This window comes from Amphibalanus amphitrite, unplaced genomic scaffold (assembly GCF_019059575.1).
Source record: "Amphibalanus amphitrite isolate SeventyFive unplaced genomic scaffold, NRLGWU_Aamphi_draft 000948F_arrow, whole genome shotgun sequence".
Taxonomy (NCBI): Eukaryota; Metazoa; Arthropoda; class Thecostraca; order Balanomorpha; family Balanidae; genus Amphibalanus; species Amphibalanus amphitrite.
In genome coordinates, this window is record NW_024882442.1 from 216,630 (window position 1) to 277,121 (window position 60,492).

At 52.5% G+C, this 60,492-nt stretch overlaps 1 protein-coding gene across 1 annotated transcript; it reads right to left on the bottom strand.

The window, feature by feature from the left end:
• Positions 1–202: 202 nt before the first annotated feature.
• Positions 203–38,366, bottom strand: LOC122368452 (arginine-glutamic acid dipeptide repeats protein-like). Its single transcript, XM_043342386.1, has 17 exons — positions 38,289–38,366; positions 10,159–10,355; positions 9,228–9,381; positions 8,673–8,906; positions 8,270–8,368; positions 7,861–7,941; positions 7,563–7,713; positions 7,157–7,270; positions 6,623–6,801; positions 5,853–6,065; positions 3,418–5,640; positions 3,058–3,179; positions 2,640–2,783; positions 2,221–2,343; positions 1,501–1,939; positions 1,104–1,246; positions 203–861 (listed from the first exon to the last, which is right to left on the bottom strand). Exons 2-17 carry the CDS (start codon positions 10,335–10,337, stop codon positions 834–836), a joined length of 4,626 nt encoding a protein of 1,541 aa, XP_043198321.1. The 5' UTR covers positions 10,338–10,355; positions 38,289–38,366; the 3' UTR covers positions 203–833.
• Positions 38,367–60,492: the final 22,126 nt, after the last annotated feature.

Consider the following 60,492-nt stretch of genomic DNA (forward strand, 5'->3'; position numbering starts at 1 on the left):
GTATCTATGTATGTACTCTCCGTGGTATATATTTTGTGTGGTGGCATAGCATAGTTGCTAATGTTCTCAAAGCCGTTTTTAGCATGGAACAGCATAAGCTATACAAGTAGGTACGTATAAACTGTATGAATGGTGTCTGACCGCTTCGAGCCCTAAGCCGGACTTCCCATTCATCAACTTCTCAACTCAACCGTAAAACAACTGATATTTCACAATGATATTAGCGAAAGTTCCAATATCATGGTACAAAATAGATAAATTACGCACTCTCACCACTTGCGTCGTTACGTACAATCGATTATCATTACGACCTTCAACTGGCGGTGCCGGGACACAGACAACATTCACACACACACACTACATCTTTGGGCGCCACATCGCCCCATCAGTAATCTGAATCACAGACTACAACGCCAAAAATGGAGCCGTGTACTGTCTCGTTGATAAATATGTTATGAAGCCAAACAAAATGGCTTTCGGATGACCCCTAAACGAGCATCTAAAACAAAGGAGATCTAACCGAACAAAATGACTCTGTCACTAGCTATTCCACCGATGGTGGTCAGCCGGGTCAGTCACAGGTCTTCCGGTGCCGGCGGGTCGGGCGAGCCGCCACGCCGGCATCCTTTGTACCTGCGCCGGCCAATGACACGGAGCCTGCCCACCAGCCGAGAGCCGGCACAAAATACACTCCGGGTGCACCAGCAGCCGACACGATGTCAGCCGTGCCAACAGTCCCGGAGAACGCTGTACCATTTTGATGTATTCTTCCCGGCGAAACTGTAAATAGCGCTAGTAAAGAAAACTACGAATCTGGTGTTCTTCCCACGGTATTACCGCTTTTCGCGCTCGCGCTGCATTCTGAAACAGAAAAAGAATGAGAAGGTCAATAACGAAGAGTCATCAGGAACAAACACATCACAATCACGAGAATTAGGGCATAAGAAGCAACGTGATCTTATTCACAATGCGAAGGGAATTAGCATTTAAGGCACCTTCAGTCTGGGAGAATTGTACGATTATATGTATATGCATTTAACTGCGTAACATGAATCACTAATCACTAAGGGCACTTGCGCTACGATTAAGTGTTGGATGCCCACCTGAGGTACTCCTGCTGGTGCTGTGCCAGCAGCGAGGGGTGCAGGGAGGTGGGCACAGAGTGACCCAGCGGCGTCAGACCCATCCGCTCCCGCTCCAGCAGCTGACGCTGCATGTGCTCCTGAGCGGCCGCGTGCGCCGACAGCTGAGAAATGAATAGAGGGGTCAGCAGAGGCAAACAGAGGAATATGACAGCAAAACGGGATTGGCCAGCCAGCGATACATTTATTGACGATGGACAGTTTCTTGCTAATGCTTGCCTTGTATAGTTAACGTCAAATTCAACTCGGTCGCATCATTCACAGCAACTTAATTAAATTTCACATTGTTCACGGTCTCATCACAGCAGCCCGTCTGATTCTCTGAACTGACGGAGCTCCGCCTTCAGTCTGTGCTCACCTGAACCAGCTGTTCCTCGTAGGAGCGCGGCAGGCCGGGCGGCGGGTAGAGGCCGTGGAACAGCGGCGGCTCGCCGGGCCGCGGCGGCAGCAGGCTGGGCCGCGGCGGGCCGCCGGGACCCGACGGTGGCGCCGGCGGCAGACCCGCCTCGTTCGGGTGCACGTGCAGGTGTGTGTGCGCGTGTGTGTGCTGGTGCTGGTGGAAGTCGGGCGGCAGCAGGCCGGCGTTGACCATCTGCATGCCGAGCCGGTCGGCCGGGTCGGAGGGCGGCAGCGGCACACCGCCTCCGCCGCCGCCTCCGCCGCCGCCGCTGGCCGCTGCCAGCCGGGCCTCCCGCTCGCGCGCCTCCAGGGCCGAGAGGACGGCGGGCGAGGGTGGAGGCGGCGGGTACAGCGGGCCAGGGCCCGGCGGGCCGAACAGACCCGGTATCAGCTGACGCCTGTCGGGGGACGGGGAGGTCAGCGGCGCTCTCAGACAGCCGGCCACACCCAGTCGGACCCGACAAACGATCCGAGAAGGCAGACACGTAAACACGGTTAAGCAGCGATAATAACATTGGTGATAGCAGAAATTCGCAGAAAGTTTCAGTAAAAGTTATACTGCATAGTGGCAGAGATACTATTATTGTAACATCCTCATCTCTCAGCATTTTAACTCAACCAGCCACGTGCTCCCTTCCTTCCACAGCGGCGCCACGCAGTCCACTATCCACCCACCCACCTCTGCATCTCGATCCAGTGCGGGTCGAACGGTCGTGCTCTCATCATTTCCTCCTTGATCCGGGCGCTGAAGTCCCGCTCCCGCAGCTCTCGCTCGCGGCGCTCCAGCATCTCTAGCTCCATCCTGTAGGTCAGGTCAGGTCAGGTCAGGTCAGGTCAGGTCAGAGCCGGAGGCAGAGTCCTGGGAGGTGAGTAGTGACCTTTTCAGGTGATACAATGGCATGTAAGCGAAAATATTTGGCAAACATCCAAGCATAAGGAAAAACTCTGCATTTTATCAGCATCCCTAATTGTTAATCGCTAGAGAGCCGCTGAGATGTAAGTAACTAGTTACGTACTTTTTTCACTCATGTCATCTCATTCTTGGAACCACACACAGTTTAATACCTAATGCACTAGGTGTCTCAGCAATTTACTGACCTGTCCCTCGGGTACATGGCCCCTGGGTGAAGCGCTGACGCCATGGCGTACATGGGATCCATGTGGGGCGGCAGTGCCATCCCACTGGAGGAGAGGGGGATGCCCACTGGCGAGCCGACCGGCCGGCCCGACAGACTGTACTCGCTGCAACAGAGCGAGGGGCGTCACGGTTAGACGCTACGGTTAGACTTTGACACTAAACTTAGATGTTACGATTACCGATTAGATGGGCAGTAAAACGGTCCCAGGAAACGTGCGATGAAATATGAATGTCATTGACAAAGTAGTTATTTACGACTATGTTCAAATGTGAGCACAAATGACAGATTGAGCCTCCCTCCTGACTTTCAGCGCCAGGCGTGAATAGTCTTCCATTCCCTAATATATGATGTTATTTGCGTTTCCAGGGGTGACTGACCTGCGTCGGATGAGAGCCGGGTCCTGTGGCCGTCCTCCCAGTCGGTCGTGCTCCCCCGGCTGCGGGGTGCGAGACGGGCCCTTATCTCGGGACGCCGAGTCACGACCAGACGCCTCCTTCCGCTGGAGACACGAGAAAATTGTGTTAAACTTAAAAAGACTACGGTTCAAACTCAAGGTAACTAGTTAGGCGAAACAAAAACGCAGTATGCAACAACACGGTGTGCGACGACTGAATGTATGAGCATTGAGCACACTTACATTTTATGGATGTCCAATCAAATTAACACGCAGCTCTGAGTTACTTTGTTAGTAAATATGAAACGAGTCTCATCACAAGTAGCACCAACCCGTCACTCACTGCCTGTTGTTGTTGTTGCTGCTGCTGCTGCTGCTGTTTCTCCCTCTCCTCCTTCTCCTGTCTCTCCGTCTGCCTCCTCAGCCGCTCCTGCCGGCTGCGCGACAGCTTGCTGTCCGGCACCGGTTTGAAGGTGAGGTCGGTGCGAGCGCAGCTGTTGCCCTCGCCGCGGTTCCAGTGGCGCAGGAAGATGGCGCTCTGGCTGCGGTGGCACTCGGAGTCCTCCAGCACCGGCTCCGGGCTGGCCGGCCGCGGAGTCGGCGGCCTCTCCTCCTCCTCGGCCGGTCCGGGCTCGCCGTGGGCCGGGGCGGCGGCGGCGGCGGCCAGTGTGGGCGGCAGCGGCTGACTGGACGGCGGACCGTCGGCCGGCCGCGAGGGCTGCACGGACAGTGCCAGCGGCTGCTGCTGCTGCGGCGGCGGCGAGGCCGGCCGAGCGGCGGCGTGAGCGATCACAGAGGTGGCGGCGGCCGGCGGCGGCCTGCTGGGAGCTCCGGCCGGGGGGACCACCGCCGGCTCCGGGGCCGGGTGGGACACCGGCGCCAGGCCGGGGCGCGTCAGTGCCAGTCCCACGGGCGTCGGCACCCCCGCTGAGACGGCCGATGACACAGCTGACACGGCTGATGTCAGTGCTGACACCGCTGATACGCTCGGAGGCCGTGACGTGGCTGAGGAGCTGGTCAGCGCCTGGGGCTCTTCGGAGGACCTCGGCGGGCCTTCCTTACTCTCAGTCTTCCTCAGATCGAGAGTCTCTCCCGGAGGTCCACCTCCGAGCGCAGGCCGCGGCGCGTACCGCTGGTACGGATACGGGTACGGATATCCGTACATGTGCGGCGGGTACATACCCTGAGAACCGGGCCCGCCGGGTAGTGACATACCGGGCGGCATACCGGGCATACCTGGCATACTCGGCATGGGTGGCATGGGCGGCATAGGCGGCATCGGCGGCATGGGAGGCGCGGAAGGATGTGACTGCAGCGCCGGCAGGGACGGCACAGACACGATGGCGCGCTCAGAGTTCAGTGTAGTGGTGACGGAGAGCACGCCCAGCGCGGCCGCCGGGCCCGACGACACCGGCTCCCGCTTCACGGGCGTGTGGCGGGCCGGCTCGGGCGCCTCTCGCGGCTCCTGCTTCACCTTGGACAGGTTCTGGGGCTCGCAGTCTGCCGGCGGCGGGGACGACCAGCGGTGCGCCGGGTACGCCGCTGACGGCGGCCGCTGCGCCGCCAGTGCCGCCGCCTGCAGCTGCGCCGCCGTGGGTTTGACGTCCACCGGGGGAGCGGCCGCCGCCTGAGGCAGGTGAGGCAACTGAGGTGACGGGATGTGAGAGGGAGCGAGGTGAGGTGGAGGGACGTGAGAGGATGGGGGATGGGACGGCGGGAGATGAGAGGATGGGGGATGGGACGGCGGGAGGTGAGAGGATGGGGGATGGGACGGCGGGAGATGGGACGCTGGGAGTCCCGGCGGCGGCGCCGACGGCTGTGGCCGGGGTGTTGGCTCAACCATCGCGACGTCTCGGTGCTGTGTTTGAATGGGTCGGTCCGGAGTGCGCTGAAGTAACGGAATAGTAGAGTCTGCTGTGGTCACCGCCGCCGCTGTCGCCGCTGTTACTGCTGCCTCCCGACCGGAATCCAGCATTGGCTGAGGTCCCAGTTCCGAGGTACGCTGCTCTGGCTGTACTGGCGGCAGCGGGGAGCGCTGCAGTGAGCGCTGCTGTGGGTGCGGTTGCGCCTGTATTTGCGGCTGAGGTAGTACATGAAGCTGGTGCTGCGGTTGAGTCAGTGGCTGCGGCTGAGTTAGTGGCTGCGGCTGGGCCTGAACCGGTATCGGCGGCTCCACCGGCCGCCGCTCCGGCAGCTCCTCCGGCTCCGGCTCCGGGTCCGGGTCCGGGTCCGGCCCGGGGTCGGTGGCCGGCTCGGGCACCTGTGCCGCCGCCTCCGGGGCCTCTCCTCCCTCGTCGGGCGCCGGGTCGGCGGCGGCAGCCTCCGCCGGCGGTCGGCTCCGGTCGGCGGGAGCCACGGCCGGCTCCGGCTCCTGCGGCTCCGTCTGGGCCGGCGCGGAGGCGGGCCGCGGAGCCGCCGGGGCCGGGACAGGGGCAGGGACAGGGACTGGGGTGACCTCGTCTGTCTCCTCGTGGACGGCTGTGGAGGAGGCGCGGGACGAGCTCCGCTCGGCCTCCGCCGCGTCCTGGTCGCTGGTCGAGTCGCTCAGACTGTCCTCGCACGACGTCTGAAAAAAGAAGCGGTCATCAGTGAGGGGTAAAAACCCAGCTCGAGGGACATGTTGTCCCTTCAAGAACATGCAGAGTCATAGCTAAGACTTAGTTTAAAGCATGGACAGCTGGTGCACATATCTACTCCTCGGATCAGAGCAGAACCCTCCGATAGCCACACATTTCCGAACATCATTGTCATCAGCGGCACCAGTATCATTCGACTCACATCAGTGGTCCTGCGCCGTTTATCGGGCGTGCCGGCCTCGTCTGTGGTCTCGGGTGGCGGGCCGGCCCTCTTGGCGGCTCCCGAGGCGGACGGTGGCGCCGCCGGGGCGGTCGGCCGCACTTTGTCCGAGGAGCCACTGCTGCCCGTACTGGCCGAGTCGGAGGGCGTGGTGCCGCGGCTTCGACTGCCGCGGCGAACACGGCGGCTCCGAGACTGGAGAGAAAAGAAAAACAGGGTTATGACATGGAGACTGGAGAGCATGTCAACTAATGCGCGCAGGACTGAGCAGAGGGCAACCTAATCAAACAACTGATGAAATGAGGAAATCGACACAAAAAATTAACTATCTGACGAAGTCAGTTAAATGTATAAAACGTCTGAAAGTACGGTATCATGAAGATCACTCCGTTCCCTCTTTTCCATCCTCAGAACAGACAAATCATTCTCCTCCACGCCTTTTTCCCCCTGCTCCGGGCTGGACGGGCAGCTTTATCCCATACGGGGGCTCACATTGGGGCGCACCGCAGCTCCTAAGGGAGCACGCCCGTAGTCGGGTGCGTACTTGGGGGCTGGTCGGCCTGTCCTTTTGAACGGACTCCGCCCCGGTGACTCACTAGGGTGCCCGCCCAGACCAATGTCTCCCCTAATTCCTATCATCCTTCCACCCCTGAAATGACCTAGGGCCTAACCCAACAAAACAAAAACAAAAACAAAAAATAGCATAAAGTAAGAGTCCGCATATCCTGACAGGTAAGTAAGAGGATACTGACCAGCTCTTTGGCTCGTGTCCTGGTGCGCATGCGGCCCTCCTCTTTGATGGGAGGCAGCTGAGAGGGCGGCTGTCTGGGCTCCTTCAGCACGGGCAGGTCGCCGTACTTCTTGAAGTGCACCCTGCAGTCGGTGCAGAGAAGGACATGCTCCTTGCCCGCGTGGTGCCAGCCCTTTGAGGCTGAAACAGTGCGAATGATGCTTGATTTTAGGCCTGCTTATGAAACAGTGGTAAAGGCCCAAACAGGAAGTAGTGCCAAAACTAGTTTGTTAGCTCTAGGCTCCCAACAACTTTTACAAAGTCCCAAGGACTTAGTTACGTGATTCGACGGCTTATGCAATATATATGCAACTCGTCAGACTTTTATCAAATGATGCAAGACAAACGTTTACACGGCATTATTGCTAGATAAAACAGATATGTATCAAACAGTACAGTCACTAGCCCAGCCTAGCAAACACCTACGCTTGAACTACATAAGAACGACAGGCCGTAATCAGTGAGAGATGTCTATGGCAACTGGGTATGTACTCACAGACGGTGAAGCAGTGCCGACAGTGGTAGGCCGACATGTCGCGAGTGTGGGCGTCCGAGTCATCAGAGTCATCTTCTGCCTCACTGGTGGAGCTCAGGTCACAGCCGACCGCCGCTGGAGTCACGGGGCGGGCACCGGTCAGAGGGGAAGAGCAGAGCCGAGGACCCACGGAGAACTGCGCTCAACCACACGGCTAGATCATCAGCAATTACGGCATAACACTTAGCTGATTTTTAATAACTTCAGACCACATCATGTAGCAATAAATCATGTAAAATACACGCAACATTGTATCGAAGCAGCATTGAGCATACCATTATGCTTTCAGTAATTGTAATTCGCTAGGTGCTGGAACTTTGAAACGAGAACAGAGTGCCAGTGTTTGGTCTCCCAGGCGGCTCCTTACCGGGGTCCTCCCGCTGGGTCTTGTTGCCCGTCTTCCTGCTGCGTATCCGCCGGATAGTGTTGGTGCGCCGGTGGCGCGCGATGTTCCTCGGCCGGTTCCCCTGTGCGGCCGCCGTCTTCTTCCAGAGGTAATAGAACTCGACCAGCTCACTCTGAGAGACACGAAAAACGTCAACTTAGAGATCGGAGAGATATTTTGTCATACGACTGTACTTCGAAGTCGGGTAGGTAAAAAGAAATAACGTAAGCTGTTTAGCATGTTAAGTCTGCCGCTGAGTTTACTTATAAAGTTAGCTTACCGTTTCTTTATGGGGCACCAGCTCCTTTTTTATTCGGAAGAAGTTCTTGCCGTATTGCCGGAGTCCTTTCACGAACTTTTTCTGTAAATTCAAAGTGATGTTAACTCGACTTCCTGGATCCTCCTCCGCTGGCCATAACAATAAGTAACAACGGTAAGGGTCACAACAAATAACACAGTCTTCTAAGTAGCAGTATAACAGTAACAACGCTTTATATCCGTGTTGCCATCAACGTGTTTCACTGCCAATGACAGGTTTCCCCAAGAAATGACTCAATCTTTGCAGCCATAAATTACCCGTAAACCTCCTCCCCGTTTCCGGTCCCTCTCTCGGTCCCCCATCTCCACTCTCCCTTCCCTGGCCGGATCGCTCTCTCCTCCCTCTCGCTCCTCCGCCGCTCTCTCCTCACCGTCTCGTCCTCTGCCCAGCGCTGGTGGACACCCGCCGGTACCGGACTCTTGACCAGCGCCTGCAGCGCCTGCCCCTGGTCGTAGCCCGCCTGGTGTAGCTGTCGGGTCACACAGTGGGTCACAGAAGGTCACAGACGTGTCACACAGCGGGTCGTAGGTCAGGTCACAGGCGGTGTCACGTAAGGTAGCAAGTTACATGTCATATAGATATAATTAAGCTCACAGACGTTTGCAATTCGTAAATGGAAAGTTATTAAAAACGGTATTCATAATGAGTCAATTTTTCTTCTTTTTTTTGCAGTTACTGTAGAGCTGATCAGTGGATAGCTACTGAGAACACAAACTCTATTCCCGCCCTCCCGTCTCTTTCCCCACTAATCCCTGCCTCTCCCAGTCTCTCACCACATCCAGCGCGTTCTGAGTGGTGGCGTCCCGCTCTGCTGCCGCGCACCCCTCGTCCGTGCTGCCGCCGTCACACATCCCGGCAAAGGCGGCCATGGATCGGGCGGCGCGCAGGAACATCATGAGGTCTGAGTCGGCCGCCCGGCCAGGCATCCAGAGCCGCTGCTCCTCGGCGCCCGTCGGACGACTCGGGATGCCGGCGTGGGGGCCGCCCCGGTACTCGGGCAGCTTGGCCTGTGGAGGGGAACAGAGAGGGTGATGGTAGAAACATCAACGAGGCGGTACTGCTCATAGAATATGATAGCAATGTGGTCATTGTTGGTCAGAAAGTTGGATTATTGACCAAAATACGGTAAATATAAAGGCACTTATTTGGCAAAGGCGAAATCGTTAGCTCCCCCTGAGTTTGATCACATCACAACTTAGCTTCTAGTCTCCACAAAACCAGTCCAACCTGACCTGAGCTTAGCTCCCAACTGACTCGGCCCGAGCTGACCTGACCTGACCTTAGCTCTCCACTGATTTGACATGACCAGTCCTGGGCTCTGTACTGACCTGATGGGACGGCCCCACGCGGATCTCTCCCTGAGTGGACGCCAGTCTGCGAGTCTCCGGGTTGTAGGTGAGCACGTAGAAGAAGGTGTCCTTGGCGGGCGCGTACTCACGCACCTTGTGGATGTCGCTATAGTGGATCACCTTACACGGACCCCTGGCGGCGGACCCGAGAAACTCGTTAGCAAGGGGCGCACGGTGAAACACTGAGCATTGGTGTGGTATGAGCTTCCAGGGACGGACTTTGTAAACGATGTGGAGACATAGGGAACGAATAAGAAATAAAATTGCTTAGGCATCTCCTTGTTTGACGGTTGTAAATGATACATCTTTACGCTTCGATTAGCAGCATTAATAAGACACTAATTCATTCCTGGCATCTGCTATCAAATAAACAGACCCTTCTCTGAATCGATTAGCAGCATTAGCTGCTTCCAAGAGACTGCACAGCAGCGTCACGTAACATTCCATTAGTGAAGTCATACCAACAGAAGCGGTATACCTACCTACCGCTTCAGACCAGTGACGGTCACTACCTCAGGACTCTACAAATAATCAGTGCCACCGCGCAGTGACCACACTGACGACAAACTGGAGCGGCTGGGCGATCATCAGGCGGGACATGACACAACCACACTGCTGCCAAAGTCAGCAGGACGAATCACAACACGCTGTAGGCTGCATCGCTAAACACATCTCAGTCAGGGCAGAACGGTGACGTGGGGATGGAGGTCGACTGATTTTAGCAGCTGGCAACAGATCGATTTCTAGAAGCTGGTGTTCTTCACGGCTATAAAGCGTCATATGAGCCATGAGCATGGATACCGCGTGAAATGGGTATCGGGTAAATCACATGCCTCGCTCCCTTTCTCGCACCCACCTAGACACCACCCCCTCCTTCCCTCCCTCCCTCTCCCCTCTCCCCCTCCCTCACCTCAGCACGGCCACTGGGAACGTGTCGGTGGCGTCCGATATGAAGAGCTCGCGGTGTTTGACGGCCGGCTGGTGGACGGCCAGGCCCGGGTCATGCTCGGTGGTGCGGTCCTGCACCAGCAGCTGGTACACGTTCTCCGGCAGCTCACACACACGGTAGAACCACTTGATGTTCACCATCAGCGTGTCCCGCTTGCTCTGCAATGGAGGGAGGGTATGATAAGAGAGGTCAACAGGGGGTCAAGGGAATGTGGGGGGGGGAGGGGGGACGTCCTGGGTCCAGCGACTTACGGGGCGGGGAGAGGGAGTAGTCAGTGAAAGATAAACAACACAAATATGGAATGACAGGAGGACAGGAACGAAGTGAGACGTGAATGACGAAGCGAGATTTGGCGAACAAAGACATATCAAGGGAACAACCAATGATTGATAACGAAGTCACACGAGTTAAAGCGTAAAACAATGCAATCATAGTGTGCTGTCAGATCAGCACATATCACGTCACAACGAGCGTGGGTACGGTGGGGCGACGGCGGCCGGTCACCGCTCTCTACTTCCCCTCCCCACTCTCTCCTTTGGAGCCGCAGTGCGCGATCTAGCACACAAGGATTCCCCGTCCGACCAAACAAAGCCACCAGCGAATGACGAATCCCACACTCCCACCGTCCCAATCACGTACCCGAGGCCGGGAACACGCCACTGAGTCCCGGCGGCCACATCACGGTGAACTTCACGAATCACGGGCCGCACGGGCACCCACGGCCGAGGTCCCTCCGTGACATCGCCGCCGCCGCCGCCGCCGCCGCCGCCGTTCCGGCCCGCAGTGACGTCACAGCTCAGTCAGCTGGCTCGGCGGCGGAGCCACGCCCCCTCGTTCCAGCAGGAGGGAGGGCCGGAGCGGGCCGGTGACTTTGGGAGGGCGGCTCGAAGGCAGCGGCGCCGGCAGCGATGTTACGTTGTCATTGGGCAAGCTCGGAGGCTGAGCTGTCCAACGATGTCTAGTAGCGCCCCTTACGCGGTTATGTCCTCCAGTAGCACCTCAAGGGGAAAGTCATGATGTCTTTTAACTTATAACCTGCTTGTGTTGTCCATAACTGTCCCATTCTAAAAGTTTTCATAGATTATCACGCACACGCTTAAACATAAATATTAGTTAACAGTTCGTCTTCTTCCCTTCATGATGGTGAAATAGCATGTCTCTAAATTACCCGACCCATTGAGGCGTGCGTTCATTACAATGTATCGACGCAATCATCTCAATTAATTATTACGAAAGGAACCGTCCTAGAGTTACCTCTGATTTACGGTCCTCGCAGTGACGGCCAATGAAAGCAGGTCGTTATCTGTAGATGGCGCTGCGTTCAGTCGCGGCCCGACCCGCGCCGGGGCAGGACGTGCCTGGCCGCCCGCCGACGGAAATAAAACCCGCCGAACGCACCCTCATATCACGCGTAATGGCCGCCGGATCGCTGCCTGTCGCCGTAATCGGGGACCCGCGCCGTAACTGAGCCGTCACGCACCGTGGAACTCTGTGTGTATCGTTAATGACACCTCTATTCGCACCTTTGGACTCTCGAACGCGCCGGGCTGGGAATCGAGAGCAAACTGACCAGGGACTGAACTTTCCGGGGTGGGTCAGTTTGACCGTGAGGGTGAACCGGAAGGTGTAATACGTGACTGACGTGTTCAGCATTGGAAAAATCATGATTAGTCGTATCCGTGTAATGGCCAAATAAATTACGTATTATTATTGTGAATAAAGAGGGATAAGCATGAAATTACCTATAACAGGAAACGTTTCTATAATAACCTCGTAAGCTATTGCGACGGCTGACAGTTATGTGCGTATCCCATCCCATCCCGGTCTCAAAACATCAATGCTTTGGGAATCTTTTCTTGTTTCTCTAGCCGTGCCGTTCCGATTTAAAGGGACCCTCCCACCTTCAAAAAAGTTTATGAATTGGCATGAAAGTGATGTCGCTCGGTTCAGAAAGAGCGAAAACGAATATCTACCAAATTTCACCGAAAAATATTCACCGGTTTTCAAGATATTAGACTTTTACTTTTGTTTACTTTTTTGGGATCTCCGCTGTTTCTAGCGACTTTATTTTAGAAGTGCGGCGTTTGCGGCAGATGTTGCGCGCATAAAATAGCATATACCACCGCGTGCTACAAAACGTTTTAGTCAAACATTTAAAAATCGTTAGATATCTGCGCTGACGTCACACATTCAGAGGGGTATTCCTAAGCATTAGCCCCTCTGAATCAAAATGCTGCAATTTTGAAATTCAATATTTCCGATTTAAGGCATTTCTCGATGTTGTGAGTGCCGAAACCGGTAATTGTGAGCCAGGGACCCCATTTTGGCTATCTCAACTCAAATCTAATGTTAAGGTGGGAGGGTCCCTTTAAGTGCTTTAGCGTCAATCTGTGAGCTGGCAGGGGCGGCACCAGATGCTGGAGCCGAGGGGTAACTCGGCCGGCCCCGGGGCGGCCCCTACCGTTCGCCTGTATTGATCGCAATACTGCAGCCAGCCCTGCGCCGCCCTTGACACGGGCGTGAGGGCTCAGAAAGTAGACAGCGCGGGCGAGTAGGGAGAGCTAATGGCACTGAAACAGATGAGGCGAGTGTGGGCCAAATGAGCTGGAGATCGAGCCGGGATAGAAAGCAGGAGAGTTGGGACAGAATATGAACGATTGTGTGTGTAGACAGGAACAAGTTAGGTAAACATGTGTTCCAGCAGCGAGTGAAAGGAAGGCGACAGTTTAACCACAAATTATTAGTGCCTTATGTTGTCTTGCATTAAAAAAAAAAAAACTTAAAACAGATTACCAGCTTGTCTGAGCTTCTATAACCAATTAATTTATTGTCCTACCGAAGCTTTTGATTATATGTCCCGCCCATCGGTCCTCAGATGGGCTGCATTGGACTTAATTCGAGCGGATCTTACAGCGCTGGTTATCTCCCCAAAGCAGCGCCGCTCTGCTCTGGCTTGTGGTACAATTTAATTAGACCCACCTCGCTGGCACAGCTCGCACTAGTCCATTATCCGCCGGTTATCACTATTATCACCATTATCTCGCTGATGATGCCGCGGATCAGGGACCGGTTTAATCTGCTTCCCGCGCACAAACTGCCAACTGCCTGGTGGCACTTGATTCGACGGCTAAACCCCAACCGGAGAAAAGTTCAGAAGCAACTGAGGCCAACTGGCCACGCCATTCGGTCACTGCGGTATTTGAGATGACAGAACTGCGCTTCCCATCACGGTCTTACGACCTCGATTTGACGACAAGGTCCATCGGGGCCGACCAGTGGCGGCGGAAGGTATTCTAGGATAGGGGTGCAAACGATATTGAAGCGCCCCTTCCCGCTGGGCGCCCCTTACCATATACACGGTTGTAGTAACACAAATAGTGAAGAGACGTTTGACAATGTGTTGTACCTGTTAACACGTTCAGAATTTACAGTTTTTATGTAACGAGAAATAGTTAGGTACAGTAGGTCTATTAAAAAAGTCCCCAGCACCAGTGGGCGCTGCCTCCGCTGAGCCGAACCCCCGTCTGCCTGTCCCATATCGCGCCGGGCTCAGGTCAGGTAGGGTCAGCGGGACCGCTCGGTCCGGCCCGCGGGCGGTGGACGGGCGGCCGGTAACGCTTTCCGCCAGCCCCAGCTGTAGAATCCAACAAACGGGACGGCCACCGCTCAGCGCAGTGAAACCGGTGTTAAAGAATGGCAGTAGTAGTAGTAGTAGATGTTCATGGCCACAATGATTATGAGATAGTCATTGTTAGCCCGTGCCCCACAGGAATGCCTAGACTGTCACACCCTGTTGGAGGGGAAATGGGGATTGAGCATCATTCTTATAACTCAGCTTTGGGCATTTAACCCTCGCCGGCACAGGCCATTTTGCGTCCTTCGACGGCACAAGGGGGGGGGGGGTTGTTACGACCCCCCCTCGCGTTTGGCCCCTGATCGAGCTAGAGCTTCGCGGAAAAAACGAGCGTGTTGCCCGTCACGAGAGGAAGCCGATGATACCCAATTTTAAGGTCCTAGGTCATCAGGTGACCTTCCAGGTCAGGTCAATGACCCGAAAACCGAGAAAATCGGGACCTGTCAGAAAGTCGTAAAGTGTGGCTGCTGTGTGGTTTTCCGGGGTGCTGATCACGAATATCGTGTTAGTTTTGATCAGAGATTATGTCTTTAAGCATTTAGACCAGGTCGGGTCAGGTCAGGTCAGGTCAACCGGTAGGGGTCGTGACGGGTATTCGTAATACATGTCAACCGCCTCTGACAGCTTCGTAACATGTTACGAAGGCACCAAAACTACTTCGTAAATGTTCAAATGGTTGCTAAATTCGAATTCAGCTCCAAAAACTAGCCAAGAAACATGTTAAACTCGAAAGAGTGAACCGAGGTCACCCGAGGTCACCAAAGGTCAATGACCTGACCTGACCTTCAGGTGACCTTAACACCCACCTTAATGTATGGGAGCAACATCAAATCACATGTTTGAACGTTTGAAACCACGAAAAGCTTGCAAACGCGCGGCTAATGCGAGCCGACATACGCCGAATCGCGATTCCGGTCAAACATGGTCTCGGAAAAGAGGTCACAGGTCAAAGGTCATTGGGGTCAGGGTCATGAAATTTTCAGGGTTGGTGTAAAATTGATCAATGCGAGGGTACTAAAAGTTTCGTCGCGATCGGCCGCTTTTTACGCGAGTTATTCGCGAAAAACCTTAGGGGGGTTGCATCACCCCCCCCCCCCCCCTCCTGTGCCGGCGAGGTTTAAGTGGTATTCGAAGTAGCGTCAAAAGTAGCAAAAAGAAAAACAAAATAATTCAGCCAATTTTAGATCGGGTCAGAGCCAGAGGTCATGTCACCAGAGGTCATCGATGGTAAAATTTTGCTTGGACAGGGTGCGTTGCGCGCACCGGTGCATTGGGTTTCTAATTTCCATGGAAACATCAACAGACTCGGAAGCTCGCAACGCTAGCGTGGAGCCGAATTCATATCAACCGCCGCAACAATGCAGCAGTGCAGCGCAGCGTGCTGCAGCGCGGGGCTGTGAAACACCGCCCAGGGCTATCCATGTGTCAGGGCAGTCCAACCCACGTGATGGGCTCGGCCCCAGCGGAGCATGAGGTTCAGGACTCCCGCCCAGGCCCCCTGTCTCCCCCTAATTCCTGTCATCCTTCCCACTCTGAAATCGACCGAAAGAGCCTAACCTAACACAAAAATCAACTCGCTATGTGTGTCGTCTGAATAATATTGTCAGATTTAATTAAGGTCAACGGCTTAGCATGTAAATAACAACAACTGCCACCATCGGTATTATGAGAAAACCAATTGCTTTTCCACAAACACTTAAAAGTTTTTAGCTTAAAACTTGCATGAAATCAATTTTACCAGCCTCGTGTTCCTCTAATCAAAACGCTTCGAATGAATCAAAAGTTTGTCTTTAAAGGTCATTTGAAAAATTTGACCTATGTTCAAGGACATGACCTGACCAGAAATGGCCATGATGCATAGCAGGATATTAGATCCGTATCGTGGAACTTTACAAACACTTCAGATGATTTCATAACTTAAGCATGTCTATCAAAAATAATTATTACATGGCTCATATGTAAGCTGGGTGTATGATCATGCTTACGAGTATGTTGAACGCAACTGATAATGTTCTGTTGGCCACAATTTCTATGTTTAATTTATCCTCATGGATTTCATATTTCTATTAATGACACCTTGACGATGTCGAGAAAAAAGGCTCAGGAGATTTAACAGCCTGAGATACATTCAGTATAAGGAAGGGTCAAGGGTGCTAGATTCCTTCCGTCCTCGCTATCCTCAGGAAAACCAATCCGCATCGCCCCTAGCCCGGCAGTTGCTGGGGTATTTCGCCACCCACCGTTTGCTGGGGGGGGGGGGGGCGTTAAACGCCCCCAGCCGATAACTCGAGAACCAATAGGCGCAGCGAAACGCACGAGGCGGCAAACGAAAGAACGCGACGAGACGCTTCAGATGAGTACTTTAAAGTTGAATTTTGAGGTCACAGGTCGGGTCAAGGTCAGGTCAAATACCTGAAGTCGGGCTTTCAGTAACATGGACTTCAGGACTTCGCAATGGGCGCCTCTCGTCACAAACTCTGTCAAAATGGTGCACAATCCATCATATAAGGCCTACAAGAGTGCCAGCTCCATGTAGGGGTCAGTCAAGCATAGGTCAGGGTCAAGGTCAGGTCAACCGGGTAGGCACATATCCCCGAAAATCAAAACTGATATTCGCAGCCTGTGACACATGTTTTATGGGTAATTTGGGGCGTGGAACACGATGGTGGCATTCATTTTATCATATGTGTACGTGTGTGGCTCAAAAAGTTCAATTTAAGAAATGCATGTATCATGGTCGTAAAGTAGTCACGAGAAATTGCCAAGATTCAGTTCAAGATTTTGGAAAATGCGGAACGATAATCAATAATCGAAGATAGCCATTTGATTGTTCATGGTATTGGCAGTCTAATGGCGTTTACGGCATGTCTGTATGTCTATTCTGTGATTTTATATGAATTTTTGAACATATGCCGTTTTTGGTCGAAAACTCAGAAATCATGACGTCACTAAAACCTCGATATCTCAAAAATTTACCAACCGATTTTTTTGAAACTTTGTCACAATACATTTCAATCGATTCTCTACAGGTACCCAAAATTTGGCGCGCCTGCGGCGCGCCGTTTTTATGCTATGGCCTGGCAAAAAAGTGGGGGCGTTTAACGCCCCCCCCCCCCCAGCAACTCGCGGGCTAGTCTCCATACTTCCCTCTCTGGACTGGAGTTCATCCCACCAGCCAGCCTGTAGTTGATGTCGGATCCATTCCAGGACACATAATCCTCTTCGGGTGACCGTTTGGGAGACGGCTGGACCGTCCCGACAGGGCAATCGTCCCACGGGAACAGTCTCGCTTCCGCAGATTACTGACTGTCGCTGGTTCGCACAACCCAATTACTACACCAGAGCATAATTGTCATAGCTCTGCAAGGGCCTTTTCAGACCGAAAAAGATGGCTCCCAAAGAAAAAAAATTCTCATTCAGTATTGCATCTCATCAAGCACCACATGTTTTCAGAGTGTTTATTATGCGTTCCGTCCAAAAAAAGTGCAGTTCAATTTTCTCCCATTGACTTGAGCTATCTCAAAATTGACCCGGCCTTTCTGTCAACAATGTCAAACTTGCAAAGTAAACGTTTCAAATACATACACTGTTGCCATTAAAATCGCTGGAAGTTATAAAGCGATCGGTTAGTCGGTGTATTTAGATATGATGAGCACAGGAACTTTCCTTGAGGTAAGGTCACTTGACGTGGCCTGGTGTTATGACCTTGAATTGAAAGACTTGGGCGGGAAAAAAATGGGTCATTTCAAGTCTTAAAATGCTAGATTTTAACAATAATTGCAAGCACTATCCCGGCCAGACAGTGAGTGAGAAGGGAGCGATTCCCCAACCCCATGTTTAGCTTCTATAATTGAGCCTAGCTGCTAGAGCCTCGCGGAAAAAAACGACCGCTTACGTCGTTACGTGACGCAGCGACTGGTACCCCATTTTAAAATAGCAGTGACCTCTTAGGGTAGGTCAAGGGCTCCAAGGCATTGGATCGGTTTTTGGTAAATAACTTCGCAAAAATGGTCGCATTATCGTCATTTCGATACAATCGTGTTTTCTGTTCTCAGACGCGCCGATTTATATGCTTTTTGTTTAGGTGAAGCAATGTAGGATGTTAACTCATCACAGGTCAATCATCACAGGATTAACAGGTCAATGTCATGTTAGGGCAACACAGGTCACGAAGCTATTGAAAGGAGGACATGTCACATAACATTTGATTCGGCAAGTCTTGCAAAGTCCATTGATGGCTGTCCCGACTGGCTAGCTCATTTTCATCGGGAGTTATTGACGAAGCACTCCTGTCTCCTATGACCCTAGTGACGTCATAAATGACGTCACGCAAGGTGAACAATGCAAAAGTGAAGCATTAGACCTTGCCAAGAATGTATGAAGTCACGATTTCATGTGCTTGAGGTATAGTTTCAGATCATTTCCGACGCCAAATTAACAGTTTCCATATTTCCCCATTACGCTTATATGACACTAAGTGCATTGCGGATTGCATCAATTTATAACCGATAACCGTGCAGAGGTTTACTTAAGACGTCATAGTGAAGTGACTTGACATGAAAACGTGGTTGATGTCAAATGATCCGCCTTGAATCAAATGTAAGGCATATGAAATGTCAGCCTTCTATCATCAGTGTGCTTTGAGCTACCGCAAAAAAATATGATGTTGGCGGCATCCACCCCTTCTTCTCGGCCGGCGAGGGCTAAACCTCGCTTCGAATTATTGCAGATAATAATGCGACCGAAAACAATGCATTTATCTGTGTCTAGAACGGCCGCTGACTTGTTGGACAAGATCCCCAATCTTAGTTCGCTAGATGGGAATAAAATACTCGGTTTGTGATGCATATATACCCCTCGATTTGCCCTCGCGCTAAGTCTATTCTAATCATCACTGTCGCTTTTTATCCGATATAATATCGCCGCTAAACTGGTTGTTTTGTTTGCTTGCTTGCTTGCGTTGAATGGTCATTACGGATTATTGAAGGGTTATGATAAAATAGGAATGGGGCGGGAGGATATGCACTGCAGGTGTTTAATTTAGATCCAAAGGCATCATTTCCGACATCGTGCAGAGTCGCTATCTTCCCCTCCTCTGCACTGCGGCATCTCTGCGCCCCACACACGGCGTCCTCACTCCACGGCCGGCCGCCGCCAACTGACCCACTCGCCGGGCGCCGCGACCTGACCCGTGTCGCTGCCGCGGCCTGCGCAATAGGGTCGGGGCTGGAATCCGGGGGTTCGGCCGGCCGGCCGCCTCTGGAGCGGGGGACTTTTTTAGTAGACCTACTGTACATTCCATAGCGTAAATGTAACCTTCATACTGTTCGTTTAGAAACAACCTCATCACCATATCATAAGATTCTCCGAATAAGGCATATCGAAAAGAGTTCCACGGTTCCAATACCATCGTGTGGACTAGTGAATAAGGCGCCGAATCCATAACACTAACTCGGTGACAGAGAATTGTTAAAAAAAAACACTCATTTATTTTAAATTGCGTTTAAGTTGCATCCGACCTCCCGGCAAGTTGGTTAGAGCTGCGAAATTTCGAATTTCGATCGTTAGAACCCGGTTTCTAATCGCTCCGACGCGACGCAATGATACCCGAGACTATGCCGAGACTAAGCCTCCCCCTATGGATCCCCCCTAAGAGACTTCTAGTTACTGCTAACGTGAAGTGAATAGGCTGAGGTTTATGGTGGGAGTAGCAGGTTTGTGACGCCCCAGTGAAATAAATGCCGCCTTTCAACACCGATAGGAGCCCGAAATGAATGAATACAGGCAATCAACGCTGGTAGGTGTCCCAGCGAAATGAATGATCTACTACCATCCAGAGGTGCCCCCATTTCAAAGTAATACGACGGCGACGCCTCCACACCGATAGGGGCCCATCCCAGGGGAACGGAATAAATGCCGCCCCCTCATTGCCGGGCGCCCCAGGAGAATGAATGTTACACATCAACACCAATATGCCTCCCAGTGAAATGAATTATGAATGTCGCCTTTCGACGCCGGTAGGCGCCCCAGACACCAGTGGATTTACTGCCGCCTTAAAACACCGATAGGCACCTCAGTGAAGCGAATGCCGGCCTATACCACCGATAAGCGCCCCGGATGAATAAATACCACCCGTCAACGCCGATAGGCGCCTCAGTGAAATTAATGCCGCCCCAATCTCCGATAGGCGCCCCAGGTGATACATGTCGCCCATCAACACCAACGGGCGCCCCATTGAAATGAATCCCGCCCTTCAACACTGGCAGACGCCCCAGTGGAATGAATGCCGCCCCACAATGCCGATGGCCGTCCCTGCACTGGAAAATCAGTTTCGCCCCTATACAGGCGCCCATAGAAGTTTGCAGAGTGCTATTCCTGGTCATAATCATCTCCCCAGTAAAAAAAAAACGCAAAATACGCCCTAGCACTAGGGGTGTAACCGCCCATACGGACAGTGCAATTTTACAGGCCCCAATCTCGGACCTCCCTTAACATTCATATGTTGTAAACGGCAAACCGCCCCCGATAAATGTGCCCCCACAAACTAATTTCCTCTCGCATATCGGCCATCAGGCGCCCCTTTTTGTCGCATGGAGCCTGCAACGCTATAAGCCCTCATATGTTCGTGTTGGCGTTCGGAGGCTATCGCCTTCAAAGACGTCTCCATAAATGTTTCTTTTTCGTCCCACACACAGGCGCCCCTCTTTCGCATGCAGGCGCCCCTCTTCCGCATGGCGCGCTTCTCGAGTGGCTGCGCCCTCCTAGCCTTTATCGCCTGGCAAGATTATATTCGACAGGGTCGGCAGCATCTGCCTTTGTTTCAGATAAGGATGCCCTCCACTCTTCAGCATATCAAAAGATACTTTTCCCACGTCATTGCCACCATCTTCGTGTCACAAGTGCCTTTATCAGTTGCGGTGTCGCACTGCTCAGCTTTATGGCTGCCGCACCTCTTAACCTCCTGCCTCCTCTACAGATTTTCGAGGCGCCCCTTTCCATAGCTTTAGGGTGCAGCTGCCCCCCTTGCCCCCCTGCTTCCGCCGCCACTGGGGCCGACGGGTTCACTGGGGTCGAAACCAACGAGCGTTGCGGCGCTGAGGACCGAATGAACTCCGCCAATATAGACGCCATTGCAGCACAGCCTTCAATAGGGCAAAACAAACCGTTCTAGCCGAGACGTTTGCAGCTAAGTGTATATTGAAGTTTATATCACATCTTGAGAACATTCGCAAAGTTAATTTGTCGAGGAGTTTAACGACATGGAGTGTATTGTATTGTATTATTGTATTGTATTACACATCATGAAGCACTTCCACACAGTTATGTGGCTATTCCGTGCCCCGTTGTCAATATGATTAAACGAATGATCATTGTGGTCATCACAAGCACGCACACGAGCACACACAATCACACACACGCATACATGCACGCTTTGCAGTCATACACAGGTAAGATATGCAAGCTCAAATGACCAGCCAGATTCTCTACATTTCTAGCCTATTCCACTCCGTTGCCTCCCTAGCAGATGTAGCCGCAGCTCCTTTTTAAACTGGGCTCCTGTTCGACATCGTATCGCGGCTGGCAAATCGTTGTATGCGACTACAATATGGTACAGGAAGCGGCGCCTGCCCGACTCGGACCGAATCGCCGGCGTGATAAGGTGGTCGGCGTTACGGGTGATACGCTGGTGGACGTCCCTGCGTGTGACCAGGCCACCAGCAATACATTCGGGTTGCGATGACAGCAGCATCCGTTTCAGCAGGGCGAGGCCGTGATAGAGGTACATGTTCTCGGCAGTAAGCCAGTCCAGTTGATAAAGTACATCGCTAATGTGCGCAGATTTCCTCCGTCCCGATAAAACGCGTGCGGCAAAGTTTAACACTTTTTGAATACGCTTCATCTGACTGCTGCCGCACACACCATAAACCACCAGACAGTATAAAAGGCGTGAGATGACGAGGCCCTGAATGAGTGTCAGCAGGGTGGACTGAGGCAGACTGTGCCTGCTGTGGCTCAGTCCGCACAACATTCCGGTACATCGCTGCACTACATTGTCCACATGAGGGGTAAAAGTCATGTGCTGGTCAAATGTGACACCCAGGTTGAGGACAGTGGCGGAAGCGGCGACATCGGCATCCATGAATTTAATGTTGACTGGTCCGAGACGTTGAATATTTTGACGCGAGCCAAGAATGATAAACTGTGTTTTCTGTGCATTGATTTTGATGCCATTTTTGCTGAACCACCGAGAGAGCAAAGCCAGGTTGTGCACTGAAAAAAATTTTTACTCAGGCCAGGCATTACTCAGTAATAACTCATGAAGAAACTCAGTGAATACGATAGTGGTGCTCACTTATTGGCTGATCCAACTCACATCACCAGGGTGACTTCGTTATGCGTGAGTTCTGAGTGCTTAGTTTCGTGAATTCGAACTGAGTCGGAAATGAGTTTTGCTTGGGCAAATCTAGTTTCCTGCGCAATGCATGAGTTCTCGCGAATTCACGTGCAGTTGTGCGTGAGGTACCCCCGGCTTGAAGATGCGCGCATGCGCGGCAGGGTGAGTTTCCTGCGTGATGCGTGAGTTCGCGTGATGAGTATTATAGCCGTTGCGTTCGAAAACCGCGGCGCGCGCTTCAGTCCGTTGTGGCGCGGTGACTCGCGTAGTTCACGTTGAATTGTTGAGGCTATTGTGAAATTGTGCAGGAGAGTGCAGGAGCGGGGAAGGCGTGCAGCGAAGGATGGGACGGGTAAGTTATCTGTGAAGAGCTCGGTGGTTGTCGATGAAGCTTTTATCAATCGCATGCGCCGCGGAGAACAGGGAGGTGAACTGATGGTCGAGCAGACATTCCCCGCCGGCGTCAGGAGGTCGGTGCCAACCGTGAACGGCGGAGCAGATCGATCGAGAAACTGAGGGATACCTACCCGGCATAGTTCGAAAAAGAAGAGGTGAGTTATGCTATATTTAAATTAAAAAAAACATGTTTGTGGGATAATGTTGTCCTTATCCTAAAAGAACGTTCATTTGACCCTTTTTACTTCTTTAAACAAGAACTCCGTCACGACCCGATGTTTTTTTTTGGGGGGGGGGGGGGCGAAGGTTGTTTGAAGTCGATTCTTTCCATGCAGCATCCATAGGCACAATGTTAAAAATGTAAAATATTGGGGGACACGTCCCCCGTACCCTTCCCTCCCCCCCCCCCCCCCCCCCCCCCGGTGGTGGAGCCCATGATCTTAATTCCGCTCGCTGAACCGTTTAAGATTCTTTTGTCTCGTTTGTGCTTATTATTTTTCCACTGTTATTATTTTTTCCGACTGTTTTTTTTTTAATGCCTACACACATATTTTCGTACACTATTCGATTTCAGCGAGCATTTTCAACCTTCCTTACATATTAGATTATTAGATACCGCGGCGAGACGCGTTTGGACGTGACATAATTATTTCCATTACTGTTAAGTATAACACATTTTATGTGATTGTTTCAAGCTGATTTTAATATTGGACGCCCATGGAAGTGTTTTGCGAGACTAAAACCCGTCTGTTAAGGTGACCATCCCACCTTGACCAATGACCCGCGCTGTGCTGGGTGGCGTTTTACGCCCCCCACCCCGCCCCCTCAGGTTTTTCGCGAATATCTAAGAACGGCGGCGCGAAGCGCCACCATTTTCGGCACACCTGCTCATACATTTTTTTCTGCATATGAAGAAATTTTAGACCCAGGTCGTTCAAGGTCAGGTCACGTCAAATGACTTAACATCAGAAAAATTTCAATGGTCGCTGACGATCGCACCGTTCGCAACGTGCCATGGAAACCGTTCGATATTTTTGTCATTTTCGCTCAGGGAATTCACCGCTCGATTTCACACCAGTTTGAGGTAAAATGTCAAAAAAATATCGAACGGATTTCATTTTATAGCGTTTTTGATACTGTCCCATCACCATGTCTCAAGTATCAACCTTACGGCATGTATAAAATATATTTGCTAGTGCAATAAAACACCTCATATGTGTTCAGCTTGACGGTTTGGATCGACTGATATGCAACATGACCTGGTCAGGTCAACCTGAGGTCAAATTTTAAATATGGCCTTTCAAGGTATAATTATAGTTCATTCGTCCCGACGAGAGGAACACTATGCTAACGGCAAAATAAATGTCGTGACTCTTGAGTGGAAAGTATTACAGAAAACATTTTGGTAAAAACGGCTTTTTTAGAGTTTTTGCTCTCTGGAGGCTTAATTGTTGACCTGAGGTCAAATCTGAGATCAAACGCCAGCAAAAAAAAAAAAAAACGTCGAAAGGGCTTTTGATTGCATTTTTCCGCGGGCAGCTCTTTTGGTTCCGAGTTAAGCACCAGTTTTTCGAAAATATTGAAATAAGCAAAATTTGGCCTTTCCTGACCTCTGGTGACCTGGCACTTGACTTGACCTTAAAATTACCCAAGTATTTCCTTAAATATCTTTAATGCTTTTTCGAAAGCCGCTTACTGCGTGTCGCTACGTGGCCCAACCCCAACAGCCGAGTTAGAAGAGGGGACGTGAAGACGACCCCCTCCCCCCCCCCCAGTACATCACGGTAAACTCAGAGCACCAGCACGGCGCGGTTTAACATTAATTTTGAGCTGAAGTAACTTGATAACTTTTGATATTTCAATCAACTTGCATGCCCTATAACTTCCGTTTCTCTTACTGGCAAAAGAAAATCTGACTTTTTTATTGTGTTTTCAGGGAACGGCCCATTGAGCCTCCTCTGCATCTTGGCGGAGAAGGCGTCAGTGGTGGCGTACACGGGTGACGAAAATTTGGATCACCCCTATCATAACAAGTCCGAAGAAAACGAACGGTGCCGCCTCATCGTGGAGCGAACGGAAGTCTTGTGGGGATCCATGGTTTGGAAGGGAGTCTTTTGCTGTGGGCGACGGCGCACTTTGTGCTCAGTCAACAAACGGCGCACAAAGTGCGAAACACGCTGTGGTTTGTGTGTATCCATGTGCTCCACACACCATTCAATGCTGAGCGCCAGCCACCTGTAGCCGCGAAGACTGAGGTCGAGAAGCTGGCAAAAGAGTGAAGCTGAGCTGACGTGGAGTCGATCCCCCCCCCCCCCCCCGACGCAGTTTGGCGTGTGTCAGAATTGAAATACAGCGCAATGCGACCGTTTCTACAAACATGTATTTCTTGTAAGGGCTGGGGCGAATAGTGCAAGACTAGACGTTGGTCGGGCATGGTATAATACAGATATGTATGCTGGTTTTGGGCAATGATTCGTTATATATTGGCCAATCCCAATATATAGACTAGCTGCCTGGTAGTGGCTGTTGTATCAGCATCATGCATGCATATTGCATAATGCTGATGCGGCAGCTGTTATCATGGGCGGCGAGCCTATACATTGGCTTGAGCCAATATAAAACGAATCAGATCAGCCGTTTCAGGCGGCGCCTGAGTAACACCCGGGTATCGTATGAGTTATCGACGTGAGTACGTCCTGAGTACAGCCCTAGTTTTCACTGAATAACCGATGAGTTCCAACTGAGTTATGGCCGTACTACCACCTGAGTTATACATTAGTACCAGCTGAGTTACATGTGAGTTACTTCCTAGTTTTTCATGAGTAATGACTTACTAATACCTGAGTTTGGCCTGAGTTGTCTGAGTAGGACATGAGTTACGCATGAGTACTTACTGAGTTTTATCTGAGTTTTACCATCGGACAAAATGGCAACTCACTTTGTTACTCACATGATACTCACTTGCAATGAGTTTTGCCCGAGTTTTACCTGCGTTCCGCCCTGAGTTTTACCTGAGTACGCGGATTTAGAGTGAGTTTTACCATTGGACAAAATGGCAACTCAGTCATTACTCAGAAAAGTGAGTAAAAAAATTTTCAGTGTGTTCCATTTGCTGCACCAGGGAGCCGATGTCGCCGATCCCACCAGAGACCGCCACCTGAGTGTCGTCCGCATATTGCACCACGTGCGCGCCGTCCGTGTACAGAGGTAAATCGTTCGCGTAAATCGAGAATAGCAGAGGCCCGAGCGCGGAACCCTGATACGTACCAATGTGGTTCGGAAGCACAGCTGACGTCACGCTTCCACCCAAGTTATCCTGTATTTGAACTTGCTGGTAGTGGCCGTCGAGATAACTAGTGAACCAGCGTGTATCTACCCCATAGAGTTCAAGTTTTCGGAGCAAAGAGTCATGCGGTATTACATCAAAGCACTTCGAACAGTCGAGGAGGCACAAAAGCGTGATTTTGCTGCGGTCCATGGCAGTAAACACATGGTCGGTAACAGATAAAAGTGCTGTGTCAGTCGAATGGTAGGACCTGAAACCATGCTGATTTGACGAGAACAGGTGATGAGCCGTGAAGAAGTAAAACAGTTGCTCGTAGACAACACGTTCGACTATCTTTGCTATTGTGGGTAAGATAGAGATGGGCCGGTAGTTAGTTGTGTCTGTGGACTTGGACGACTTTTGAATCGGATGAACGAGAGCTAGTTTCCATGAGCCTGGAACATGTTGTGACACGAGGCTACTGTTGACTATATGTGTAAGAACATGACAAAGTGATGGCAGACCTATCTTGATAAAACGTATACAAAGTCCGTCGGCGCCACACGCAGCAGAGTTACGCATCCGGGAGATAACACGGCACAGGTCGTCTGGCGAGATGGGCGCCACCTGGAACCGGCCGGTGGCCACCCGAGGTAGGCGGACCGGCAGCTCTGGCCCGGACGTGTCCACCTGACGGGCCGTATCGGGACCAACACTCACAAAGTAGCGGTTGAGCGCGTCTGCGTCCGCGCTGGGGGTGGATCGTGTCGGCCGTTTCGACCCGATGACAGGCCGGACCACGCGCCACATACCGCTCGGTCCCGCCTCACGCAGCCGCCGATCCAGCTCCTCACGGGTGTCCCGCCGAATCGCCGACCGTACCTGTCGGTTTAGGCACTTGTAGCTGTCATCGCGTGCTCTGAGAGCCGCACGTCGTCTCGCCATTAGGTCTCTGGTGTCACTGGTAGTAAAAGGCGCTGTCGGGTTAAACACTTTGCGCCGCTTGATAGGTGCTACAGTGTCAAGTAAGGGTCGTGTCACAGCTAAAAAGTAGTCCCACTGCACCTCTGGGTTATCACTGGTGAACACCGGGCTCCAGTCCACCGCAGCCAACAGCCGGTTCACTTCGTCCCTGTCCAACCGCGACCAGCAGCGCGCCGTCACTGCACTCTCCCGTGGCCTGTAGTTGGGTAGAGGCAGGAGCGCGCGGGTCCAGTTGTGCGGGCTGTAGGTACAGTTCAGTGTGCCGGCCCGGGCCGCGCCGTGGGTGGTGCAGATCAGGTCTATTGTTGAGCCGGACGATGGATAGGTGGGGCCGGTCACGTGCTGCTTGAAGGAGTAGGCGGTCAGCAGCTGACGCAGTCTGGTGCTAGCGGTCGTGTCACCGCTGATGTTAATGTTGAGGTCCCCGGCTATCACGATCGGCCCACTGTGACGGGTCAGCACGTGCTGGATCTGCTCCTCCAGCTCGTCCAGGTCAGCCGACACCTGGGCCTGGGTCTGTACCGGCGGCCGGTACGCCGCGCAGACCATCACTCGGTGGGAGCCGGCTCGGAGCTGCACCCAGAGCGACTCCAGCTTAGAGCCGGCCACAGGTGGGCCGGGCCGCTCCATGGTAGTCAGCTCGAGCGACTCCCTGGCTGCTATGGCTACGCCGCCGTATCCTCTGTTGTCGGGTCGGTCTCGCCGGACAAGCTGGTAGCCAGGGATGGGCACAAGTCGGTTGGGTGAAGTGGCTACCAGATGATAACTGCGCTCGCCGCTCGATAAGGCGCACGGCTGGACCGAGTTCTGCATCATTCATCTTCATTATTGCTCAGTTTGTATATGCGATAGCGCCAATTAGGAAAGCCAGCAAAACATCCAGCCGACAAGTATCTTATGTAGACATTTCAGCCTTTTAATTCCAAGAAGGTAGCACGTGATATGAAACTATGCAGTAGGCTTTCAAATTATATTGTTATACATTCGCTCCATTGAATGTATGATCGATGATCGGCCACCAGTCCCGGCGGCGGCGCCTGGGCGGTAAGATAAGGCGGTCGTGCAGTTGCGGCAGCCGTGTCGAAGTTCCGCCTCCTCCGCAGTACTCGTGACAGCCGCGGGCAGCTGCAGCGACTCCACCTCCGGGAGATGTGAGCACCGCCCTCTGGAGAGAGAGAGAGAGAGTGGGGGAGGAGAGGGAGAGGGGCGGGGAGAGGGAAGAGAGGGAGGGAGAAAAGGATAGTCGGGCAAGTTCTCTTCTGGAAGAGATGTGAAGAAGCCGAAAGTGAATGAGGGAGGGATGGACGGTAAACTGGTAAGTTAAGTGTGAGAAAAGATGGAGAGGGATGGAGGGAGGGAGAGAGAGAGAGAGTGTGTGTGAGAGAGAGAGAGAGAGAGAGAGAGAGAGAGAGAGAGAGAGAGAGAGAGAAAGATAGAGAGGATAATCAATAGTGATAGCGACGGATCAAGGAGGCCCAGGAGGACGTTTATAGCGACATTCCTTGTCATCCTACATCCGCCAGTGCTCCCGTTCAGTACCAATACCACTGCCGTCTTCACCGTACCCTGTCGGCCTGAGTTCGACACGGTCAGTGAGTCGCTAAAACGCCTGACAGCCAGTACCCAGCGCCCGACAAACTGGGCCATGTCTGTACGTACGCTGCCAGAATACCGAGGAAGGTGTGATTTATATCGCTCCCGGCTCCGAGTGACTTCACTGAGAGCGTGGATGGTGTTATGCTACACCGGCTGCGGCAAACGGCTCCAATCGTGACTGCCCCAGGTGGCCGGTTAATGGTGCCTTTATCGGATAATGGGCGAGCCCTCGGCCGGCTCCATCAGGTAATGGGCGAACACTGGTTTGGCTGCCGGCCCGGGCCGACGCCGCGATCACCACGGGCTGGTATCCAGCTGGGGGTGAGGACGCAGCTGCTGTCGAGGGGGATGCGTTGGAGTGAGAGTGTTGAAAGAGGTTGGACGAGCTAGTTGGGCCATTTCGGGAGTTCCGTACATGAGGACCACCGACCCGCGCTGTGGTGGTTGGGATTGATGCGCTCGGGTGTCGGAGAAAAGGTAGGCAATACAAACGTTAAGCCGGTTGTTGAAGCAAAAGAGCAGGAAACTGATGTGTACTTCACAGCGAACGCTCGCAATGGGTGCAGTGTGGACTTCCTCCTTGCAGTCAGACGTTGATGAGCTTCAGCAGCTCATGCACCCTGCTAACGGCCTGTGACTGTAGTCTTTGGTGGGCGAGCGTGTGCTGTGCAAATGCCATTCTCCCACCTAACAAGGTCGAGAGAATTATCACTGCAGCGAAAACGAGCTCGCTAGTTGCGTTACAAGAGCCGACAACAAACTACTAAACGACCGGCGGTCGTAACACCAAGATAGCCGGATAACACGAGAGCCTCGTACCGCTGCCGCTGCTGTCACCTAGTGGGCTGTCGCTGAACTAGAGTCTCCAGCGATCGTCAGTAGAGAAGTCATAGAGCCAATGATTCCCGTTGTGGGAATGCATCACCAGACCCGAGACCAGGGCCTCCTCTAACATGTTAACTGGGGGGGCCGCGGCCCCCCCAGTGATGCCGCTGGCCCCCCCAGTGGAGCTGAAATCGCGTCACTGGGGGGCCACGCAGTTTAGCAAATCACATAGAAAAACGAGGAAATTTCACTATAAGCTTACCAAACAAGCAATCCAGACTATCTCCACGATCACCACGTTACTATGTAATTTTAGTTTCCTTATATCGTTGGTTTCTTATCTACAGGATTTTTTACAGCTTCGCTCTTGGATCCGCCTAGGATGAGCCACGGAGTGAGGTCAGACATTGCAGATTTTATAATCGAACGCCGACTGAAGCCCGAACGGGACATCACTTTGGGAAGGAAACAGCCCGAACGGTCGCCCTCTATAGTCTCAATCAGTCAAGCACTTACGGTTCAACACGGAGAAGTATTATGTTTTTTTCGGGAGACGGGTTTATTCCTGAAGAGAAATTTTTATACGGTCAAATAGATTTTTTATACGGTCAAATAAGATTGCGGCTGAGCTTTATAGCACGATATAAAGTTTTTTCCCCCAGTGTTTGGGACTAGCAGCGATAAGCCCTCTCACTTATTGAGGGGTATGATAGACCCCACCCCTAGGTTTTTTTTTGCTAATAACTCGCATAAAAAGTGGCCCAGCGTGGCAAAAGTTTTAGTAGGTATTCTCGTGATCACTTCAATTCTACACATTTCCTGAAAATGTAATTACCCTGTTCCCTAACCCTCATTCTCATTGACCTGCGGCCTGTTTCTTGAGTCATTTTCAGGCAAGTAGCTTTGTAGGAAATCGATATCTACACTCTCTGTATGCCCTCACACTCTAGTCTGCGGTCGGTTAGATCCCTTACGAACTGCTGTGCCGTTTAATACTTTTTTAATAAAGGCATTTTGTTTCATTTTCGGAAAGCCGGAAATTTTCGTCGATTTCGGACGCTGCGGGGGATATTTACCCCAAATGTCACCCTGTCCGTGCCGGCCTGGATCCACCGGTATAGGGTCAGGTGGCCCACTATTTCTTTATTAAAAAAAAAATAATGGCATCAGGGCTGTGACGAAAAATAAGTGGCCTAAATCCGATGAGAAAACCGGATTTGGGGGTACCCTAGGTTTGGCTTCTGAGCCTCTGCCCCCCCCCCCCCCCAGTGAAAATTCCTTAGAGGAGGCCCTGCCCGAGACCGTGAAAAAAATGGTTAAATCACTTAAATCTCAGGCCTCAGCACGTTCAATGGGTTACAGTCGCCAGATAAAGGTAGTTTACAAATTCATTACGAGGTCGAAGAGTACTGAAAGACTAAATTAAAAACAGTCGTGGTTTAAAAAAGCAATTTGTGAAAACATGAAACATCTCCTATACCAAGTTTCGTTCCCGAGCTCATTCTAAACCCAAATAACCTGTATAAATGTCACGAAAGTAGGCCGTGCCAAGTGGCTCTTGTTTTCCGCACTTTTTCACCCAATACCGGAGACGGCGCGGCGGCGGGCGGCCGGACAGCCGGCGAACAAAGGCACCGGTCGGCCGGTCGGTGCTCCGGGCCAGCCGTGGGACACGCCGCCACAGCGCCGGTAAAAAACAAACGCCTCCAGCCGAGGAATGACTGATGAAGGACCGGATAATGCGGCCCAAACTACCGGGCCGACGCGCAAAGAACAGCCGCCGCACAAACGCTATTGACGCAATGGACGTACCTAAATGGGTGTGACTTAGTCCGATTTCAGGGCTAAGCAATAGCATGAACATTGAACAGTGAGCAATTTAAGTCAAATTGTCATCACTTATTAATAGTCGCTACTAGCGACTGTGATTAGTCCTGTGAACAGGCCAGGACAGGTTCATTTATGATCGTTTATTCGTGGCAGACGCGAGCGTCGCATTACGTCATGCCGCTAATGCCAGCTGGTAAATGCATTCTTGTTGCATGTATAGACGTAACCTTAGAGAATGTTTGTCGAACTGATTCGGTGCAATATAACGATTTCCGTTTCACTAGATATCATGTCAAGGGTCTTGTTGACCAATTCACAAAGAAAATCCTTATCACACATCGCGCAGAACAATCAAACGTTTGTTTTGTGACGGATATAACGTAGCAGTGCCAGCAGTGGTGGCCGAAGTGATTGTCTCTCAGAGGTGATCTACGATGTTTGAAATAAGAATACGATATAAATTTAACTGCGTCCATCCACAGTGGCACACTGATACAATAGATTCGAAACGCTATCAAGGATAATGGAGCAAGACCTATTCCCTGAATGTTAACTTTGGATGGGTTATCTGTTTAAACAACACATGCGAGCTAATCGCCAAACAAATGGCTATCCGATTCAGGCTTCTCTAGATAAGCCTTTACGAGCTGCTAGGCTGCACTGGAACTAAGTTATTGAGGCCCTCCGAGCCATTCTACCGATCATTACGACTAATAGCTGAGCGTCTGACACTGCTGTGAGTGCTGACACGTTCACTCGAATGCAGTAAATTATCCTGGACAGTTAGCACTCATTGGGCATTCTGAAACCGAGCTCGTCCACTTTGAGAGCACCAATTTGTAACCCAACCCAACCCGGTCTTATCATCCCGCTCCAGTGAATGCCGTAATATGGCGAAGTTGCAGAGATTCTTACATGAAAGTCTCAGCAATGCCACCCACAACAGCGTTGAGCCCACAATGCATGTCAAGACAGCGTATTATCGCTCATATCATGTCAGTTTTGTAACTGCATACTTCAGTGACGCCACTTCCCGGAAAAACACTGACTGCTCGACCGCGTACCTTCTGAGAATGCCTTCTGAGAGCGGTACGCCGATAGAGCACGGCAGGAAGAGCAGGCGAGCCAGTCAGGTTCGTTCGACATACAGTGGAAACGGCTGGATGACCGTTCATCCATATGTTATTCCGCCACGTCTGAGAGGGATGACACAGTATCGGTGATGAAATGCGAACTTATTGCGAGTCGCGCTGCGTTCTACACAGCGTTGTTTCCAACAAAACAAGTGACGTAATTTATCTGTTGTGGTATGTCCGAGATATGGCAAAGCGCAATCTTCACAGCGCGATAAGAACGTAAGACTAGAAAGTGTTCAGGTTATGCATTACACGCCATTCAATCAGGCAATAGAGCCGAGGCCGTTCTACTTGCAATTTATAATATCGAGTGCTGAAAGCGTATGACTAAATCAAATCAATCATGCGAGCATGTGATGCTCTGACATATAATTACGCCTCATGCCGACAAGGTATGATGATAGGTTTGATACTATATTCTGGCAGCCACCCGATATTCGATAATCGTTCTATTTAACGATACCGACAGCTGCCATACGACCATTAGCCAGCTGTCGGTCTAACGCACACTGAATACCAATGGTACTGAGCATAGAGAGCGGTCAGACATTCACAAACTCACACCTCCTCGCCGACAGAGGCGCACCCAGGTAACGCATGTGAGGGGGAAATGACAGAACGGACACTAAACGCTAGTGTGTGTGTGGGGGGGGGGGACAGAACAGAAGCTGGGCACGATTTGGACGCAGAAAATTCTGCACTGACATTTGGGAGCCAACCCCTCAGCTGGCCTTCAGATTTAGCATTTACAGGTTTTGGTACGTTTTCCAGACAGTTATGAGGCGTTATGGCGTTATGATTAAGAGACAGCAGTGGCAGTAACTGCAGCGGTACAGGAAACTGCAGCGGCGGCGATCGCCCGGCGCACCCTGCCATCGGCGGCCCCGTATATCGTCACTCATTAGTTCCGGGTTTGGGTACTCCCATTAGGGCATCCACAGCTGCGCCGGCTAATGGATGCGATCAGCGTGCCGTGCGGCAGCTGTGAATCCTTCAGGTGTGGTGTATCCTGCATTTGGATACAACACGTGTAGTGTACCGACTGGCAGCACACACCTCTTTGTAGTCTGCAGTGACCGTTCTGATTATAACACGGACAGTTTGAAGATTGGAAATCCGGGCAAATGCGGATTGTGTTTGGAAATATCAAACAAAGGCAAACTTATCGTATAATCAGACTTATACTCATAAGTAAAAGCGATAAAGTGTAAAATGTGATGACTAATGGAAGTTAATGGGCCATTTCGCAATCCATATGATTAAATGTAATTGTTCCTTGAACAGGGCTTGGGCTTCCCATCCGCCCTCAATGACATTCTGTTACTGCCCCCTAGCCACGTCTCATGATGTCCCTCTCGTTTCACCCCATCCGTCGACCCCGCCGCTCTGTGTCACACTGGGTCCCGTCGACCGGTGACCGGCCTGCTCAGGTCGATAGCCGGGCGACCGGCCAGCATGTGAGCAGTGCGGACTCCACTAACCACCGCCGACCGTCACATAAAGACCTCAGTCACAATGATATGTGGGTCGTGCACAATGGGTGGAATAGCTGTGAAGTGAATGTGAAGATTGTGTGTGAATAGCATCAAAACGGTGACTGGTGAGTGATGTAGTTTGCTATTGTTCCGGAGATTCTCGACTGGTTCTGAAGAGAGAACCTAACCGGCGATTCTGCGGAATCGGATGATGCGCAGCTGCTGTAAGGGCTGAGGAGTTGGGATCGATAAATTATGAGCCGAGGTTACCTCCGGTCCTGGCAGCGCTCATGTTTATAAATGAGACACTCCTTGTCGCTACAGCGGCAATAACACGGAGACCGAGATCAATCAGCGCGACCGGAGGCGGGCCCGCCTGCAAATGAAATGAGACAGCGCCACGGGACCAGTGGCCGGCTAAACACGCCCGATTTACACTGCAACGGGGGCAGACGGCACCGGCTCAGCCGAGTGCCAGGGGAGACGGTGTGATATTCTGAGCACACGCTTCAGACGGGGTAAGGTGACATTTATGATAAAAGCGAACAGCAACGTGATCTCCGGTATCGATGATGGCTCATAAAAACACCAAGTGGGCGAGATGTCACAACAGAGCGAATGTTAGCGCTGTACTTACAACTGCACACGGAATTCAAATCAGCATAATGCATTCAGCACCACTCTATAGAACGAGTTTGAACGTCTATCCATCACCGCGGCAATGTGCAGTTGTCGGCCCGGACGTCTGTTACACGCTGCAAAATAGCACCACGTCGTGCCGTGCTAGCCTGTTGTTGGTGTGTACCAATGGCACCAATATGCATTATACACCAGTCAGCGTCGTTACGAGTTATTCCCCGCTACCTCATGCCCTTCTGTCACCCACCGCTCCAGGTGATGATAACCCCACGTGTCCGCACAGGCTCGGCGTACTCGGATTGGCACGTGGAGCTCGCTCTCCCTGGATGGGCGGCACGGTGTCGAGGTGTTCGCTGTCCGCCGAGGGTGGCTCAGGGACCACCCGCTGTATCAGCCATCCTCCCCTTCCTCTACCCCTACTCTCCTCCCTTCCCGTCCATCGGGTTCGGGGTTTGTGGGGGAGGGAAACCGGACGGTGGACCGCGGAGAATCCGGCACTAATCAACCCGCCGGGTAAACGTTACAGCAGATACTTGGCTGTGCTATCCACAAGTTCCAGCAAAAGGGAAGCAGCGTTCCATGGTATGTCGAGAAAGTCTGGAATGAGATCTGATGACCTCATTGAAAACATGCCTTTGTTAACAGTTCGTATGCTGTCGTTGGTTGTTCTTTTTCCACGTCACTGATTCAGCAGAAGAAGGCTGTGATAACAGTGGGGCCTCTATCAGATACCTAACCACGTCTCTGCTGACCGGTCGTCCCACGATCATTACGAACAAAACCGAGACGACAGCCACAAATTCCCGCCTCCCTCCCTCCCCCTCCCCTCTCCGATGTCACGGTCCGGCGCCGGGGACGAGAGCCGCCGACCGCAGCGCCCCTGGCGGCGGCCTCACACAACTCGGGGACCGGAGCGGAGCGGGCGGCTGGGCCACGTTCCGGAGGTAAACAGGCTCGACACCGACCGCCGCCCCCGGCGCGCCGTCGACACGCGGGGCGATCGACGACCGACGATGCGGGCCGCACGTGTGCGTCGGAGTCGACGGCCGACGGCGGGGGAGGGATACGGACACCGCCGGATGGGAGTGTGGGCTGCCGATGGGCGCGTGTGCAAGACGGCAATCACGGGTGGAGAATTGTGCTGGACTGGGGGTGCTCGAGCTCTCCCAATTCCACGCCGGCTTGGCTTTGGAGCCGCGGCCGGGCGGCGCGGGTCAAGGTCACCGCTAGGCGGCGGCGGATTTGCTGCGCCCGAGCACCCCCAGCTGGTCACAATTCTCCACCTATGACGTCGGCAATGAAGTAAAAAGAGACAGAGGAAACAGAGTTGTCATTTCGTAAGTGAAGACATTTATATGAATTCGCTATGGCACACATTCGGCGATTCATTGGTGCAGCCAATGATAAGTTGACGCTGCATTACACACCGTGAAATGCAGCATCCGTTATGTCGCCTCGCTCCCAGAGACCGCAGCGCCGCGTGAAAGGCGTGAAAACTAATGTGACGCTCACGTGCATATGGAGTGCTGGAACTAAAACCGCAAAATGCACATCACGTTAAGATACATCGACGTCATCAATTAAAGCAGCAGTAGTGTCTTACAAGTTGCAAATAGCGCTGAGGGTATTAACCCCATCAGTTTCGTCGCTAGAAACGTTTAACGGTTGTGTAGGCTAAAACCAACCGTCTTGGTGGGGTTTCTGTTTTAATGTCGACCCGCCGTTCCAACTCCACTGCTCTCCGTTGGAGAGTCTTCGCCAAAGAGCAGTTAGGTACTTCGCTGCCACTCTGTCCTCCGCGCTCTCCTTCCGGCTTCCACCCTATCGGTTTTCCGACGGGAACTGACTGCCTGACGCCGTCAGCCTATATATCGCAGAGTGGAAGCGGGTGACCAAATACAAATACTGCAGGAAAAGGAAATGGAGTGGAATCGTCCGGACAAACCAGGATGAAAATAAGCGACATTGGTGACTAGATCGGATGGAAACAATTAATGTGGTCTGGAGGAAACGAAGGGTATTTATTAGGCATCACCGTACCTAACATACGTTCTACAGCGTATTTATGTTGACATAAAATCGCCTCAATCTTCGCATCATTGCAATGATGAATGATGGACATGTTCATGGGAGTGAAGAATTGGTAAGATAGCAACGATAGATTCGTGTTCCTGATCTCTTTGGGAATTACATTTTTGCAGCATGTAATGCACACATCCGGGACGTCACAATAACACCCATAGCTAAACCCGGCAATGGCACGCACGCACTGACTATCTTAAACGATTTTTTTTTATTTCAGGCATAAAGCAGCTAACCCTCCACACGTGTGCAAACCCTCCAACCGTGTGCAAAAACCAACTAACATTTAAAAAATCACAGGAATGTGATGAGCATTGTGATGCAAACAAATCTCCTAGCCAACACTATTATCTCATCAAATACCGCTTCATCCCAGTAGCCAATCGATCGAGCTCCGCTCAGCCTCCGCTAAAACATCCCATCTTCTTTTGATCAGCTTCAGAAAGAGAGGCAATTATTTGATCGATTTGCTCGCGGGGTTTGGCCGGCGGCGGCGGCCTGTCACAGGCAGTGTTCGATAACACGGCTCGAGTCATTCAATTCGGTCGCCATGACGACGAGCTCACGCTATATTCGTTTGAGTAACGCTTGGCTGGCAGCTTTTCACCGGCACCATGATTGGTTCCGATTAGTTATCGCGGTCTTCACAAACATGCCCACTCTCTCTCTCTCTCTCCCCCCCCCCCCGGGCCGCCGTTCTGTTTGCCCCATTCCTCGCTCGCTGACGCTCCGCAGACACGTGACAGGCACCCCTCCCCTCCTCTCGCCTCGCCTCCCTCTCCCCTCGCTAAGCGCTCCCTCCGGCGGTCCCCTTCCGCCGTTCAGTGGGACCCATCCCTCCGCTTCTCCCGGCCGCGCCATCCAGCCTTTGTAAACGGGACCAGTTATGAGGAGGAAACGCAAAGTGCAGTGGCAGTTTCACAGCCGAATGGATGGAATGATTATAGAGAGAGGCAAGTATGGTGCACGGAAAGTTAGGAGGCATTCAGTTGTTGAAAGCCTTCATTATCAAAAGACCTAGCAAAAAAAAAAAAAACGTCGTCAAACAAAGCAAACATTATGCCTCTGCCGACAAAATAAAATAATCAAATTAGCCTGCTGTTGAACTGCTGTTGTTCCTTGACCTTTCCTTCCCTATGTTGAGCAGTGACATGTGTTAGGTCAGGTGTGGGCGTCCCATCAGTTCACCCCACTGCGGGTGACCTTTGGCCCGGCATCCTGCTGCTGCCAGGTCACAGGCCAGCCACCAGACGCCACCACCGGCTGCGTGCCGCCGCACACCGCCCGCGGCTGATGACGCCGCCGCCGCCGGACCCCCCGGCTGCACGCGAGACCCGTCCCCCTCCCAGCAGAGTCCCCGCGGACGACAAAAGGCCACCACCGGCCAGGTGCCCCGCATACACTGGAATACAGCAGCGAACTTTCAGCTGCCCGAGATTCATATCAAATAGCAAGTCATCCAATAGATTTTCCAACGAGCAGAGCCACTGGCACACTGCCTTGGTGCAGCCCTGCTTCTCATGAAGCGATCAGTCCCAGTGCCATTGAAAATAAACTCGGCGCCGCCTCTGAGCCAGGCGCGCAGGCCGGCCGGGTCCGGTCGGATCAGCGCGGTTAATCGACGCCCGGCTGGTGTTTTGACACGCCACACAACCACTCGGCGACCGATCGGACGGCCTCTCGACATCGAGCGGCCGGCACGGCACGACCGCCAGCTCGGCTTTCACCGCGGCCGCCGCCGATCACGATCCGCCACACGGCCCGGTACACGAGCGCTCCGGGTCCGGACTCACCCAGCTGAATCCTGAATCCCACAGATAAACTCAGGACTTACCCTTCTGAAGTCCTGGATCGTGCAGATAAAGTACGGCTGATCCTTCTGCTGGCTTTCGATGTAGACGGAATCTGAAACGGACAGAAAAGGGTAGGTTAGTTTGACATGAAAAACATGGGTCAAACGAGTTGGAAACACAGGTCAAAACGGTCGAATAACAGGTCGAATGGCGCGGGAACAGAGGTCCAGCGGGTCGAGAGGGCGGCCCTCCGGTCGAACTATGCTCCGCCCCTGTCGTGTGGGACAGATTGTCGGCATATAGGTCGACGAAGCGCGGCGCCGTCCCGGCTGGCAGCCGCCACACGTCAGGCTTTAATTAAAGCAGCTCTGCAGAGCGCCGCGCCGCCTCCGTGGCTAGCTATACGTCGCCGGGGCCGGCAGCGGTACAGCTCGGTACGTCGGTCCGAGTCGCCCGGCCGGCCGGCCCGCGGGCGGCGGGCGGCGGAGACGCGACGGCCGGCTTCCGTCGCTCCCAAGGTGAAACCTGGGAGAGGGCGCGGCTCACGCGTCCGTCGCTCGGACGCCGCGCAGATTGATGGTGACTCGAGCGATCGAGGTCGCACTGTCCTCTGTTTACCGAGGCCGGCTGACGCGACTACAGGCGCGAACCGTGTCGGCCGTAGCGACGCACGAGGCCCGGTGGCATCCACCAGCCACGGACGGACGGACGGCACTTCGCGTGAGCAGGACACCATCTGGGGAGAAACCGAGAGAGCGCGCGGCCGCCGTCCGTCACGCCGGGTCACACCGGGGCCGGTCAGAAAGTCACCTCCAGCAGAGGCGCGCCCGAGGGTCGTCCTATCAGTAATTGGTGACAGCCGCAGGTAATGCCTCCGGAGAGCGTCCAATGGTCGCCGATGGGCGCTGGCGCACATCGTCCTGCCTGTAACTCGCCGACGGAGCAGCCATTTCCTCGCCCCACGCCCGGGCCGATCGGCTGCGATCAATGCATTAGACACAATGACTGCAGTCTGTCCCGGCCCGGCTTCGGGTGCGGTTATTGAGCTGCCAGTGGCCATGCAAGTGTGACACTGGATGATGGCTGCACCAGGAGGAATTTGCGTCAATTAATGTCGCTGCCAGCTGATCGATAACGGCGACGACCGCTCCTTACCACACGTGGTGATAGAGGAAGAACTAGTTGTTTTCAGCCGAGCGGCTTTCAGGCGCGTTGTCAGATTTTGATGGCTAGATTTATTTGGAAACAATAGCTCATTTTTAATTACTTTAGGAGCGTTGTTTATGTTAATTAAGTGGACTTTATATTCAACAACGAACCTTTCAACAAGTTATTAGTTTCATCTCGATCGATCATACGACCATGGCCGAACAGCTCGAGAAAACAGCCAATCTTATGAGACTTAATGAGACTTAATGCTGCGAAAACACAGATGCTTGTGATCGGTACCCCAGCGATGCTTCGCAATTTGCCGCCTGTCACGCTGACTTTCTGCTCTACCACCATTACAGAGTCAGAAACTGTTAAAAATCTAGGAGTGACGATCGACCGTCATCTCAGCTTTGTGTCCCATGTAGACGGTGTGGCGCGGAAATGTACCGGGATGCTGACAGCGCTACTGCACGCTCGTCACGTTATACCGCGGTCAGCACTGAAGCCGATAGTTGAAGCCCTGGTTGTATCTGTGCTACGGTACTGTCTGTCGGTGTACGGCTCGTGTGGTGAGGTGCAGTTAGGACGGCTGCAAAAAGTTATAAACTTTTGTGCACGCGTTGTGTCCGGTCGGCGACGACGTGATAGCGTGGCGGCTGTCATCAAGCAGCTGAAGTGGTTGACTGCCAAGGATTTGGTAACATACCACACAGTGAGTGCTGTCGAGCGTATCTTTGTGTCGGAGCAGCCGGAGTACCTCAAAGGTACGCTGGGGCAGCGGGCTAGCCAGCGGCACCGGCACAACACTAGGCAGGCCAGCTACCTCACCCTCCCCTTCATTCGAACGGAGTCGGGAAGACGTAGATTGTGCTACCGAGGTGTGACTCGTATGAACGAACTTGGAGTAGAACCAGGGACATTGTCGTACCGGGCGAACATCCGAAAGGTGCTGCTGTCTAAGCAACAGACATGAGCAATAGCATGTATGGGTGCGTGTGTGAGAATTATGCGTGCTGCACACTGTTCCTCGTTTTGTATCACACTATCATGACGTGGACATGTGAAAAGCCTCACTATTGAGAGGACCTTGTCTGAATATATCTGTAATCTGTAATCTGTAATCTCCGCCCAGTCCCATCGATAATTATGAAGTGATAGCCGAATTCGGCTGCGGATGTCAGGCCCATCCATCTGGTGGTTTAACACAGCTCACATCTGTTTTGCGGCCGAGCATAACAGCTATATTTCATCGTGGACGGACGCCAGTGGCGCGGACAGAAGACGTCCCCATAAACTGGGAGGGCCGCTGGGCCACTGAGGCGCTGGTACGCTGGTCCGCTGGTCTGCTGGTCCGCTGTTCCGCTGGGCTACTGCCGTTCCACCGATAGATTCTGCTCGCCACGTTGGGACAGCACGGCCGGCTGCGACCGCGGTCCTGCCAGCTGCTACCCGGCTGCCCGCAGCCGCACTTTACGGCGAGCGAACATAAGTTTGGCAAGATGGCAAACAGTTGAGCCCAAATGAAAAGACAAGAAGATTCAGTTTCAAAACGATGCTGTTGAGCTTCCGAGCGAGGATGAAGGATAACAAGAGACGATCGGGCAGAGGGTGAACAGAGTGAGAAGAGAAAAGGAGCCAGAAGAGATGCATCGAAGGGACAGCGGACAACGAACAAAGCGAAACGTAGCTTTGACAGGATGCAAGGGAACGGGGAAAGATAAGGTGGAAAGGACGAAAGGGCTGAAGAGAGCGGGGTGGCTGCAGCCACCCCGCTCCATGGAGGAGTGGAAAGGACGGGAAACAGGAACGCAGCGAACAGGGAGGACAGACAAGGTCACTGTGGAGTGTGGCCGGACCGTGTCCGATGCCGCGGCGTCGGCCGGCGTGCCGCACATTCCACTGCGGCCCGACCGGCGCGGCCGGGCCACCCATCACCGCAGGATAGCTGCCAGGGGTGGCGACAGGCCGCGCACAGATTGGCAACATCAGCCGCCCGTGGGCCGTCCCTGGGTTGTATCGGCTGTCCCACATAGCCTCCCCTATCCGTGCTCAGCGTCCCCTAGGGTATATCCTCCCCAGTCACCTTTGATGGGTCTCCCACATTCCTCCCACGTTAGGCATACCCAATCCCCGCAGTTGAATCCTTGCTGCCTTTGTGGTCAAACCACTGAACTCTGGTCAAACTCACACCCTGAACTATCCCCAAAACCGACATTGAACCACGCGGTCAGTGGCCCTCCAGAGTCCAGAGCCGTTTAACGCGGACACGACGGGCCGCGGCTGACAGGTGGAGCAGAGGCCGACTCCCTACCTCCCTCCCTCCCTCCGTCCCTCCCTCGGCGCTCCCCGGCCCCTCCCCGCCGCCCCAGCCGACGCCGCGCGGCCGGCCGGCCAGGGCCGCGCGCCGCCGCGGCAGAAATATACAATCCAATGTGCGGCGCTCCCCGGCGGGAGATTTCGTTTCCGAGAGCTGATTGATGTCACAATCGAGAGAAGTTCCTCGCCGAGTGAGGTCATTGGAAGACGCCAGAACGACGAGGACAGGATCGTGTGAGAATGTCGGAGGCGACGACTGGAACGGACGCTCACTGGCGCACCACCGGAAAATGTTGGACCTCGGGTGTCACGCGCGTCAGCCGACCTGCTAACAGACAAGGACAAACTATAACAGCTGGGGCCGGACAGACTCGTGACCGGGCACTCGATAAGCCGCCGCAGCGCTACATGACAGCCGCATTTGTTGAGACGGCTGGCCTTATGCCGAACAGCGGCCTCCGTTGACGCAAATGGTCGATCGGACGCAGCGATACGCGGCGCTCGCAGGCCGCCCGGGTCGCCACCGGAGTCGGGCGGACGGCGTGGGTAGGACCCGCGATGGTGACTCGAGTCGGCATGTGGGGGAGAGGCTGTCGGATCTCCCCTAGCCCGGCTCCTGGCGCCGCCTCTGACCAGATATGCAGTCCTTGTTACGGGAACAGGCGCCGGGCCTGTGACGTATTTCATTCGCAGCTGGAGACAGACGGCTCGTGGGATCAGCGCGCTGGTTTCCAGCTGGTGGTGGGGGGCTCGTGCGAGGACTCGCGAGCACCCCACCGGCGCTGTTTGCTGACACCGCCTCTGTTGACACTATGGTGCTAACAGCGGTATTATCTGAGATAATAGTACCGTCTAGCTACGACCATGTGTATCACCGGGAGGTTCTGTTATTCTAAATCACCACCACGCCAATGGCGGCAATATCAGCATCGCTAATGCCGTCCCCCGCCGACAGTCCGAGCTCAAATAATTCCACCTCCGCCGTCCCTATAAAGGCACTACTGACGCCGCCTTCGCTGCCTCTGCGCCCTGCCTGGCACCGCCTCTGCTGGCGGACGGTGCCGCGTTCCGCCCCCCGCGGTCCAGCGGAGGGGGGGGGTCGCCGCCGTCGCCACGGCTGCTTCTGCCGCCCCTGCGGCCGTCGCCGGCGCCGCCGGGCCACTCACAGAGGGCCGGGCCGACAACAAAAGGCCACCCGGCAATTACCTGCGGGAGCGGCTATTGCGCTGAGCGTCTGTTGGGCCCTCTGGAAACCGCCCAACACCGATAGATCCGCTGATTTGCGGTGGACACCAGAGAACCACAGCGACCATCGAGCTGCCCCGATGGATCATAAACAACACACAAATCAGCCCGCGATGGGTCAGCGTATTAGCTTGACATGCTCGGTCAATCACCCATTAACAGGCATTTATTCAGCCAGAAATGAAGCTACACGGCTAGGATTAAGAAACAGCAACAAAACCATATCAGCTTTGCGATTCAGTACCGGAAATAAATAAATAAAAAAAAATCGTAAAACAAGCCCGATCAATCGTAACCGCGTGTCCAATATTTACACAGTCGTTGATACCCGAGTAAATACTGCAGGGTCCACATTCAGCCACCACCGCTGACGACATCAGACTGACGGACACACCGTCTGATCTCTGACGCCGCTCGCTGCAGAGGCAGACGGCCTGTGACGAGGGTGGACCCTCTGCGGCCGACCAAATCTGGCCGGCCGCCCACCCGTGACGCAGACAATACCCGGAGCCCATTACCCACTCGGTCGGGATCGGCGGCGTCACCCGCTGATATACCGGGTGGCCTGTGACGGAGACGGCGACTGATACAGAGTGACGTAGACTGACGCAGACTGACGCGGACTGACATTGTTGCATCCTAGTATGTTAAGCAATTGGGACACTTTAAAGACGACCTGTTGTTATATTTTGCCGTGACGTGCCCCGTCGTTTCGTGTCCTCCAGTCACGCCCCTCTATTACAGCGACCCATAGCCCATGCTTCACAATAAGGCTTTCCTGAAGCTGATATGTTCTGCCATTAGGCATCCAACTGTTTCCTGCCATCAGATATCGCCATGTCCATCATCATGTGTCCTCTTGTCATGCTTCCCTGCACTAAAGTTCCTTGCAAATGATCCTGACGGGTGCACGTCGCATGTCACACGCGACATGTTCCAGGGGCGTGTGTGTCAGGTATCGTCCCAAAACCCTTCCTGTAAGCGTGTGCACATCTGCGTGACCGCGCGGCTCGCCCCTCGGTCCTGTCGGCACCCGTTCCTCTGCCTCCCAGCCAGCTGATGTACGAGCAATTAGCACTCCAACTCGCTCGGCGACAAAAACAAGCGCAGCTCGCGGCGCCGCGGGTCAAGGGTCGGGCACGGGTCAGCCGGCCGCGCCTGCGCACAACACACGCACACGGACCGTGTCGATAGAACAAGGTGGGTGGTGGAGCTGGGTCACAGCGGCTGCTGGGCTGGGTGACAGGTCACAGCAGAGGGGCTAATTAGGCTGGGTCACAGAAGACGGGCTGGTGGGTCACATTAGAAGGGATGCTGGGTCATGGTTGGGGGCTGCTGGGTGACGGCAGAGGGGCTGCTGGGTGACAGCAGATTTACAGCTAGGTGACAGTAGAAGGGCTGCTGGGCCGCACCGCCACCCATCGCTCCGAACCCGTTCTGTTCGACACAGATGTCAGACGGATGCGCTCAGATTTCGGCCAGATATACCGAAGGTCAGAAACAAGTTCGGCATAAGCACTGAATCTCTTTCGAATGCATGAGCGCCACCAAAACGGGTAATATCTTAGGCCGATGGGGCGAAGCTACGACAGTAAGTTCTGGCGAGTGAGCTACTCAGAAATGCTGCGTCAAAGTGCAGCTCAGATCGTCCGGTGATTTCGCAATGTCAGAGGCAGGCCCGGGGCCTGTTGAGGCGTGGTAGACGGTAGTCGTCCAGATCCATACAGATCTGCATGTAGGTAAAATACACAAAGTGTAACTCTTTTACATAAGCCACATCATTTTCAGAGGAATCACATGCATTGCAAATTGCATAAATAAACGTTAACGCAATATCCTACACAAGTATGGCGATAATATTAGACCCAGTGAGCTTCCTCAGCAGCAGTCGGTAATGGATATGGTGCATTTCGTTCGATGGGTTGAGGGAAATAAAATGATCACAGCAAGTCCTGAAGCGCTGACGAAAACAGGCCCTCTGGAGCTGAATAGCCGGACATTCGTCCAAATAAACAACTGCCCTCGATACAAAACTGATGCTGAGGCGGTCTTTGTATCGCTAAGGGAATTTGATCTCGCTCTAGTCATATGCTGATTCAGATAAGGTACGGGCTGGTTTCTAAGCAGAGTAAACATTAGCACATAATCACAAATTTGATAGCCATATAAATGAGCAGTGTGGTAGACACGTAGACTGAGGTCATGCGGGAATAATTGCTGATCAATTAACTGAACTGTCCCCTAGATAGAATACCCCACAACTCTCAGCGCAGTGCCGTGAAACCGGCAGTGCTCGTCGGTCAAGTTGGACTCCTTGTGGCCGTCTGCTGCCGGTCAGCCCTCTGTGTCACCCCTCCCTCCCTCACCCTACACCCCCACCCCCCCCCCCCCCCCAGCTGACCTTCGAGCGGCGGTGCTCGTGGGTCGAATACCGCCGCGCCGGTCGGCCGGCCGCCCCAGACCGGACAGACTGGGGAGAAACACGGCGACGATAGGGAGGGACGCGGAGAAATACGAGCGAAGGTGGGAAAACGAGAGATGATGCATACATATGACGAAAGGCAGCAAGAAACTAAGAGGAGGGGTGAGAAACAACTGAGAGAGACCATGCAATATTGAAGGGAAAAAAACGACGAAGGCCGATAACGTTGATACAGTGACAAAACATTCTATATAATCAAAACCTCACATTTGATCAACTCTTGCCTCTTGGCCTCATGTGATTAGGTACGTCCACAACGTTTCACGCTGAACAGTCTGTTTTGTTTTGTTGGGAGCCAAGCCTGGCATGCTTCCCCGAGTTCTGGCGTCGGTTGCCAATAGCGACAGTCGGTCCACAAACACCGTCATTTGAACGCTGATTGCTCTTCACGCAATCGCCTCTGACAACAATTATTTCTGCAACGCTATCGAATTTCCTGTCCAAATTAAATGGTATAATACCTAATTAAAAGAAAAAGAAATATCTAGGTTAATTGAAATGGTGTTTCCGCGTTTCCTGCTTTCAAGTTTTATTGTTTCAATTGCACCGTCAAGAAGGCGACAGCTCTTAAACAACTTTAAAGAATTGGCTTTGCGGCAGTAGATGCTGTCCCGATAAAGTTGCATGTGTAAATAAAAGTTATTAAAAGTAGCTTCACAACTCTGAAAGTTCAATAACTAAAAAGAAAGAAGCACAGAAAGCAAACACTCGACTGAAGCCGGATAAAAGTCGAAAAAACATGACAGAGCTTATTTCCTTTAGGATAAAGAGCATATAACGAGCATTGAACTTTATGAGAGCCTGTCGCCGGATACCACGAGAGCATTGGAACGTGTCTAATTGAAGGAAGACTGATAATACCGGCCAAACATTATAGTTACTCGGATTATTCAAGGTTCCACACATTCAAACAATAACATCGGTGTTTGTTCAGTCTACGGTTTCATCGTGAACTGATCGGGGTAACAATGTGCAACCGATATGGAGCAGTTACCTGATATTAACCTGCATTTATCACCGCAAAAAATGCATTGTATCAGAGGGGTTCCTGTTTTTAAACTAGGGTGTTTAGCACTCAACACTCATGCCACAATTTCGTGCGATTATTTACATCACGTGATACGTCTTTCTAGTTTCAGACGAAGCTAGAAAGATGAGCTCATTCCCCATCCGCCCCGCCATTTGGCCGCTGTTTTCTCTCGTCGTTTCCCGGTTCGCGGGCTGCTCTGTTCTGTGTCGACGCCGACGGGAGCGGCTCTCATTACCGGGTGACCATCGGTCAGCCAAGAGCGGCGCTCGGCGGCGCGCGCTGTCCCCTCCATTACCGAACGATGCGGTTCCGTCTCGTTATCAGCACTGCCACCGCTCAGCGCGACGACCCGGTCGAACCGCGAGACCGGTATCCGGACACAGTGCGGTTACACGGTGGATACACGGAGGACACAGCTGGACACATAGCGGACACATGAACACAAGGACGCGGACAGGGCAGACAAAGAGAAGGGCATTGGGCAATGCTCATTGCTCATATGTCCTTTCGAAAGAAAAACGGTCGGGTTATTTGTAAAATCGTTTACATTTCCAATAAACAGATTTTTAGCGCTGTTTATTCACCCATTTTGCCTATATTTCCCTGATTCTTATTTCCTACCAGTGCAGTGAGGGACATCCTCTACGCGGTCCTTCACCATACCTCTTCCTCTTTCCTTTGTGTCTTCTGATCCTCCCACATTGTCTCTCGGACAGCTGCAAAGCCACCCCACTTGACTAGACAGCCACGGACATCTACAGCAATCCAAGCAGCCATTTCTGCGGCGCTGCCTCCACGGCGGACCGTCCCTTCCCTGTGTCTCTCGGACCCGCTGCAGCCCAGACCAGTGACGTCACTAGTCGTGTCTGCGCTCACTGCATTTACAGCCGCATAGAGTTTCCGCCGGGCGCGCGTCCGTTGCATGCGCCGCGTCCATATCGGTGGCCCTCTTTGCCGCGGCAGCACGCAATGATAGGCGGTGGCGGTGCCCCCCCCCTCCTCCCCGTGTATCGATCGGTGCTGGGGAGGGTCGAGGGGAGGGGAGGGCTGAGCAGGTTCAGTGGGCTCTCAATCAGCTGAGCGGAGCCCGAGTGGCGAGCGCCGACCAATGATGACCCCCGACCGGCCGGCGGCCAACGGTCATCACAGGTCAGAGATCGGAGAAGGAACAGGTCACCGACGATATAAAACAGCTCGCGGACGAGGCGCTGGTCACTGAATAAACCTAGCCGTCGGTGTTTCCGATTAGGAAAGTGATAAGCTCGTTAGTGCTGCACCGAATCGTAAGCCTTGTGTAATCAGAATGATATGATCACGATGTCAGCAATGCTTCGGAACAACGTCATGGAAGGTGACGACTAGCCGTGGAAATATAAGCATCGCATATCATTTATCAAAGATGCAATCAAAGATGCCAGGTGAGCAGATGCAATCCTATCGTTATAGTTATCATATGCCTTATTTACCATTATTTATGATAATGAATCAAATGGAACATCGCACCGAGTTATTTGGTAGCCTCGCACGACTACACTATAAAAATGCTACATATATACTATGTAGGGTTCGTTTTAACTAATTGTTTTAGCAGAAAAATGGCGGCATATCTCGACGTAACCACAACTACCACAATTATCCTGCGGCGTTCAATGAAGCGACCATTTTCCGCAAAGCGACCACTCAGTTTTGGCAGCCGTGTTGGGAAAAAACACTGCCGTTTATCTCGTATACGGCCAGTTTGGCGAGCCGAGAGACCACCGCAGCAGAAATCGCCGTGTTTATTATTTGGACACGGCCGGCTAACACAGCACCAAGTTATGTAAGAGCCGAGAATCGTCCTGGTAATCCTCAGCTAAAACAAAGACCGGCAGAGATATCGAGTGATGTTTGAGGTGTGAGGAATCGGAAATAATCCCGGTTTAGTGCAAATAAAAGGATAATTCGTTCTTTATTATGTCATCATTCATTGCAGAGTGATGACTTAATTAAATCAGTCAGCGAGACAGCTCATTAAGGAGAAAATGCCGATGGATGACTGTACCTGTGTCGTCATCCCATGACAAACAGCGCCGTATGATCAGCGACACCCGATGACGGAGGACCAGCACCAGTCCCAGCGAAACCATACAACCCACGGGCGTGTGTCTGTACCGGCGCTGGGTCGGGGAGAGCCCGAGGTCCGGGCCGGTCCCCGCGCCGCTCAGTGACGACCACAGTCAGTCAGAGCGACCTTGGCAGGCGTCTCTGGCAGCCGAGCGAGCCATGCCAGCGGCTCATCCGACTAACTGACCTGTCACCGCCTCTGAACATACATCAGACCGTCTGTGAGCCGGTGAAAGGATCGCCACCGATACTCCAACTTGTCAAACGCAGCGGAGGCAAACGTGGTGCAAGGAGACACCGGATCAACATCCATTTAGCCATGCTGTGGCCTAGATACTTTAGGCGGAAAGTTGTCAGTGATGAAAGACGTTTCCTTAAAATAAATGCCGATAGAAAGTTGGAGTCAAATTTGAAGTTATCAGTGCGTGCACCGCTAAAACAAAGACAAGGTTGGAACTGTATCACGATGATCATATAAGAAAGCATCACCGTCTAGTGTTTCACATGACACTTCACATTGCCGCCAGGCACCACAAAGATCGTCACATAGAAAACTGAGGTGTCAGGACAGTTATCTGTCACGCCCCGGGTTTCAGCGAGTCGCTGTTCCCCGTCAGCTGGCCGATTTGCGCGGACCAGACACTGAACTCGGGCACGAAGAACTAGCTGAACTTACATACATACAACACCGCAGACAACAGCTGACCGTCGTGTGACAGTGACGTCATACGACCGAGTGGCGGAGCCGACGAAAAACGGCACAGCGGGCGAGGAAAAACGGAGAGAAAATAGAGCGATGTGCGCGCCGCCGCCCTTCAGTCCACGCGAGCAGCCGGGGCCGCTGGATGCTGGAAGGATGTAATGGCGACTTTGCGCACAAATTGACGGCTTTGATTGAGTTTTATTATGTGAAAAGTTTTCATTCATATCGTGAACGCCATGGATTCAGAATTGAGATCGTTGCCAGCGCTAATGCAGTGAAGGCCACCAGCTGTAGATGTAGGGACTATCTAGCGCCCGTGCAGTGATACGACGGTGACTGTTATCTGACGCTAGGTAAACGGCTCTGTTGAGCCAGCAGGCTCAGCGCCATAGGATGATAAACAGTCTCTGCCAGCGAGGTGACGGGTTTCACCTCTACTCTGCCAGCGAGGTGACGGGTCTCACCTCTACTCGACAGCGTCTGCATAATCAGATCCATTCACCGTTTATCATCTGTTACATTTGTGGGTTACCTAATTTCAAACTAATGTCATAACTACGTAACGGAGCTGCCCTCACTCGCTGTGCAGTGTGCTGATCAGACTAGTGACGTATTTCCCACCAACGTTGGGTATCAGCTGAACTCTACACCAAAGTACCCAACTTACAGCGTTCATTTCTCTGAAAGGCGGCGTAGTGGACTGATTGATTCTGCCATGCTCTAAAAGCAACACTGAGATCAAGTTTGAAAATTTAGGTTGAATAGTTCACCCCACATGAGGTTGTCGGAAACTTTGGAGCTGGTGAAAGTTGGAGGAAGACAGGCCAAATAGCGTTATGTTCTCCAATCACTGTCAACGTCACGGACGTTATATCTGGCAGCTTAAAACGGTCAGTGGCCTCAGCTTTGCCGCAGCTGAGACAACGGCCAAATACAACCCCAAATAACACTGGAGCTGTCCACGTCGTGAGAGCGAGAGAACTACGGTCATCCCACCGACACTCAAAGGAAAGCGAACTGGAGCTGATATTTCCAGATACGGAACATCCAAGTGAATTTACATCAACACTGAATTCGAATCAGCAAATAATCAAACCAATGTGGATGAACGGCGGCTTTTATTGTTTCGCTTGTTCTCAGAACTCGGGGCCGGAGAAATGTCTGCAGTCTGGGTCCTTCCTCGCCCAGCCGTGACGTCATCACCGCAGTAAGGTCGCCGCTGCTGCTCGGCAGGCAGCAGACACCAGCGAGAGGCCAGCGCGGCCGCTGCCGGAAAGCGGCGTGGTTGGCAGCACTCGGAACGAACACAAACACGGCGCGGCGCGGCGCCGCCGGCGGCCATTGCGCCGCGCCGACCTCGCCGCCGCCGCGCCACTGCATTCCGCGCCCGCCGGAGGTGGGGGAGGGGGGGGGGAGGTTTGTAAGAGATCTGTCTGCTACATTGGTACGCTTGATGTAACTATGCGGGCGAGACGGGATAGCAGGTGAGAATGGCGCCTGAACAATGGGGCGTTAGTTGGTGAAACTAAGTGAGGGACGAAATATATAAAGTAATGGCTTCAAACATATTCTAAGAAAAAATAATTATTGTATGCGCTTTGTATTCAGGTGGAGCGCTATGGAACGTGAGGAAGATAACATTAAAGTGCCCAAAAGTCAATTTATTATGTCAATTAGAAGTAAAACTACGATTTTAATCTCTTGTTATTCCAACTGAAAAGTGTTATTAGCTTCCCTTACCGATTTAACCCAACGGGAAAACAAACAGTGATAATCCAGTCCGTTCAACAGCGCGTTATTCGCTTCATTTCGATCAGCCCCGCATTAGCTACCAATCATTCTCGCGCGTCAGGCCCAGTTCAGTGCCAATGCCGCCAATCTCTCATCCTGCTTTCTCCGTTTTTCATCGCCCCTCTGAAATCCGTTCTCTCTGTCTCCCCAGCGCAGCCCCCGCTCCCCATCCCTCCCCCCCCCCTCCACGTCAGCTCGCAGCCCCTGTTTGGGCGCTGAAAATGGTGAGCGGATCGGCGCTCGGGACACTTGTACCGCCTCGTTCATCATTAAGATTTACACCGCAGCGGCCCATAGTAATCGTGTTATGCAAAGTCCCGGATTGGGAAGAACCTGGAGCGCTCGTGGCCGACAAGACGCGCCAGAGGGATGGGAGCAGGATCTTACCGGATGAGCGGCGCCTTACCGAGCTCAAATGGAGCAGCCCGAGTCTCGCCCAATTCGCAGACCGCCCACCGAGCTGCGTTCGCTGATATTGGGTAAGTTTAATTCAATTTTGGCCGGAGGTGAAACTGACTTAGGTTCTGTTGGTTATGATAAGTGCTTTCCGCCACCTATATCCAAATAAGTTCTAGCCAGCAATGCTATAGCTAGCAACGGAGCCCCGCTAGGCAGATGTGCTGCCAGTATGCCCTGTCGCTCTATACACAGTGACGTCACACACCTCGATGCGTGACGTCACTGCCTTCTGAGAACAACTGCACGCTGCATGGTTGGTGACGAGTGTGGTGGCGTGAGCAGGGAAGCCGCCAGTGCTGCAGGTAATCCAAACAGGGAAAGATTACAGCGTATGGTTTGATTCTCTGCAATTTGATACCTACTTGATATTGCAGGAAACGATAAAGACCCTTGGTGCTAAGGACGCTCAATAGACTACATCGATAGTTTGTTCTTAACATCGGAATATTCTTCAAGGCCTCAGTATAAGATGCAATATCAATTGCGATAACAAAAAGCTTAAGGTAACAAAGGTAACAAAAAAGCTATTCGAATTTAGACGATCCTCTCCTTGTGATTAGCCGATTCACACGGCATTAGCACAGACATTCTTATAGCCAGGCATCGGACGTTAGTCAAACCCTTCTCGCCAGTTGTTACAAGACCAGAACAACGGCCGAATGAGGCCGTGACTTTTTGCCTAACGGCAGCTTTGTTATTTGAGATTCAAGACAGCTTGCGAAACTGGTGCAGAGCTGTGATAGAGTTTAATGTGGTCGGGCGGATAACATTGAAAACATTCACCGGCTACCGTCTTTGGTCCCAATGAGAGGAGCAATGAATAGTTTCCGTGTCACAGCACCGTGACGTGCGGCTAACGTGACGCCCTGGTGGCCTTCATAACAATGGTGGCGTGCAGGTGTGCGGAATTTCGCCAGGCCGCCTCGAACCGAGCTGCGGCTCTTATTCCGCGGCCACATAGGTCAAGGACCAGACACCAGCATCAGAACAGTGATGCATGACTACTTCGCTACCAGCCTACACGACTGTACAACACACGCTGCCGTGAAGTGATTTAATAAGCACTTCTCCAGCTCAGCTCGCACAAATCCTGCGCCATTGTTACGACCTAGAAAATGATAGCAGTTTAGCATAATTAAACCAAATGACATGTTATCCACCAGTCGATGAAAACATCACCCACCGCACCACATACATCACGGCTCATTAATGACGTGGTTTCCGTACAGCAGCGGTCGTGTTGTCCGTATTTGCTGGCCAGTTCTGGCGGCATGCGATCGTGTTTACAGCGGGCGTCCTTCTGACCGGCTTTGTCCACCGCTTCACTGGCTGAAATCGGTCCGGACACGCACCTAACTGTGACGGATTGAGGGGGGGGGGGGTGGCAAGGCAGCGGGTCACAGCCTGAGAGTGAGGCGGGGAGGGGTAAGACGGGAGTGGACAACAGGTCATTGATCGCCACCTACATTATGCACTGCGGGATACGGGTGGACGGTCTATTCTATACAACTTGCACCGCCACTATACTTTTGAATAGTTGCTAACTTTACGGCCGCATATAACTGAAAAGATACGCTGACTTTGTTGCAGTTTTTGGCTTTAGCTCACAGTTGCAAAGTTGGTAAGGCTGCGATGACTTTAATGGCATAGAGCTGAGCTAAAAAGCATACAGTGAAATATTTAAATGAGTAATAGGGCAATGTAAAAGACGAACACAAAACTATAGTTTGGTATGAGCTTGAGCTCAGCCCAACTTTTTGCACCGCGGCATTTGCAGTGATTTACTTTACATATGACTAGCTGACAGAAGCTTTAGATTTAGTGCTCTTCCATTCGCTGCATTTATATCGAATATCAGACATTTTAGGGGCATGTCTTTGCCACAATGCCACATGTCTTTGCCAATTGTTTATAGCTGCATTCCCATTTACGAAACACTTCGTTCGACTTTGCCGGTTAATGTGGTGCTTTGGTCGGCACTACGAGCTGCCCGAGCAGTGCCCGAGCGCCACCCGAGCGCTGCCCGAGCGCCACCCGAGCGCTGCCCGAGCGGTGCCCGAGCGCCACCCGAGCGGTGCCCGAGCGCCACCCGAGCAGTGCACGAGCATTGTCCGCGCGTCGCCGGCGGCTGACAATAAACGCACTACCCCTGTGCCGATTAGGACACGGGCGGTAAATCTGTAATCGATCCGGCCGACGCCACGGGTAGAGAGAGGAGCAGTCAGACAGAGGGGAGAGAGGGCGTCACATGGAGAGAGGGGACTGGGCTCGGAAGGGATGAGGCTCCTGTAATTCAGTCTTGCTTATTTTAGTGATCAAGGTCATTATCTCACGGTGTCGATACGTTGATGAGAGTGCGGTAGCCAGAATTATGCTAAAAATAAAATAATGACGGAAGTTTTTGGTGGATATAATAAGTGATACATGATCGTGTTAAATATAGATGAAGTGTTTAATGAGCATGATAAGTTAATGAATGGGGACGACAAGAATTATGCTTAGAACGTAGAATATTGCTGACGAGTCAACATGAATTCGTAGCATCATTAAAACGTGATCAGCATCACATTCATATTTGGTGTCAATGTAATAACTGGTAGGATAAATGCAATTTACGAGTTCTGCAAAAAAAGATAGTTAAAAAAAGAAAGGTCTTTCAACAACATTGAACGAGTGATATTTTGAAGAAGAAGAAAAAAACAGCACCGAAGGAAAACAACCCAATTGTGTAGTCAATCTAGTTGTTACCAGCATATCCGAGTGAGTTCGCTCTGTGAGGTCGCACTGACAAGCGACCTTGAACCCAAAAGTGAGCACCTATAAGAACTAGGTATCCGACCCAGTGATCTCTTTGTCATTTGTGATCGAAGTTTTCTGTATGACCTATGCGTGACCTAAGCCACGGGCTTGTATCCTAGCGAAACCTGTGTGACCTGTGCTATTCAGCTGCCGTTGTGACCATACCATGTTAATTGAAGGCTCACCAAACTGTTCGAAATTGACTCATGAAAGGCGACCCTCCGTCCCGGCTGCCTGTGATGGTTGTTTTACCGGGCTAAAACTCCGACTGGGTTACTGCAGTAAAACATCGGCTTTTTACAGCCCGGTTCGGTGACGGCGAATGCCAGGTCCGAATGCTGTAAACTATGCCGTGTGGGTAACTGGGAGGCTCCCCGATTGGTGTGGTTTGCAGAGCAGTCCAATATATTGCGCCAATGTAACCGCACGATTGAAATCGCTCTCTTACCAATAACTTTGTGTGTCTTGACATAACCTCACTATTAGTCGGTGGCAGTAAAAAGCGCTCAAGTAATAAAAGCAAATATAATTTACCTAACTGCTCCGACAATCGAACGCAACAAAGTTGACGAATAGCATCAACTGCACTTATCTTATCAGCGTTCATAAATTCTGGGCAGCTCACACTAGTTATTCCCATTTTACCGGAGCATCCACCTGCCATTATTCCATTACATGGGAAACCTAAAAAACAATGTGATTGCGAGGATAGCTTCAAGGTTGTGAGCCCATGCTCCTCACCCAAGAAAAACGACTCCTTAGGTAGTGACGGGATAATAATGTGAAACGAAGCAGATAAAGATTAATTGCAGCGCGGTTTTCTTTGGAGTTGAGCTGTCGTTGGAGTGCGAAATTGAGTGCTGTTAGCGCAGTTAGTGGAGTTATCTTTGGAGCTGGTGGCGATCGGCAGACGACCTTGGCTGACTGCGGTCGGGCATCTGGCTCCGGTGCAGGGAACGTGTGCTCCGCGAGGCACGCGATTACAGAGCTCACCAGCACGGAAGGGAGGAGTAGTGAGGCCAAACCGGCATTTGGAGAGAAACATAGACCGGGGAGACTGGACAAGCCCAGCCCAGGTCCACAGAATGATCGAGACAGTCGCAGGACCGCCGCGCTGATGGGGCTCACGTAAAACGCAGCGCACAATGGCCCGGCGAAACCCCACGGACCTCCCCATTGAACCCATGAGCCTACAGTCCACGCCGCCGTCCTACGGGTCTCTTCCCGGCACCCAGCGGGGATCCCCACCCCTCCCCGCCAGTAGTGGAGGGGAGGGGAGGGGATCCCGTCCCGGCAGCAGCGGCAGCGCGGCGGCACGGCTGCGGCTCTGTGGAGGGCCGGCCGGCCGTATATACGATAACATCTACCCGCCGCCGCATGCTGTCACGACTGAGACCCGTGAGGAAGAGCGAGGCCCCGGAGGGAGGGAAAGAGGGGGAGGAGCGGATGGATGAGGTAGGGAAAACAGAAGCGCAGGCACAGAGACCGACTAATTACGTGCAGTTATGTCAATGACCCCGAACACCGGTAGAACGCTGCCAAGCACCACCCGTCCTTTGAAGTAGCACACACGGGCAAGTCGCTCAGTAACTGATTTGCGCTGTCATTGGCTGGTATAGCTACACGTCTGGCCGGCGATAGGAGTTGACGTAGTCATTAAGTGCTGATCCTGTGATCGTCTAACACCATGCCATAGATTAACGTCGACTAGGCTTTATAATTAACGGCGCATACCTCGCTGACACTGTTTATTGAGTATAAACATACCGAACAGGTTTAGCCTCAATAAACTCCCATCAAACTTCCAGCCAAACTCGGCGCCGCGGGCGTAGCCCGGCTGAAGTGGGCTAGAGCCGCAGCTCAGATTTGGAAAAGAGCTGAAAATTGGCTGCGGCAGCACCACGGTCCTGGATAGAATTGTCTCGACGTCTAGTCAGACAGCCAAGTGGTCGATATAGCAGACTGCAACCTCTGCCCTCTTCAGTCGCATTTGGTGAACAATGAAAGAAAACGAAAGGCTCAACATTGTAACTCAAGTTATACCCCCAATGTATCTAGTGACCTGACATATCATCACTCCTAACCAAACATGTCCCACTGATCGACTACATGACCTGACCTCGCCCACGGCAGGTCTCCCCTGTCACTCCCAGGGGAGCCCGCTGTAGCAGTTTGTCCACCGGTAGGTAGTTCCTTTGTGTTCGGCCATCGTGTACCGTCCGTCGGCCGGTGTTCGGGGGCGTTCGACCTCTCCGGCCGGCCGCGCCGCAGCCCATTATCCGTGAAGAGCAATTAATCACCATCGCCGAGCTGTGCGGCAGAGGCGGGCCCGGCCCAGCGACGGCGCATTACTCAGCCGGCGCTGCAGACTCGGACGGAGGACTCGGCGAGTCAGTAGAGTCGAGCGGAGTCAGCACAGTTGAACAGAGTCGGGCAGAGGACTCGGCGAGTCTGTGAGTCGAGCGGAGTCAGCACAGTTGAACAGAGTCGGGCAGAGGACTCGGCGAGTCAGTAGAGTCGAGCGGAGTCAGCACCGTTGAACAGACTCGGACAGAGGTCTAGGTGCGTCTGCCCGACAGCAGAGTCGGAGAACTCGGGTCGAGTCGGAGTCAGCCAGCTGGACTGAGTCGGACACAGTACTCGGCGGATGCCCGACATCAGAAGACTCGGGTTGAGTCAGAGTCAGCACAGTGTGAAGAGTCAGAGGACCAAGGAGCCAGTCAAATCGGGCGGATGGCAGGGTTAAGTTGAAGCCAGTCAAGCCAGTCTATCGGGTCAGATGAATCAGATAAATTGAATGATTGTCATTCACTGAACTCCGTACACGTCAATGATAGCCATCGGTCGCAAAGATCGAGCAACAAATCAGACGTGCTGAGAGAATGATCATAACCTATCGCATCAATAGACTCATAAAAGAGACTGATGATCAAAGCTGAGTCAACGAGTCAAGCTAAACGGCTCTGTCCAGCCGGCGACTCAGGAGACTCTGCAGAGTAATCTCCTTTTCTCTCATCCTCTCGCTCTCTCCCTGCCGTGTGCTGACATTTTCCCCAGATAGGGTCATGACCGAACACTCGTTTGGCCTCGAGACACAGTGGCCGATTCGTCGGCCAGCCAGCGGCCAAACAGGCGCTGAAACTTCCGGAGCGTCCGGCCCCAAATGGCAGCTGAATCTCCACCCGAACCGGCCGACGCGCCAGCACAAAGGCGTTCTGAACATCCCGCTCGTCGGCTCTCACTCAAATTATTAAACTACCAGACCAAACGGCGGCAGTGCTGGAGCTAATGAAAGTCCCTGAAGCTGATCCAGTAAAGCATGACGCTGAATAGGTTGTTAATGTTACATAATCGAGCATTAAAGAGATTTTTTAGATGCTACAATTTACATTGCGTAATATTTTATGTAACGTGAATACCAAAATAGTCGAGAACAACTGCAATTATATGAAAATGATTTTATGGGGACGGGAAGATACCAACATCATTTTATTCGATAACTGAATAGATTAACTTGTAGGGAGACATTTATGAATCTGAGCGACGTCAGAGTGAGACATGGATGGCCGATGGCCACCTGACCGCAGAGGTCACCAGGTCCACCCTAGTGGTACGAACTAGACCACCAAACGGCACCAATCGATACTGGTCGAGGACGGCGGGAGCCCGGCGAGGGCCAGGTCGGGGACCGGAGAGCCTTGTTCGGCACTGCTAGAGCCGTGGACGGGATCGGGGTGAAGTGTTGTGTGACACATGATCGATGCAGCTCTGTCCGTAACGCGTCAGTGCTCATGTCGCATCGGTAGGTACCGTTCAACTCGCTTGTTTCTCTTGCATGCCTCACAGCATGATACCAAGCTAAAACAGGCTAATAGACCAATGAATTTTCACTATCCAACAAGCATCTTTTACATACATTAAATCCCATGACCACCCAGACGCCTTATCTCATTCACCCAACAACTGCATTGAAGAAACTCGCTAGAAAAGGAGTGGTTATGAATAACCGTAAAAAGACCCAATCTCTCAATCAGTATTGGTTCAACAGGGACATTGCTCAATGTTCATGTCGAAAACATGAACTTTCCAACTTTCTAGAGGCACAAAACTGCTTCATCAAAGTTTTCCACCCATATTTAGCAATGTGATGAATGAATTATTAGAGAAGTTGGCATTGTACTATGTATTGTTGGCATTGTAGTATGTACAATTATTACGCTCCAGAAGAGACGGACGGACAGTAACCATTGACTCGTCTCACCGCTCACAGCATGTCATTCCCAGGAATAAGTGGCTCAAGGTCTCTGACTCCCGTGGCGACTATAGGTAACAGCCGCGTCAGAAGCAGTGACAGATAGACAGACAGAAATACACCTATACAGACAGACAGACACACAGACAGACCTGACCGATTGTGACACACCTGACAGCTGTGTGGTGATCCGGGGAACAAAACAATCGCTCACACTCCTCTCTCTCTCTCTCTCTCTCTCTCTCTCTCTCTCTCTCTCTCTCTCTCTCTCTCTCTCTCTCTCTCTCTCTCTCTCTCTCTCTCTCTCTCTCTCTCTCTCTCTCTCTCTCTCTCTCTCTCTCTCTCTCTCTCTCTCTCTCTCTCTCTCTCTCTCTCTCTCTCTCTCTCTCTCTCTCTCTCTCTCTCTCTTTCTCTCTCTCTTTCTCTCTCTCTCTCCTCTCTCCTCCTCTCTCCTCTGACCATGCAGCCGGGCGGCACGTTGTGAAAAGGCCTTCTTTCCATGCCCGCGGCCCACGTGATCGACGCCGCTGTCGCAACACGCGGTCACGTGGTCTGCGGGCGTGTGGAAAGGCCCGCAGTGTAGCTCGACCATGATCCAGGGCGAAAAGCAAGCAGAGGAGGAGGGAAAGAGAGGAGGAGCAGCGTCGTCGTGCCGCTTGTATCTTGAAGATTGGCCGGATATGAAGAAACAAAAAAGTTGTGCGAGTAGTAGAATAACCGCAAAATATTATTCAATGTGAAGTGCCATGATAACATTAACAAATCACCAACAGGCTTGAACTGTTAATCCCGAACAGGCTTACACTAGTGCATATGTGCGAAACCTGTCACTCACCTGTTCATATTGTCGGACACAACCCACTAACTCGCCGTGACAGAAGAGCGGCCGCATCCAAGGCGTCAGCGCGCCCCAACAAAGCCAATGTTATACAGTCACAATCAACATCCGAGGCACACGCTCACAAACACACGCAATAAAAAGGCCGGCGCGGCGGGCGCGTTTAATTAGGTCGCTGCGGCCGGCCGGCCGTTGCCGAAACTGTCGGGGCGCTCCCGAAGCTCTGCGGGTGGCAGCGGGGCCGACGAAAGACGTGGGCGCGCAGATGGGATCGCCGCAAATTATGCGATGAAGCTTTAATGGGACCATGTGATGGAGTTATAACAGAGCTGCGTCGCATTATCAGGATTGGTGGTGGTTACAAGCAGACATGTGCAATAGCTATTCACGGGAGGGTACTGAAAGTTTGGTGACGATCGGCGCAGCGGTTCTCGAGATATATCGAAAAAACTAAAGGCGGGGGGGGGGCAAAATGCCCCCCCCACCGCCTGGAAGGTTAACAAGTTTATGAATATCAATAAGTAAGCAAAATATTTGTAATATAGGCAATAACCATTCTGTATGACTGAGTACTCACGTAGGTTGCAATAGCACATTGTAGCGATACTGCACATGGCCCATAAAGGTGACATATTTTTATCCCTGTCCTGGAGTGTGCTATCCACCCGGGCGATAGCCAGGGAACCACCGACCGCTGGGAGTGGCGTGAGCCGGCCAGACCGCGCCGTGTACCGACGGACTCGAATAACGTGCCGCGTCTGCAAACACTGCAGTCGGGCCGACCCCCCCCCCCCCCCCCACCCCCACCCCCCACCCGTAGGAGGGGATGGCTGTGATAGCAGCTGACACGCTGTATCAGTATAAGCTCTGCTGGGAAAAGCCTAGTGATTGGAAAATAAAGAATACAGAATATTTAATTAGTGCTCATTGGCACTTTCCTTCGTCAGGTAAGCGGAACGACATTGTTTGTTACATGAAGCGATTACATCATATTACGGATAACTAATGTGCACGAACTGTTGGAGGGTGAAAAAGCATAATGAGCATGACATAATCCCCGTTGAAATACATAGAT

What these genes read in the sequence shown, in the direction of transcription:
- LOC122368452 (XM_043342386.1), bottom strand. Translation starts at nt 10,337, where the DNA reads ATGGTGAACATCAAGTGGTTCTACCGTGTGTGTGAGCTGCCGGAGAAC. An exon ending in GCGTGGGGCCGTCCCATCAG is followed by an intron (nt 8,907 to 9,227) that starts GTCAGTACAGAG and finishes TCCCCTCCACAG; the next exon opens with GCCAAGCTGCCCGAGTACCG. An exon ending in CTCAGAACGCGCTGGATGTG is followed by an intron (nt 8,369 to 8,672) that starts GTGAGAGACTGG and finishes GTGACCCGACAG; the next exon opens with CTACACCAGGCGGGCTACGA.